Genomic DNA, 72,089 nt, shown 5'->3' on the forward strand with positions numbered 1-72,089 from the left:
GTGGTTGACAATAATCTTCCATCCATTCGCTAGGATATTCAAAGTGGTGCCGCTGATTACCCTATTGAATTGAGAGTAGAACTCATGAATATTTCGATAGTCCTTTCTGTACTTCTCTATATTGTTCATAAGATTCCTGTTGCCAGGGTCTATTTTGGGATGACTTTCTGGTTTGTCCATTTTCCTTTTGATTTCATACCATCCACTTCCTTTCCTGTTAACTCGAAGATAAGATTCCCTTAATTCTCTATTTTCCCTTCTTTGTATTGCTCACTGTACTCTAGCTCTTGATCTCTCAATATCTTCTTAAATTTCTTGATAGGATCGATTGAGCTTTTCAGGTAATCCATAATACAAGCAGTCATTCGAGAAGGCATCTTCATCTTCAAATTCTTCATCCTCAGTTATGACTTTCCTCTCTTCATAAATCACAGCTTCAACTCTGGGTTCAAAACCCTCAGGAACATCGCTTTCATCTATTTCTCCTTCCTGCAACTCATACTTTGAGAATAGGGGCTTTGGGGCATATACCTCTGACAGAAGATCCCTTTGACTTGTAATGACTTTGCTTAAGAGATCTTGTTTTGAAGTTGATTGCTCCCCTTGAGTAGAAGAACTCTTCTCAGCAGTATGTCTTGCTTTCAACAACACTCTTTCATCAATCCTCTCTTCCACTTCCTTTTCTTCCTGAAGCTCAACTCCAAATTCATCAAAACCAGGTTTAGCTGTTTAAAAAGCATCCTGAATTAAGTTCACAGTTGCAGTTACTTTTTCTTGCTCTACCCATTTCTCCCCCTCAGTTGTGTTATCCTTCAGAGATGGGGTTGATTGAGAAGGCAAGATCAAGATAGGAATCTCTTGGGAAGATGGTTCTGAAACAGACAGTTGCTTGCTGACTGAGGTCGTTGGCCCAGTACTGGAAAGAGCTCTTTCAGTGGAGACCGGGATTGGTGCTTGCTTGCTAACTGAGATCTTTGGCTCAGTATTGGCAATTTCCTTTCCTTTTCGTGTGTGAGATAGAGATCTCTCAATGAATTCCCGTAAACTGGTGAATGCTGCTTGCTGATGTTCAAGTTGGTCAGAAAGACTGGCGATTTGATGATCCTTGAAAGATAATTCTTCTTGGAGATATTGATCCTTAAGAGCCAGCCTTTCTTTGAGATAACTGTCTTTGAAAGACAACGGTTCAGTAAGGTAGGATTTAGTGACATAATTTGACAGATCTAAGGGTGAATTTGGATGGTGGGTGTCCCACAGGCTTCTTGTAGTGTATCACTCATCACTCTATCACTCGATTTAGGTATTGGTGTATCACTTATCCTCACGGATACAGTCCACTCATAGCTCCGAGATTGAGAAGACGAACCTGCAGAAAAGACTGGAGCCATCTTTAAGGAGGTCAGTAGTGGTGCAATGGGAGTTCGTGATTCCCGATCCTTGTGCAAGACAAGTTTCCTGTCATCAAGAGATGACTGGTCAAGAGTTGGAATCTCTGGGAGGATCACTGAGGCCCTTATATGGGGCATCTGTTCCTCAGTTACCTCTAGTGTCTGTGAAGATACTTTCCCCTTAGGCGCACCTGTTGAATCTGGTTCACTGCCAACGGGTTTCCGATCCGCACCTATGTTGGATCCCCTATCCGCAGATGCATCCAGATTTATTAGTCCTGGGGAGGTAATTGATGTGCTAGATTTGGCAGCGATTACAACACTTTCTCCTAACACCTGTGAAGGTAGTTGACCCATTGAAGGACCTTGAACATGATATTCTAACCGTAAAATGGTTGAATGCCCTGTTTCTATCAATACTTCCTCACCCAAAAGAACTCTTCTAATCAACTCATTTAAAGCTTCAAGAGCTTGAATATTGGAGAGTGTTTTAGACTCATTACAGGATGTCGTGGCCGACGGGCGAATTTCAATAGACACACCTTGTTGAGAAGATGGAGTTAGTAACTGTTTATCTGCCTTTTCAGCCATTGTATCCTTTTGGGAAGATACATGGGAAGTTACAGTTGTCTCAGTGGGGATACTGCTTTGCTTCATTGGAGACAGAGCTGCGGGTTCACTCAATGTACATTCCTTATTTGCTGTATCGTGTGCAGTTTCTCCCTCTATATCCATAGGGTCCTTATACTCCAGGGTTTTGGCTAAGAGAGTTTGAGATTTATGTATTGGCTCTAGAGGGTGGTTATGAATTTACGGGAAAACAAATTCACTGCCTCCTGATAGTAATTGCTCTTGAGCAAGTTGTGTGTGAAATTCAGTAATATTGAGTGAATCTATATCTACTAGATCATCAAAAGTAGTGCTCATAGAAGATTCATTCATACCTGTGAAGTATGGACTGCAAACATTAGTCTCTGATTGATGTGACTCAGCTTCGGCTTGTTGTTCAGCAGCTTCAGGTTGAGAAACCTTTTCTGGCTGTTCAACAACTACAGGTTCTTGATCAGTATTCATTGGTTGAGCATCAGGAGCAGTCTAAGGATTCACTTCTTGTTCAGCTTCTGCTCCTTCAGTATCCTCATTCACAGTAATAGGGGCTTGATCCTCAGGGACTTGAGCTTCTTCAGACTCAGAGGCAGGTGCTTCAGCAATGGAGTCAAAGAATTCTTGCATGAAGTCCATCACGAAGATGTCGTTGTTGTTAGGATAAGGATTCTTTCTTATCAAGGTAGACACCAGATTGGAGGTCAATTCTACAGATGGTTCCATGTCCTCACTATAAACTGTTTCTTTCTGAGCTTCTATGAGCTTTCCATTTAGAACAATTTGAATAAATCTGACATAGAGAATGTGTGATTGATGTTGAGCCTGATTCTCTAAAATTTCTCTCATGATCATTTTCCCAAACTTGATTCGTAGATTACTAGCAACAGCTACACCAACAACCTTCATGAATTGAGTGATTCCATGAAATCCACCAGTCTTGGGAGACAGACAGAAGGATAGAATATTGAAGAATAACTTCTAAGATTTTGTCAGATGGATCTTGTTGAAGTGTTTGGGAAATGTGTTATTTTGCATATTGATGTGGATGTCTCTGAAGAAAGTGAGCAGTTCTCCTTCACCTGGTGCTGGTTCAAAATTATCTCGAGGAAATTGCAAATGTTCATTAAGATCATTCTCAGTGATTTGTATTGTTTCATCACCGATGAGAAATGAGAATCCTACCCTGTTGTCATCTGATATGTCATGTGCTGTACTGTATATATGTCTGAGGAGCTCAACATTCAGTGGAACATTAGTAATCAAAGCTTAATGCACAATCGAATGCTCGTTTAGAAATCAGATCCATTTTTCAAAATCACCTAGCTGGGTTGGATCATGTTTTATAATCGAGACAAAATTTGTTTTTAAAATCTGAATATTATCTCCCATATTTTTTATTTAAAAAAATTGAGAATAAAATAATGATTATAAAACAAATTAATTGTGCACTTAAAATTAATGCAATTAACTAATATCGAACACACAAAATATTGAATGATAAACAATTACCAAAGATCCCTAGATAACCAAATAGCTAAATTAAGTGATATAAAAAGCACAACCAAACACAACCTTAATACTAGGTAACCACAAGCTCAGAACTCTCCTTTTAACTGGTGAAAACACTTGATTTTACGGTCAATAGAAAGGTCTAAGTCTGGGCAACAATATTCTGCAATCAAACTAAATTTTGACAGAGTTTTGGTATGTTTTTAATCAATTAAAAATTTGGCCTCTTCTCTTGCAGTTCTTACTACTGTGTGTATGTATAGTTAAAGAATAAGTGGCGATTGAAAAATGATATTTATACACACACAGATCTGAAAAACACACAGATTAACATACAAGTGTCAACCTGCGACTAACGATTTGTACGTCGCAGGTTGGACACATTTACCCTTTATTTTGCATCAACCTGTGACTAAGCAATTTGAACGTCGTAGGTTGCATATTTGAGTTGGTTACAATCAATAACCTGTGACTAGTTATGTGTATGTCGCAGGTTGGATACACGAATTATTCCAAGTATCAACCTGCGACTAACAGATAGAATGTCATAGGTTGACCCCTAAAATAATCCAAGTTACAACCTGCGACTAGTAACTTATATGTCGCAGGTTGATTACTAACCACAGTCCAAGTCACAACCTGCGACTAACAAAATGGATGTCGCAAGTTGGTAGTTAAACTACTTTTAGATTTCATATTTTACTTGTTTTTAGATTTTATTAAAATTCTTCTTTTCAGAAAAATATTTAATAAAATTAAAACAAATAATGTGCTGCTATAAAAATATCAATAAAATGAATTCTTTAAATATTAAATGATCTAAAATCCATTTTATTGATAATTCATAATTTTATTCATAATCATACAATTATTATTATTTATTTGATAAAACTGTATCTTTATGATGTAAATTATGCTACAAAAAATCACAACTCTGGTTTATTACTATTGAATCTTTTATCATTGAATTGATAAATTCTTAAATAGTTAAACCAAAATTATGCTGCAATATTTTACTTATAACTTAACCAATAATGATTAAATTATTTTCAAATAATTTATCAATATGAGTGTGTTTAAATATTTATCAATTAGATACAATCACACAAATACTTGAAATACGAGAAGTAAATAATGACACATAAATCCACATGTTCTCAGAATATTGACATTAAATAACAAGTGGATTTATTTGAGACAAATTGCAGTTATTGATTTCTAATTTGTTAATTAAAAAGATTTAACATTCCAAGTTCACTAACCAACTTAGAGAAAGTGTCTTCGTTAAGTGTTTTAGTGAAGATGTCTGTAATTTGATCCTCTGTCGGTACAAAATATAATTCCGCAGTGCCATTTGTGACATTCGCTCTGTTAAATTGATACCTGATATCAATGTGCTTTGTTCCTGAGTGCTGAAGTGAGTTTTTTGAGATTGCTATTGCACTTGTATTATCACAGAATATTGGAATCTTAGATACCAATATACCATAATTGTGACGGCCTCAACCCCGGGGTCAGGAGTTGACATCACTTAACACAATTACTAAAAATATAAACAACAAGATTATTATAAAAATATACTAACTCGACCCCGAACCAAGATCCGATCCATGTTCAAGTATGATCCAAGCTACACATTATGACAAACCATTTATTCAAAAGTCTAACACAAACTAACTTATTCAACAACTCATCAGAACGCATTTGATCTGATACTAACTACCTCTGAGGATCCAGGTCCTGAAGTGGCGGAGACACGGGTCTGCCAAGGTCTGATTGGTCTTCTAGGCATCTGCGATAGGGTTGCAAGGGTGAGCATAATTGCTCAGCAGTACCAAAATATGAATATCAAGATAGAAACAGTAATGTAAACAGTTATAAGAATAGAACTATAATCAACATGAAATCCGAAATCTGTAAATCATTCCGAACAACAGTATATAAATAAAAGCTGAGATAATTGGATATCACTGACTAGCATATTTTTAACAAAACAAGTGCAGTAGTGTGTTGTGTAAGTACCAGAGTCCATTTTAGCATGCTATTCACATTTATAAATCCACTATATCAATTACTGGATACTTATACTCGTGAGGTTTTAGTTGTCTGGAGACGTAGGCGATGACTTTATCGTGTTGCATGATAAGTGGCATTTTAGACCACTTAGAACGTCTTATAATGTCTTGAATTGATGTCTTGAAATCAAGTATTTTGTGTATTTGACGCATTTTTCTAGTGTTTTGCATTTCAGGGTATAACTTGCGTATGTAGGAAGATTTCATCATAATAAGCCTAGGGAAGTACTTGGAATCAGTTGCGTGGAGTTGTGCGAAGAAATCAGCAAAATCAGGAGCAAAACAGTCATTTTTCCAGAAGCATGCCAGGCGCCCGCCTGGGATCTGGGGCGGCCGCTTGGAAGCTGAGGCGCCCGCTTGGAAAGCTGGGGCGGCGGCCGCCTGGGGTCGAGAATTTTAATGCTGTATTTTTAATTTGTGTTCTACTGGGCTTCTGAGACTGCTGATTCTTGTGGACTTCTATATAAGTAATCTTGAGAGATGTTTCACAATAGGGAGAAGAAGCTACAAGTATCAATCAAGTAAGGAGCAAGGAGAGAAGATTAAGAAGACCGTTTTAGCACACCGCAACGAAGAAGAGGAAACATACGTTATCTTGTGATTCTTTTATTCGTTGTTACAATGGATTCTTTTTTTCTTTACTTTGAACCTTAATACTATTGTGACGTACTCTGGTTTTAATAAGTATTTTATTAGTTTAAATTATCGCGTTATTATCATATTTTCATATGAACCCATGGTGACGATAAGTTCTATCGTGGGCTAATCGTGATCATGGGGTCGTAGCGGATCTAATATGGATTTCTTTAGTTAATTGTTTAATACCTTGGTATGTGATGATTGTATGATATCTAGCATAGGTTGTGCTTATTCGTCTTATGTGCGTCGCGAACATATAAGATAGCCTGTTAATCTCTTGTGAAGCGACAGTGAATCTTGAGATTTAAAACTTGCCATGCTAGCATAGGTTCGTGTATTTGTATGCATGATTAGTGGGTAAATCTAACATTTTACTTGCCCTGTGTAATCATAATGAATAACTTACGCTTAAATTGTTATGTTGTCAAATTCTGTAGACATATAGGGTCTCAACATAATTGATGCCTATTCAATTTCTATCTTAATTATGGATGCTGGGTAGAATGGTACTTGTACAATAAAAGTTGGCTTTTATCAGTTTCGTGTTGTTTGATTAATATCATCACAGTTACATGCTAAGGGTAATAACAATAACTATTGAAGGAAGTAGTAATGAAGTTATGATCTCATGTGTGTTTAATATTGTTAATTCAAGTGTTATTTAAGTGTTTTATTCTCGTAGTTAATCGTAGTTAATAATTAGTTAATCAACCTTAAGTGTTAGTGTCTTGACATTGAGAAGTAATCATACATTGGTGAGTAAGTGTTAATTAAATATAATTAGTATGAGTCTTTGTGGGAACGAACTAGAAATCATTCTATATTACTTGCGAGCGCGTATACTTGCGTGAATTATTAGCGCATGCTTTGTGCCTGACAAGTTTTTGGCGCCGCTGCTGGGGACTCGGTGTTAATTTGTTTAGTTTATGTACTTGCCATCAGTGGTCATTAGGACTCATTGATTAAGACTTGTTATTTATTATTTCCGGTTGTGTTTTAGGTACTCTAGCGAGCGTTTATGCAAACACATTCTCGCACTCGCAAGAGGACTCTAGATACGGCTGAGGAGACAGACTCAGTTCTTGATATTCCGGATAAGATAGATTTTAAAGATTCGGATACAGAGAGTGAGCAGAAAGAACCGGTAATCATGGGTGATCGTATAGTTCCAGCAGATCCAGCTCTTATGGACTTTTCTCGACCTAAAATTGATGATATTCAGTCAAGCATCATTCATCCGGCTATTCAGGATAATACTTTTAAAATCAAGCCGGGCACTATTGAGATGGTGCAGAATTCTGTTTCTTTCGGAAGTTCTGCGACTGAAGATCCCAACATGCATATCAGGAATTTTGTCGAGATCTGTAGTACTTTCAAATATAATGGTGTTACTGATGAGGCTATCAAGCTGAGGCTTTTCCCATTCTCTTTGAGGGATAAAGCTAAGGACTGGTTACATTCTTTACCAGCTGGGTCCATCACTACTTGGGTAGATCTTGCGCAAAAGTTTCTGGTGAAGTTCTATCCAATGGCCAAGACTGCAGCTATGAGGAGTGCTCTTACTCAGTTTGCGCAGCAACCAACATAATCGATGTACGAAGCTTGGGAGCGCTATAAGGAGATGTTGAGAAATTGTCCATATCATGGTATGCCTGACTGGATGGTGATCACTGGGTTCTACAATGGTTTGGGGGCCCAATCTCGGCCCATGCTCGATGCAGCAGCTGGAGGCGCCTTGTGGGCCAAAAGCTATACTGAAGCCTATAATCTTATTGAAACTATGGCTGCAAACGAGCATCAAAACCCAACTCAAAGGATGATGCATGGGAAAGTAGCAGGTATTCTGGAAGTTGATGCAACTACAACTATTGCAGCGCAGCTACAACTATTGCAGCGCAGCTCCAAGCGCTATCTATGAAGGTCAATTCTTTAGCCAACTATGGAGTCAATCAGATAGCTATGTTCTGTGAGCTTTGTGTAGGCTCTCATGCTACGGATCAGTGTTCTCTTGTTAATGAATCTGTTCAGTATGTGAACAATTATCAGCCACTGCAGCAGCCTGTGCTAGCTACTTATCATCCTAATAACAGAAATCATCCCAATTTTAGCTGGAACAATACTCATAATACTGTTCAGCAACCATATCAGCAAGCTGTAAGTAAACAGTTTAATCCACCTGGATTCCCTCAACCTCAGCAATATGCTCAAAGACAATCATATCCTCAACAAGGAGGTGCTGCTGCACCTTCTAGTGCTGATTTTGAGGAGCTAAAGCTGTTGTGCAAAAGTCAGGCTGTTTCTATCAAGACCTTAGAGAATCAAATTGGTCAAATAGCCAATGTCGTGCTCAATCGTCAACCTGGCACACTTCCCAGCGATACTGAAGTGCCAGGCAGGAAGGAAGCTAAAGAGCAAGTCAAAGCTATTACCTTAAGGTCTGGAAAAGTTGTTGATGCTGAAAAAGTAAAAGATAGAGTAGCTGAAGTTGTAGATGAAGAAGAGAAGCAAAAGGAGAAAGAGGCGGAACCAAGGAAGACTACTGTTGAACACACTCTGCCTGAGGGTAATACAGTGGAGAAACAGCTCTATCCTCCACCACCTTTTCCTAATAGATTGCAAAAACAAAAGCTGGATAAGTAATTTGGTAAGTTTCTGGAGGTGATTAAGAAACTTCACATCAACATACCCTTTGCTGAGGCTCTGGAGCAAATGCATAGTTATGCGAAATTCATGAAGGGTATTCTTTCAAGGAAGGTAAAACTGGACGATCTTGAAACCGTTGCTCTAACGAAAGAGTGTAGTGCTGTGCTGCAACAAAAATTACCTCCAAAGCTTAAAGATCCAGGTAGCTTCACCATTCCTTGCACCATTGGCAAGTTGTCATTCGACAAGTGCCTTTGCAATTTGGGAGTAAGCATCAATCTAATGCCGTTGTCTATCTTCAAAAAGTTGAATTTGTATGATCTAAAGCCCACTTACATGTCTCTACAATTGGCTGATCGTTCTATTACATACCCACGAGGCATCGTGGAGGACGTGTTAGTAAAGGTGGATAAGCTCATCTTCCCTGCAGACTTTGTCATTCTGGATTTCGAGGAAGATAAGAAGATTCCCATAATCTCGGGAAGACCTTTCTTGGATACAGGTCGTACCTTGATAGATGTGCAAAAAGGTGAACTTACTATGAGGGTGCAAGATCAGGATGTGACATTCAGTGTATTCAATGTGATGAAATTCCCTACATAATATGAGGAGTGCTTCAAGGTGGATTTGATTGATTCTGCGGTAACTTCAGAACTTGATCATGTGCTAAGGTCTGATGCCTTAGAAAAAGCCTTAGTGGGGGAATTTGACAGTGAAGATGAGGAAGGCAATGAGCAACTACAATATCTAAATGCTTCTCCTTGGAGGCGAAAGCTAAACATGCCATTTGAATCTCTTGGTAGTACTGATCTCAAGAATGCTGAGGGAAAGCTCAAACCATCTATTGAGGAAGCACCTACTTTAGAGCTTAAACCATTGCCTGAACACCTGAGGTATGATTTTTTAGGTGATGCATCTACTTTGCCTATTATTATTGCATCTAACCTTTCAGGTAGTGATGAGGACAAGCTCTTAAGGATCTTGAGAGAATTCAAATCACCCATCGGATGGACTATAGCAGATATAAAAGGGATCAGCCCTTCATATTGCATGCATAAAATTTTGCTAGAGGAAGGTAGCAGGCCGACTATTGAGCAAAAGCGAAGACTTAATCCTATCATGAAAGAAGTGGTGAAGAAAAAAATTCTAAAGTGGCTGGATGCAGGAATCATATATCCTATTTTTGATAGTTCCTGGGTGAGCCCAGTGCAATGTGTACCTAAGAAAGGAGGTATTACTGTGGTAGCAAATGAGAAGAACGAGCTCATCCCCACTCGAACAGTCACAGGATGGAGGGTATGCATAGACTACAGAAAGTTGAACAAAACCACAAGGAAGGATCACTTCCCTCTTCCATTTATTGATCAGATACTTGACAGGTTGGCTGGTCATGAGTTTTATTATCTTCTGGATGGCTATTCGGGTTATAATCAGATTTGCATTGCACCGGAAGATCAAGCAAAGACTACTTTCACTTATCCAATTGGAACGTTTACTTTTCGCAGAGTTTCTTTTGGCTTATGTGGTGCACTTGCCACTTTTCAGAGATGCATGATGGCTATATTCTCTGATATGATTGGAAATAATGTCAAAGTGTTCATGGACGACTTCTCCGTCTTTGGACATTCGTTTGATGAATGTTTGCATAATCTTCGTTCGGTGCTTAAAAGGTGTGTGGAAACTAATTTGGTGCTTAATTGGGAAAAATGTCACTTCATGGTGCAACATAGCATCATTCTTGGGCATTAAGTCTCTAGCAAAGGCCTTGAGGTGGATAAAGCCAAGGTGGGATTCATTGAAAATCTTCCGCCACCTATTTCGGTAAAAGGAATCCGTAGTTTTCTTGGTCATGCGGGTTTTTATCGGCATTTCATCAAGGACTTCTCTAAGATATCTAAGCCGTTATGCAACTTGCTCGAGAAAGATGTGCCTTTCAAATTTGATGATGAATGCTTGGCGGCATTCAAGACTCTCAAGAAGAGTTTAATAACTGCACCAGTTATTATGGCACCTGATTGGACAGAACCTTTTGAGATGATGTGCGATGCGAGTGATTATGCGGTGGGAGCAGTTCTTGGGCAGCGCAAGAATAATCTTTTTCATGTGGTCTACTATGCTAGTAAGACGCTTAATGAAGCTCAAATGAAGTACACCACTACTAAGAAGGAGCTTTTGGCTATAGTCTTTGGTTTCGAAAAATTTTGATCTTATCTGCTTGGGACAAAGGTGACAATATTCATTGATCACGCTGCCATTCGCAATCTGGTCTCAAAGAAGGATTCGAAGTCTAGACTTATTCGTTGGGTGCTCTTGCTACAAGAATTTGAGTTAGAGATCAATGATCGAAAAGGTACTGAATATCAAGTTGCTGACCATCTCTCTAGATTGGAGAATCCCGATTCTACTTCACATGATAAGACTTTGATCAACGAATCTTTCCCAGATGAGCAGTTGTTCGTAGTTTAGGAGGAAGAGCCATGGTTCACAGATATTGTGAACTATATTGTCAGCAATATAATGCCTCATAATATGAATGCAGCTCAAAAGAAGAAGTTTCTGCATGAGGCGAAGCGGTACATGTGGGATGAACCATATTTGTTTAGACAAGGAGCTGACCAGATCATCAGGAGATGTATCCCGTTCTGTGAAACGGAGGGGATATTACGAGACTATCATTCCACAGTTTATGGTGGACATTATGGTGGTGAAAAGACAACAGCTCGTATTCTTCAAGCAGTTTATTTCTGGCCTACGTTATTTGAGGATGCACATCAGTTCATTTTAAGGTGTGATCGTTGCCAAAGAGTTGGGAATCTTACTAGAAAGGATGAGATGCCTTTAAATGTGATGCTTAAAGTTGAGGTCTTCGATGTTTGGGGAATCGATTTCATGGGACAATTTCTCCCGTCCTGCAATAATCAGTACATCTTGCTGGCAGTCGATTATGTCTCGAAGTGGGTAGAAGTCAAGGCTCTACCGACGAATGATGCAAAGGTAATGTTGAGTTTTCTTCATAAGAATATATTTACAAGGTTTGGAATGCCACGAGTAATCATAAGTGATGAGTGGTCACATTTCTGCAATCGTAAGTTCACTTCTATGATGCAGCGCTACAATATGAATCATCGTATTGCTACTGCCTATCATCCACAAACTAATGGTCAAGCTGAAGTGTCTAATAGAGAGATCAAGCGCATTCTAGAGAAAGTTGTTTGTCCGTCAAGGAAAGATTGGTCTTTGAAGCTCGATGAAGCTGTTTGGGCTTATAGAACAGCATACAAGTCTCCACTTGGGATGTCCCCGTTTCAACTTGTCTATGGTAAGGGATGTCATTTACCTGTGGAGCTTGAGCATAAGGCTTATTGGGCATTGAAGAAGTTAAACCTTGATCTAGATGCAGCTGGGAAGAAGCAAATCCTTCATTTAAATGAACTTGATGAATTTCGACTACAAGCGTACGAGAACAACAAAATGTACAAGGAAAAAGTAAAAAGGTGGCACGACAGGAAGCTATCTCCTAAGTCATTCATGTCGGGGCAACAAGTTCTTTTATTCAACTCTCGTCTCTGACTTTTTCCTAAAAAGTTGAAATCAAGGTGGTCTGGACCATTTATCGTCAAAACTGTGTTTCCACATGGAGCGGTGGAGATTTTTGAGAACGATCCGGGCCAAACATTCAAGCTTAATGGTCAGAGATTGAAGCACTAATATGGGGACACGGCAAATCGGGAAGTGGTTAGTGCCATTTTATTGTCAACTTGATCGAACTACTCTACATCAAGCTAATGACGTAAAAGAAGTGCTTCTTGTGAGGCAACCCAAGATTTGAGACTATAGGAACCTTTAGAAGTTAGTACTCTATCCAAAAACCCAAAAAAAATTCAGAAAAAACAAAGGAAGAAAAAAAATTCCAGAGACCTCCCAGGCGCCCGCCTGAGATCTGGGGCAGCCGCATGGGAGCTGAGGCGCCCGCTTGGAGAGCTGGGGCAGCTGTCTGGAGCCCGTCTGCTTGATTTTTTTTACAGCCTTATAAAAAAACAGAAAAAACACAAAAATAAAATACCACAGCCATTGTTATGGATCAAAAACTAAAGTATAATAACTGCTGTATTTATTACTAAGGAACGTGAGTTTCAAGGCTCGATTTGACTGCTCTTGTGTTTCGTGACTCAATCTGCCTTAACAAGATGCCTACGTACCTTGATGATTGCCAAAGATCAAGTCAAAAAATGTAGTTCTGATTTGTGGGGTGAGGCCCTTTATATAGATGTTGGGGGTCCTTGAATTGGACTTGGTATAGGAGACTTGGTAGCCAAGTTTCAGAATTAGAATGGACTTTGGAGTCCCAAATGGTAGGAAACTGATTCCTTATCCTTTTAGGTCCCTTAGAGGCTAATCTGCAAGGATTTATGTCCTTATTGGGACTCTTGTCAATAGCTGATTTTTCCCTTATTAATTAATTACGAAATTATTTAATATTCAGGGTTTTGGGCCTTCTTTGTTCCATCAGGCCTGATCCGGTCCATCAGGCCTGATCAATATGTTAACCTTTTTGGTCTGAATGTCATATATCTTCTTATTGGGCCTAGTAGCCCAAATCATGTATAATTAATGTAATATTTAATTACACAATCAGGATTTATTTATTCTCTATCATTTGCCCCCAACTTTTGGGAAACCGTATAAGATTTCGCAAAAGTTAAGTTCACTCATTCCCTTACAGGGTATCGTTTTATGTAAAGTGTGGAGCGACCTACACATTCACAATGACTTGCCTTGCATGCAGCTTCAAGGTCGTTTAAAAACTTCCCTATTATTTTCTTACCTTTTTCCTTTTTTAGGAATTTTCTTGTATTTTTTAGGAATTTTCCCTTTATTTCCGAGATTTTTTCAAATTTTCTGCAATTTTTCACAAATATTTTTTTAATTTTCAACCCTTTTTCGACCAGGATCCTAGTCAAAATTTCGACCTGGATCCTAATCGCATTTTGGGCCAGCCTCTCAATCCTGGTCGAAGGATTTTGACTAGGATCCACAACCTGGATTTCGACCAGGATCCTAGTCGAACCTTCGACCTGGATTTTTGTCGAAAATTATGTCATTGTTTTGATTCCTGGTCGAAGTATTTCGACTAGGTTTCACGAACTGGTTTTCGACTAGGATCCTAGTCGAACCTTCGACCTGGATTTTGGTCGCAATTTCTGTATTTATTTGACTCCTGTTCGTAAGGTTTCGACTAGGATTCACGACCAGGGTTTCGACCTGGATCCTAGTCGATCCTTCGACCTGGATTTTAGTTGAGTTTTCCAGCCTTATTTGATTCCTGTTCAAAAGGTTTCGACCAGGATTCACGACCAGGGTTTCGACCTGGATCCTAGTCAAACCTGTGACCTTTGTCTTGGTCCTGAAATTTTTTGTGTTTGATTTATGACCAGAATTCCGACCTCAATCCTGGTTTTATTGATAAGTCTTTTCTGGCTTCTGTTCGAAAGAATTCGAACTGGATCCACGACTTCAATTTTGACCTCCATCCTGGTCTTTTAACCTGAACTTTACGGGCGCCTGTTCGAAAGAGTTCAAATAGGATTTACGACCTCAAATTCGACATCAATCCTGGTCTTCTAACCCGAATTTTATGGGGGCCTGTTCGAAAGAGTTCGAATAGGATTTACGACCTCAAATTCGACCTCAATCCCGGTCTTCGTTGGGCTTTTCCTAATCCAACTTGGATTGGGCCTTGTTTGGGCCTTTACTTTTCCGAATCCTTTTTGGATTTGGGCCTCGTTTTGGGCCTTTACTTTTCCAAATTCTTTTCGGATTTGGGCCTCGTTTTGGGCCTTTACTTTTCCAAACCCCTTTTTGGATTTGGGCCCTGTTTCGGGCCATAAGAATTTCTTGAAGATATTCTGGAAGGTTCCAGAACTTAATAACTCTAAAGATATTCTGGAACATTCTAGAATTTGGGTTTTCTCTTTGGGCCTTCAGCTTAATGGGCTTTTCTGCCTTTTCATCTTTCATTTTCCGCCTATATAAAAGAGTAACAAGGGTCACTCATTTTCTCACATTCTCATTTCTGAATTTCCTTCCTCTTTTCTTCTTCAAAAGCTCTCAGAGAAATAATTGTAGGTCAGAGTTTTTGAGTCTCCAAAACCTTTACTTAGTAAGCCAGCCCCTTTTTGCAGCGTTTACTTCAGGTAAAATAACTTCGTTTCTTTTTCTTTTGCTCATTTTTGCATAGCTCATGTTTTAAAATTGTCTTCTTTTACGCCCTTTTCTCAGATGGCTGATAAGAGACTTACACGTTTGGCCAAGATGAACGTGGCCAAAAAGTCCAGTGAGTTCCCCATTCGATCGAGGTACACTTTCTTGATTGATATGATCAACAGCCGAGGGGATGAGTACCCATCTGACGCGCATCTAGACGCGCATGACCATATAAGTGTCTTCCGGGATCCAAAGGAGCTGGACAAGTTAACTTCTTGTGTAATAACCCCAAAAATTTTGGACTTTTTGTAAACCTTATGAATAGTGATTTTGCTGATTATGCAGAATAAGAAAACTTTTCATGCCACACAATGTAGCAGTTCTTTTATGGATATTCTGAGGTCTTATTAGTACTCTATATGGTATATAAGTGTATGTAAAGATCGTCAGAATCCAAATCCGAACACTTTGATTTTTCCCGAAAATCCACCAGATACCAAAAGAATTGAGTATAAGGTAACATGATTAAAAGGATTTAAATTCAAGGATTATAAGAGCGGCTTATAAAAGGAATATAAAATATTGAGAAAGGGTAGGGGAACCCAAATAATAAGATCCCGTATATGATCCTTCGAACGATAAATGCGAACGAAAGTTAAGCGAACCATATAACAGATCAGCGATCATTAGCCAAGTAATTAGGAGTTAATCAAAGTGGTTAGTGGATGATGATGTCATCACACCAACAAGAGGAAGACAAGTGTAATAAGATGACATAAGTAGTTGACATAAGCATGACCAAATGGGAAGGGTTGGTTGGTTGATTGTGAGCCACACAATTTTTACCATGATAAAAGGTTAATTAACAAACAAAAGGAAGTAACCAAGCTAAACACCACACAAATCATTTAATCAAACTAGAAACATTTTTACTTCACTTTTTCTTCCCTTGCTCTCGGCCAAAACCAGAGCAGCAACTTAAAACTACCATATCTCCTTCAATACTCACTCAAATGTTGTGTTCTATAGCTCATTGGAAAGGTTTTGAGATGGCCTACAACTCTTGTTCACAAGTCTCGTCCAAATAAGTATGGTAAGACCCTCATATTTACAGTTCTTTAAATTGGACTTTTAGAAACTTCAAAACTTAACTTTGTGTTCTTGATTTTTTTGGAAATATCAAGCTTGTAGGAGGTTAGATTAAGGCTCCTAAGGCTTCCTAGCAACTTAACACCTACCAAGGAAGGTATCAACTTCAAACCCTAGCTTTGATTTTATGATTCCATTAAGTTTTATTGAAACATTGTTAGTATTAAGGCTTGATCTTTGATTATAAGTAGTTTTGGTGGATTCGTATTGGTTTTGAATATTGGGTCTTTGATTGGTTGGATAAATTGGGAAAACTTAGAGTTGGGGACTGAGTTTGTAGTATGATGGTTGAATATTGTTGTATTGGTGGTTGTGAGTGAATTGATGATAATTTAGAGTGTTAATTAAATTAGAAATCGCGTAAACATAAACGTCATAATGCCCGATTTTCCTTAACTGTTTTGTTCCTAACTTCAGGACCCGTGAACTCACTGTTAGATTCTGACCATTGCCATGTTTAGATAGTTCATGTTATGAGCTTCGTTTTGATGTGTGGTTCGCTTGAATCCGATGTACGGTTTAGGAGAAACGGCCGTTTTAAGTAACGGCATTTCGCGAACGAACCATTACCCCTCGCCTTACTTTGAAACCTTGGTTAAGGCCCTTAAATGACTAATTGGAGTATGAAACAATTATGTAAAGTATATTAGGCAGTTGGTAGAGTACTCGCGAAAAAATCGCCTTAAAATTCTTAATGGTTAATTTATTAAAAATGGTGGAGCCGAGGGTACTCGAAAGACTTATGTGATTCGTTAAGCGTAGAAGTGACCATAAGCGAACGTTAGGGTTCAATTGGTTAAAGTCTAGTTTCTTAAGCGACCGTGGTTTAATTCCGGCTTATGTTGTTGTTCATAGGTTACCGGACCCACTCTAAGCTTAAGTCTACCCCGGAGCACTCAGGCAAGTTTTCTACCCGTTATACTGTTGTTGTGATGTAAATATATGTATATGCATTATCTTGTGATAAGTTCATGATTGTTATTAGCAAATTTTGCGATATATTGGAGCTTGCTGATATGGTATATATGTATGTCTATTTCGTAATTTTGATATCTAATTGTTGATTCAAATGCTTATCAGTTGCATAATACCTATGCTAGAGATAAGCAGTAGTTGCGTATACCCTTAGTATAGGGGACCCAAAGGTGAACATTTTCTAAATCGGGAGTCGATGTTCCCAAGTATAATATATATATATATAGATATAGTTTTCAAAACTATTAATCGAATAAGGTTTATTCGATAACTTTATTTTATTTAATGAATATTATTTTGAATATTCATTCGAGGACTTATGACTCCGCTTATTTATTTAATGAATATTATTTTGAATATTCATTCGAGGACTTATGACTCCGTTTATTTTATTTAATGAATATTATTTTGAATATTCATTCGAAGACTTATGACTCCGCTTATTTTATTAAATAATATTCTTTATTTTATTAAAGAATAATGTTTCGATAATCAAACTTATTTTCGATTATTCAAATAAAGATCGTACTTTCGTATAAGTATATCTTTGGTTATTTATTATTCATTTCAAGTATAAGTTTTAAAACTTTTACTTCAATTATTTTTATAAAGATTATCCTTATGGGAATATTATTTAAATAATAATATTCAGATATTTTCTAATATATCGGGACTGATTTATTTCCTTAAATCAGCATTACTCCAAACATTCTTAAAATTGTTTTCGAGTCTTCAAAATGATTTTAAAAGTTAGGGCGGATCCCAAAACTCATTTTTTTATATTTAAGATCCTCCTTTCGAAGGGGATTTAAATACTCGCTCAAAACCTGAGGTATCCGGCTCTGTGGCGTATTTTATATTCGTAACAAGGTTGTTGTTTTGATAAAAGAGTTTTTGATTACTTACCCAACACTCGGGAAGTAAAATTCTTGGAACAAGTTAATCCATTAACAAGCACCGCCTGGGAAATATGGGTGAGTTTTCCTTTCCAACTAGATACGACTTCTTGGTGGAGCCGTATCAACAAGTTTCTACTTGGGGAAAGGAGGAACGAGCTTTACGTTTCAGAGTCATGGATTTCATCTGAACTAGGAGTGGCATAAGTGGTCGAGTGGCGCCGGCCCAGCCTTATTATATTGGCCCAAATGGCCTGGAAGTTCCTCTAAGACGGTCCATTCCTTAGGAGTCCAGGGTTCGGTTGACAAGTAAATCCGACTGTTCTCCTCTACATGTAGAAAATGGTGGGGTTGCACTATTGCGACTGATCATCGTGAGTGGTCTTCCTGGCGCGGCAAACACCCGTAATGAGTTCATCATCCAATTGGATATTTCTGCAACACTACCCAGAGCACTTCGATAGAAAGGCTACGGCTGGGCGATTGTTGAGTGTTGGCAGGGTCGAGTTTTCAAAATGATGTTTTCATCAAATGAAGTATCTCGTAACTTCATTTCATTTTGATGATATTTCAAAGATTGATTCTATACAAGTTTTGTCGTGTAGCTTCATCTATGTGATGAATTATTTATACCTTGAATGGTGGTAGTTCAAGTAGTATTCGGAAAAAGATATAAGTATATTGAATATCTTGTAACTTCATCTTTTCAACTTATATCTAGTTAATGATTATTTTATGAATGACAAAGGTTTTCAGAAAAACGTTGAGACAAGGTTAGATATATGAGATCACCTTGCAACGATATTTTTATACAGTTATAAACTGGAACTCTATGTATATTATACATGTCAGAGGATTTCAAAGATTGTGAAAAATATATATGTATATATATACTAAATATTTTGCGACTTGGTCGCGTTAAGATATCAACTTGGTTCTTTTCTTTTTGACCAAGACTTTCATGAGTACTATGAGAATGCTCATATATTGTTAATTATTATACATATTATTTCGGTGGGCTTGTTGCTCACCCTTGCTTTCTTCTTTCATCACACAACAACAGATAGACAAGATGAACAGGACCAAGCTCCCAATTTGCGAGCGGATAGGAAACGTTCCGCAGTTTCTTGTAGGCGTTGATGCTGCTGTAGCTGAGGTAGGAAGTACCAATAGGCTAGGCTTTCAACTTCTGATGTACCGGACTTATGTATCTATATGAATTGTAATAATGGTAAAGAAATGTAAATTTATTCAGAAACCCTCTTGAGGTGTAATGGCTTATAATGTGGAATAAAATGACTTGTGTTATTATTTGGTATTCATCTCTGAGACTATAACTTGTGGTGTGTGTGTGTGTATATTGTGGGGTCACAGTACGCAATAGTTGGTTGACTATTAAGATTAAGTATTGATAAGGGAAATAGAACTCGTGACAACCCGAATCCCCGACCCCGAATTTGGGGGTGTTACAGAAATGGTATCAGAGCTAAGCGTTATAAACCTCAGAGATGATGTGGCGTTAAGATAATAAGTTCACTAAGTTAATAAGAACTCTTGCCAAGTTCATAGTCGGGCTACCTAACGTAGTACTGACAGTTAAAACCCTTATGGAAACCCTTATAAATATCGTGATAAAAGCGTAGTTCGTTATCGTAAATGGTAGCGGGACTCCAAACCCTGAGGTTGAGGAGCAACAGCGCGATGATGTTTTATTACTTATTGAAGATCAGATTGTGGATCCGATAGAGCGTTCTAATGAGGGACCAGATGATGTTCATATTAAGGATGTAACGGTTAAGGATGTTATCCTAGAAGGGATTGTTGCTGAAAAGGATCCCGTGGGAGATCCTGACAAGAATGAAGAAAGGACCGCTGAGGAATTGATGACCGTAGTCAGGGCGACTGCCAAAGGTAGGATTGGCCGGTTACTACTGGAGGTTCGTTCAAGTTTGCAAAGATTGCATCCCGTGTAATGCGGCTTACTCGTAAGACTGAGAAGTTTGAATGGACAGAGAAATACGAGAACAGCTTCCAAGAATTGAAGCAAAGATTGGTGACGACCCCTATATTGGTGTTGTCAGATGGAAAAGGAGATTTTATGATATGTAGTGACGCTTCGCATAAGGATTTAGGGTGCTTCTTATACAGCACATCAAGGTAATCGCGTACGCGTCAAGACAATTAAGGGAATATAAAATTCGATATCCCCGCCCATGAGCTTGGGCTCGTGGCAATAGTTTTGCCCTAAAGATTGGAAGTACTACTTGTATGGAGAGAAGTCTGAGATTTACATAAGCCGTAAGTGCTCTAGTACATTTTCACGCAGGAAGAGCTCAACATGCGCCAGAGGAGGTGGTTAGAGCTAATCAAGGATTATGATTATGAGATTCTTTATCATCTAGGGAAAGCCAAAATGGTGGCTAATACCCTTAGTATAAAAGAGAGACTCAAGATGAAAATGTCTTTGGGAGAGTTGATAAGAGATTTTGAGAAAATGGAAATAGAAGTGAAGGTAACCGGAGCCGGTACCGAAAAGCTGTTTGAGATTGCAATACAGCCCGAATTCTTGGAAAAGATCATATTATGCCAAGAAAAAGTGATGAATGAAGGCAGAGAGCCAATAAATAGAGAAGAGATTAATACCGAGAAAGATGATAAGGGAATAATGAGGTATTTCTACTGAATTTGGGTTCCAAACGTTCAAGAGCTTAAGGAAGAGATCTTAAATGAAAGCCATTGTTCTAGGAATAATATTTAGGGAAAACCCTGAATGCGATAGTCAGGGAGGTCGCCATCAAGATAGAAGGAACCCATAACATAATGAAGTGGAAAATGAGGATTTAAAACATGTAGGATGACCCCGATTATGGGGAGGAGGAGAAAATATTTCATACTGAGAAAACAGAAGTCGAACAAGATAGGGAGAACTAGGACGGTACTCCTATGGGCCATCATATCATCCCTTGCCTCAAACTCTCCCTTCACCTGGGATATGACCATCTTCGAGTCTCCACAGACTTTTATGTTCTTGACTCTAAGTGTCCCTGCTAAGCCAAGACCAGCTATAAGAGCTTCATATTCTGCCTCATTGTTTGTGGTTGGGAAGTCTAACTTCATGGCATACTCAATTAAGAACCCATCAGGGCTTTGTAAAACCAAACCTGCTCCACTTGAATTTGTTTTTGATGCTCCATCAAAATAGAGAACCTAATATTCTTTCTCCTTATCAACCTTTTCTTTGTCCTCCTTATCAACTTCCTTGTCTTGAGATATGGTATCTTCCTGTCCCCCGACTTCTTGGTTGGGTATGGTACATTCCACCACGAAGTCAGCCAATGCCTGGGCTTTTATCACCGTTCGTGGCTTATACTTGATGTCGAATTCTCCCAACTCTATTGCCCACTTAATCAGCCTTCCACTAGCCTTGGGACTATGAATGATATTTCTCAGGGGTTGATTTGTTAGCACCTCAATCTTGTGAGCCTGAAAGTAAGGACGTAACTTTCTCGAAGCCATTACCAAGGCTAAAGCAAACTTCTCAATAGTCGAATAATTCAACTCAGCTCCGTGCAAAATTTTACTGACATAGTACACGGGTTTCTGGATTTTCAGTTCCTCCTTGACCAATACAGCGATCAAGGCATTCTCTGAAACGACCAAGTATAAGTATAAAACTTCATTAAAAGTTGGCTTGGCCAACAACGGGGCCTGAGCCATATATTTCTTTAATCCCTCAAATGCCTTTTGGTTTTCCTCACTCCATTCAAAATCTTTGACCTTCTTTAAGGACTTGAAGAACGACAAACACTTGTCCCCTGACTTGGAGATGAATCGTACCAGCACAACAACCCTTCCTGTGAACTTCTAAACATCTTTGATAGTGTTTGGTGGCTCCATTAATCCTAAAAACTTTCCAGACCCTACTCCGAAAGCACACTTCGTAGGATTTAACATCATCTTATGATATCTCAGGACCTCAAAAGCTTCCCTCAAATGGGTTATATGGTCAGTCTTTACTAGACTCTTGACTAACATGTCATCAACATAGACTTCCATGGTCTTACCAATAAGATCCTTAAAAATTTTATTTACCAAACTTTGATAGGTTGCTCCTGCATTCTTGAGACCAAATGCCATAACAAGATAACAATAAACACCAAAGTTAGTGATAAATGATACCTTTGGAATGTCGTCCGTATGCATCTTGATCTGATTGTATCCACTAAACTCATCCATAAAGCTCAACATCTCATGCCCAGCAGTGGCATCTATCAAAGTATCGATCATTGGTAATGGAAAATAGTCCTTAGGACAGACATCATTCAGATCAGTGAAGTCCACAGACATCCTCCATTTTCCATTGGCCTTGTTTACCATTACAGGGTTTGTTAACCATTCTGGAAATTGAATCTCCTCAATGAAACCAGCCTCTAAGAGCTTCTCTACTTCCTGTTTTATAGCTTCTTGCCTCTTTGGAGCAAAACTTCTTTTCTTTTGCTTCACTGTCTTCTGATTTGGGTCCACATTCAGCTTGTGAGTAATCAGTTCCGTGTCTATGCCTGGCATATCAGCTGCTGACCATGCAAATACGTCACTATTTTCTTGCAAAAATTTCACCAAATTCCCTCTAAGGGGCTCCTCAAGCGTGGCTCCAATAAAAGTCACCTTCTCAGGATCTTCGGGGGCTAAAGGAATAGAAACCAAGTCTTCTGCTGGCTTTCCTCTTTTCTCATCATTCCCTCGGATATCCAGATCTTCAATATGAAGAACCTGCCCCCCAACTCCGTCTGCCCTCAAAGAGTCCACATAACAACTTCTAGCCATTTTTTGATCTCATCTCTCTTCTCCGATCCCATCTCGGGTTGGAAACTTCATAACTGAATGGTAGGAAAAAGGGACTGCCTTGAAGACATGTATCTCTTTTCTTCCCATGATAGCATTGTAAGTCGAGCTAGCCTTCACCACTACAAAGTCCAACATCTGAGTTGCTTTCCTTGGTTCCTGACCTATGGTTGTTGGCAACTTGATTATCCCTTTTATGGGACACTCCACTCCCGCAAATCCATATATCGGCATGTCGATTGGGGTCAATTGGGAGTCGTTATATCCCATCCTTAAAAAGGTGTCATGGAGCAAGATATCCACTGAAGCACCATTATCCACACGGACCCTTCTCACCGGGCTGTTCCTTATTATCGGGGTTATGACCAACGGGTCATCATGGGGAAATTTCACACCCTCCAAATTAGAATCATCAAAAGACATTGTTACTCCTGTCCTGGCACTCTTCGGGGCTTCCCCAACAATATGCATAACTTCCCGAGCATACGCTTTCCTGGAGTTCTTGGATAACCCAGCAACAGTTGGTCCTCCAGAAATTGTGTTTATCACAGGCCCTCGGGGTCGCGGTCCTCCGAAGATTGTATTTATCACCGGTCCCCTAGGTTGGGGATTTCGCCCCTGGTCTTCTTAATCTCTTCTTCGATCATCAAAGTTTTTTCTCACGTTGTTGCTCATGTCTCCTACATCTCCAGTGTACTTGTTCAATCTCCTTTTTCTAATAAGGAACTCAATTTCATCTTTCAGTTGCCTACACTTATCGCTGTCATGACCAACATCCTTGTGAAATCTACAATACTTGCTCTTATCTAACTTGGCAGGATCGGCCTTCAAGGGCTTAGGCCAGCGAATATCTCGATCTTTCTCGATTTCCATTAAAATTTGGCTCCTTGGAGCATTCAGCTTAGCATACTCAGTAAAAAAAATTCCAGGTCCTCCTCTCTTGGGAATTGAGTCAGGATTCTGCTCAGTTCTAGGATACTTGTCCTTAGCGATGTATTCTAGATCGGTCTTCCGCTTCTTGCCTCCAGCGGGCTTGTTGCTCACGACTGTCTTCCTAATACTCTCTTCCACCTTGATATACTTCCCTGCCCTATCTTTGAGCTGCAGCATGCTTTCAGGGGGGGACGTTTGGCCAAGGACATCTTCAAAAACTCATCTCTAGTTCCCTGCTACAGTGCTATCATGGCTACCTTGTCATCAAGGTCCGAGACTTTTAAAGCTTCCTTTGTGAAACGATTCAGTTAGTCTCTTAAGGATTCCTTCACCCCCTGCACAATGCTCATTAGGGATGCTGAACTTTTCTCATGCACTCTCCCACTGATAAATTGCTTAATAAAAGCCTGACTTAGTTCTCTGAATGACCCAATAGAGTTTAGGGGTAAACGACTATACCACCTTTGAGCCATACCCGACAGGGTTTGAGGAAAGGCCCGACATTTAATAGCGTCATTCACGGGCTGTAGCAACAGTGCATTGGAGAATATCCTGACATGATTGGCGGGATCTCCAGTGCTGTTATAAGCTTTAATAGTGGGCATCTTGAACTTCCTTGAGATATGGGCATTCATTATTTCTTCAGTGAATGGTGGAGTAGGATCATCAGGATCTCCAAGGGAAAAAGATTGCTCGGATCAGCCCTTGGGACAACAACCCTTCTCTATATCGGACCATCCAGGTCTATGATAGGGGGAGGATTCCTCCCCCTTGGGGGTAATGGGGGTCTGGTGTTCTGGTGTGACTCCAAGTCGCACTTCAGCCTTTGAATCTCAGCCTCATGAGCCCTGATCCTTATCTACACTTCTTGGGAATTCGTCCCTTGGGTGCTCCTAGGACGTTGGCGACCATCTGCCATCGGCTCTTTGCCAGCACGCCTCCTTCTTGGGGCCACTTCATCATCTGAAGATTCGGAGTCTCTCTTAGTGTAAGGACCAGAAAATTCCTGATCCTTAGGGATTGGAGCCAAACCTTGTATATAGGGGGCGATCGCCCTCGTGCCTCACTTCGCCCAGCATGTCCGCTTCCTCCAACCTCGGGGTAAAGGGGCATCCCATATGGGGGTTAGTAGTCACAATAGTTGAATACTCATACCCAATGGGTCGAGAATTCACAGGTGTATGTAGTTGTTGAACTTGGGGATTCGTACCTTGAGTAGCCGAGGGAATCGTCCCTTATGGCTGAGGTTCAGTTGCCCCTATCTGGGCTTCTCCTTGCGTGGCTGCATAAGTTGAATAAAGAGGTACCTCCACGGTTGATGAAATCACTTGGGTTGTCCCTGTTGGTGTTCCTCCTTCAAGGGCTCTAATTGTTCTCCGTGTTCTCGCCATGGTTGTTGTTGTGCTTTCCCACAAACGGCGCCAAATGTTATGGATCAAAAACTAAAGTATAATAACTGCTGTATTTATTACTAAGAAACGTGACCTTCAAGGCTCGATTTGACTGCTCTTGTGTTTCGTGACTCAATCTGCTTTAACAAGATGCCTATGTACCTTGCTGATTGCCAAGGATCAAGTCAAAAAATGTAGTTCTGATTTGTGGGGTGAGGCCCCTTATATAGATGTTGGGGGTCCTTGAATTGGACTTGGTATAGGAGACTTGGTAGCCAAGTCTCAGAATTAGAATGGACTTTGGAGTCCTAAATGGTAGGAAACTGATTCCTTATCCTTCTAGGTCCCTTAGAGGCTAATCTGCAAGGATTTATGTCCTTATTGGGACTCTTCTCAATATCTGATTTTTCCCTTATTAATTAATTACGAAATTAATTAATATTCAGGGTTTTGGGCCTTCTTTGTTCCATCAGGCCTGATCTGGTCCATCAAGCCTGATCAATGTGTTAACCTTTTTGGTCTGAATATCATACATCTTCTTATTAGGCCTAGTAGCCCAAATCATGTATAAATAATATAATATTTAATTACACAATCATGATTTATTTATCCCATATCAGCCATAACCCCATTAACCCACGAATTTCCTCCTACAAACAAGCCACAAACCTCAATCCTATTCTAATTCTAAACCTAAATCCTACCCTATATATACACACAACCTCTCCATACACGCTCCCATATACTTTCAACTTAAAAACTCTCTCCTACACACAAAACACAAATTTCAAACACTTATTCTCAGTTTTAATGGCCCCTAAGAGATCTCGAACTGTTGATAGCAGAAGCACCATTCCTACTGCTGATTCTTCGAGGGGTACGGCTGCGAGACCTCGATTAGTGGATAGGGCTGCTGAGGAGGAGTATACTTGGCTTTTGACGAAGCCGATTCTAAAGGAGAGGGGGTTTTGCCATCGGGGAGGGATGGGGAGTTATTGCCGATGATTGCAGAGAAATGGTGGATTATTTTTTATGAGTCGCCGGAGGTGGTCCCGATGAGTGTGGTTCGCGAGTTTTATGCAAACGCCAAGGCCGACAAGAATGGGTACACGGTTGTTAGGGGGCTTACGGTTGATTACCAGCCCGAGGCGATTCGCCGTGTTATTGGGCAGCGACAGAGGAAGCCCCGGGAGGAGAATTGGAACGAGAAGACCCCCGAGGATTTTGATTCGGATTTGATTATTGCTACTCTCTATCAGCCGGGTACGGTGTGGAAGTTTAAGACGAGATCTAACGAGTATCGTTCTTTTCCGGCCGTTACGATGAACAGGTATGCCCGTGCATGGAATTCCTTTATTTGTGCTAATATCTTGCCTTCTTTGCATGCACATGAGGTTACAGTTGAGAGAGCCAGGTTGTTTTGGGGGATTTTGAATGAGGAGTATTATGTGGACCTTGGTGAGTTCATCTACCAAGGGATTTTGAAGTTTTTGAGGGTGAGGTCGCATAGCAGTATCCCTTATGCCTCTATTGTCACGAAGCTGTGCAAGACAGTTGGAGTCCACTGGCCTTCTTATGAGTAGCTGCAGATGTTTGCCGCTCCTATTGATTCATCAACGTTGAATGCGATGCAGGAGTGGACGGGTGGAGAGCCCGAGGAGCATGGTTTGGGATATCGTCTTCCAGGAGGACGTCCAGCAGTTGGTGCTACGATGGCTAGGCCCAGTCAGGCTCATAGCGAGGCAGGTTCTTCTAGAGCCCAGGGAGGCGATGCAAGGATGGCTGATGCCCAGTACATGAGGCTTTCCAGGAGGATGGATGCGATGTACGAGTCGCAGAGTAGGTTTGCACAGGAGCTCACCCTAGCACTTGGGACTGCTTTTAGAGGCCTTGGAGCTGACATCCAGTGGCCCGTTTTTGGTGAGGACTCTGCTTATCCGCCTCCTGACACTCCACCCTCTGAGGGTGATGATGATGATGATCTTTCTGAGTAGGTATACCCTGTGTTCCTTTCTATTACCTTCACTGGGGACAGTGAAGATTTTAAGTTTGCGGGTGGTAGTTAAGGAAAATATTTGTGTGTGTGTCATGTAGTTGCATATTCATGATAGTTTAGTTCATATAGTTGCATATTTTTTGCCATATAGTTTTTTTTATTATTCTATAGCTTTATTTATCATGTCATTTAGCTCATGCATATACCATGATCCCTTTTGTGTTGCTTTACTAAATGATATGTGATATTGATGTGAGTGTAGTGATAGCGTTAGAGTGATGTTGAATCTTGTTAGGTTTACGTGCATGCTAGAAACACTTATAATTTTACTAAGTCTTAGAGTATGCTTAAGGACTAGATTGTTGTCATGGTTTGATGGTTTTTGAGGTTAATCTATTGATTATGCTTAGAATGTATGATAGGCTCTTAATGATAAAAGGCATAAAAAGATAAAATTGGAGGAAAAATTGGAATTCATTGCTAGTTGTGGCTAGGAGTCAAATGGCTAGTAGCCGGCTCGTATTGTATGCGAGTAGTCTAGGGTTCAGCAAGATGGAGCGAAACGCACTTGCTCAGAAAAAAAAAGAGAAAAAAAGAGAAAAAAAGAAAAAAAATATGGTTTAATGCATAATTGATCATGAGTGAGCTCTTTGGTATTCGATTTATTAAGTTCTTAGGGGACTTTGTGCCTAGTGACCTAAGGCTTTTATAGTCTGGGATCCGCTAACCTAACGCTCGTTAAATGGATGCCATTGCATAAGTCTTTTGTGGACCTCACTCATTGCACGATCAAATAAACATTTGTTTATTGTGTTGAATAAAAACATGATTCCGTAATAAGCTCCAGTGATCTTGAAGTTTTATAAGTCATTTTATGTCTAGAATTTATTCTTCATATAATCATGTGATTTCCTTTAGGATAATTGAGTTATGATAATTGATCTAGTTTCGAAGCATATCTGTTAAGCATTCGCACACACCACGTTTCTAGTTGTATGTTAGCTTGCGTGATTTGATTGATCTTTAGTCGCCTAATTGCATTTGTTGAGATGTCATGTCTTGGTTGGTTTAGTTATTGCGATAGGGATCGTTGCATTTCATGTAGGTTGCATTCATGCATATTTTTATTATGTTTTTGAGTCTGTGATGCTTGAGGACAAGCATTGATTTAAGTTTGGGGGTGTGATAAGTGACATTTTATACCACTTAGAACGTCTTATAATGGCTTCAATTGAAGTCTTGAAATCAAGTATTTTGTGTATTTGACGCGTTTTTATAGTGTTTTTGCATTTCAGGGTATAACTTGCGTATGTAGGAAGAATTCATCATAATAAGCTTAGGGAAGTACTTGGAATCGGTTACGTAGAGTTGTGCGAAGAAATCAGCAAAATCAGGAGAAAAACAGTCAATTTTCTAGAAGCATGCCAGGCGCCTGCCTGGGATCTGGGGCGGCCGCTTGGAAGCTGAGGCGCCCGCTTGAAAATCTGGGGCGGCTGCCTGGGGTCGAGAATTTTAATGCTGGATTTTTAATTCGTGTTCTACTGGGCTTCTGAGACTGCTGATTCTTGTGGACTTCTTTATAAGTAATCTTGAGAGATGTTTCATAATAGGGAGAAAAAGCTACAAGTATTAATCAAGTAAGGAGCAAGGAGAGAAGATTAAGAAGACCGTTTTAGCACACCGCAACGAAGAAGAGGAAGCATACGTTATCTTTTGATTCTTTTATTTGTTGTAACAGTGGATGCTAGTTTTCTTTACTTTGAACCATAATACTCTTGTGACGTACTCTGGTTTTAATAAGTCTTTTATTATGTTAAATTGTCGCGTTATTATCATGTTTTCATATGAACCCATGGTGACGATGAGTTCTATCATGGGCTAATCGTGATCATGGAGTCGTAGCGGATTTACTATCGATATTTTTAGTTAATTGTTTAATACCTTGGTATATGATGATTATATGATATCTAGCATAGGTTATGCTTATTCGTCTTATGTGCGTCGCGAACATATAAGATAGCCTGTTAATCTCTTGTGAAGCGAAAGTGAATCTTGAGATTTAGAACTTGCCATGCTAGCATAAGTTTATGTATTTGTATGCATGATTAGTGGGTAACTCTAACCGTTTAGTAGCCCTGTGTAATCATAATGAATAACTTGTGCTTAAATCGTTATGTTGTCAAATTCTGTAGACATATAGGGTCTCAACATAATTGATGTCTATTCAACTTCTATCTTAATTGTAGATGCTTGGTAGAATGGTACTTGTACAATGAAAGTTGGCTTTTATCAGTTTCGTGTTGTTTAATTAATATCATCACCGTTACATGCTAAGGGTATTAACAATAACTATTGAAGGAAGTAGTCATGAAGTTATGATCTCATGTGTGTTTAATATTGTTAATTCAAGTGTTAATTAAGTGTTTTATTCTCGTAGTTAATCATAGTTAATAATTAGTTAATCAACCTTAAGTGTTAGTGTCTTGACATTGAGAAGTAATCATACATTGGTGAGTAAGTGTTAATTAAAAATAATTAGTCTGAGTCTCTGTGGGAACGAACTAGAAATCATTCTATATTACTTGCGAACGCGTATACTTGCGTGAATTATTAGTGCATGCTTTGTGCCTAACATTGCATCAATACAAAACCCAAACCTTTCAAAGAAGCGTCTCTATAAATTTCAAAGTTTCCTGTCTCATTTGGCAATGCTAGTACTGGAGCTGATACTAGTCTCTTCTTCAATTCCTGGAAACTTTCTTCACACTTTTCCGTCCAAATAAATTTCTAATTCTTCCTAGTTAACTTGGTTCATGGAGATGCGATCTTAGAGAAATCTTTTACAAACCTTCGGTAATAACCTGCTAGTCCAAGAAAACTTTTTATCCCGCCTCTGTCCTTAATAGCTAATCATTTTATTATCTATGGTATACATAACAACTCTCTTTTTCTTATAGTCAATATTTTCCTTATACAGGGACAACCAATCCATTCCTAGAATAACATCGAATTCTCCTAACTCAAAAGGTATCAAGTCGATAGGGAAAGTATGTCCTAAAATTTCTATGGAACACTTAGGAAAAAATTGACTTACGGGCACTTTGTCTTTATTATCCACCTCTATGGTCAAAGGTTCATCTAGGTCTTCTATCATTAATTGCATTTTATTCAAACAGTTCATGTATATAAAAGATTTGGACGCTCCCGAATCAAATAAAATGTTAACAGGTACAAAATTAAGAGAAAGCGTACCTGCAACTACATCAGAATTTTGAGCTGGAGATTTCTTGGTCATCTTAAAGGTTCCAGCCCTGGTGGTACTTGTAGCTGGTCCTTGAGACACACTCCTTCCAACACTACCCTGGATTACTGATCTGCAATTCCTAGAAATATGCCCCACTTTGCCGCAACTAAAATAGGTTACTCCTTGGGTCTCGGACTTACACTCAGTGGAATAATGACCCTTTTGGCCACACTTGAAATAGTTGACGTTTTCTTTGCACTCACCATTGTTCTTCTTTCCGCATGTCTTGAAGTCGATCACTGGCTTGTTGAATTTGGTTGGGGTAGAACTGACTGAGGTATTGCTGGGTCTAGCCTGGGGAAAAATTTGTCTCCTAAACTTCCTGCTCTATTCCTTCCAAATCGTCACCGAAACTTCTGTCTCACTCCTTCTTGGTCTGACTTCGCAGGCCCACCTTCAAACTTTCTTTTATTTTCACCTTTCTCCTTATCAGCTAACCTCTGGTCACTTTCTATTACTAGGGCAGCCTGAATTACAGAAGTATACGTCTTTAGTTATAAGGCTACAACTCAACTCCTAATTTTTGGCTTCAATCCTTGTTGAAACCGCTTCGCTCATTGAGCTTCTGTACTCATATACTCTAACGCTATACGAGCTAACTTCGTGAACTTGGCTTCATAGTCTGTGACACTTCTGTCTCCTTGCTTTAATCCTAAAAACTCCATCTCCATCTGACTTTGGAGACAATCCGGAAAATAAATTTTCCAAGAACAAAGCTGTAAATTGGGTCCAAGGAATATGACCTTCTCCTTCTAAGGCTCGCGTAGACTCCTACCAATAATTTGAATCATTCTTCAGGAAATATCTAGCATAATCTTTCATTAAATCCTTACTCACCTTGGTGAGTGTAAACGCCTTCTCCATTTCCTTTAACCATATCCTGGCAGCAACATGATCCACTTCACCTTTAAATTCTGGGGGTTTCACAGCCTGGAAAGACTTAAAACTAACAACTTGGTTTGTCCCCCTCCTCTCGTGCTGTTGTTGGATTTGCAGTTGCTGCTGTTAGATTTGTTGTTGTTGTTGATGTATGAGTTGCTGTTGCTGCTACTAGAATTATTGTTGATGTTGGAACAGCTGGGTAGACTTCTGATGCAACAAATCTATCAATTCACTCATGGAGGGATCCCCAGCAGATCCATGGTTGGGTTGAGAATTCTTCTTTAGTGGCATTCTCCTGAAATATAGCAGTCATATATAAGAAAAATGGATTGCTCCAAGCAGTTTATACATATGTATCAGGAGAGTGTTGTCACTAAGACAATATCCTCATCCTCAGTTTAATTGGATCCATCCTGAGTGAATGATCATAATCTAGAAATGCCAACAACAGAAGCAACAATAATAGTAACAACAATAATAACAACGCACGAGTATCTATATAAAAACTGAATAAAAAAATAAAGCAGCTACTATACAATAACTAACAGAAATCCAACTGATACAACTGAAATCCAACTGAAAAGAAATCATCCGAAGGCACAACAGAATTGGCTGTCATAGCAGCCTCTACCTATTACATCATACAACAACATAATGTACATATATAAAGAAAATAACTACAGAACTCCTGGAAGCCAACTTTGAGCTCTGTGTCTCCTGCTGCAACTCTAATCTAGCCACTGCCACTGTCACCGATAGAACCTAACTCGAACACCAACCAGTTAACCAAGTCCTGGTACTGAATGGCCCTGAACTCTGAGCTAATAAAAGGGTCAATAGACCTAGCTCTCTCAACAGCAATCTGAGTTAAAGATCTCACTCGAGCCTGAATATCAGGTGAAGGGACAGGGATACCCTGAAAAGGTCCAACTGGTATCTAGTCAAGATGCACGGCTAGCTCCGGGCTCTGCTCTCTAATGAGGGACCTATTCACCGCTCGATGAACATGACAGGGAATCGGGGAAGAGGCACCTGAAGGAGCAGATAGAGGAACCGGTGGTCTCAAGGAAGAGGAACTGGGACCACAACCTGATGGAAAGTCCCTAACAGCTGATACTGATCTCTGTACCCAACGGGGATGGGCACTAGCTCCAGGGATATCTCTCGGTACAAATGGTAGAACCAGGGAGGGAGCCACAAGGGTCTTCTCAGCTATAATGTCTAAGGTCCTCTCTGAATCAGAACTATCCGAGTCTGATCGGTTCTCCTGGGATGGAGAAGTGAAAATCACTCTAGGCCACTGCCAACAGGATAAATATACAGGAAGACACAACAAGGTCAAGGCAGTTCCATTAAAACATTAATAGATGCCAGGGTAACGCCGTCGGAACCCTCGACTGACTTTAAGGTTTTCTCCTCTATATGAGTTGCTGACTCACCTTAAGACACAGTTCTATACCTTTTTTATTCAATCCCTAACCTGAATCAGGGACTTGAACCTGTAGCTCTGATACCAACTGTGACGGCCTCAACCCCGGGGTCAGGAGTTGACGTCACTAAACACAATTACTAGAAATATAAACAAAAAGATTATTATGAAAATATACTAACTCGAACCCAAACCAAGATTTGATCCAGGTTCAAGTATGATCCAAGCCACACATTATTAAAAACCATTTATTCAAAAGTCTGACACAAACTAACTTATTCAGCGACTCATCAGAGCGCATGTGATATGATACTAACTACCTCTAAGGAGCCGAGTCCTGAAGGGGCAGAGACGGGTTTGCGAAGGTCTGATTGGTCTTCTAGGCATCTGCGATATATATATATATATATATATATATATATATATATATATATATATATATATATATATATATAACAGGTTGTAAGGGTGATCATAATCGCTCAGCAGTACCAACAAATGAATATCAAGATAGAAACAATAATGTAAACAGTTATAGGAACAGAACTATAATCAACATGAAATCTGAAATATGTAAATCATTTCGAACTACAGTATATAAATAAAAGCTGAGATGACTGAATATCACTGACTAGCATGTTTTAACAAAATAAGCGCAGTAGTGTGTTGTGTAAGTACCAGAGTCCAATTTTAGCATGTTATTCATATTTATAAATCCACTGTATCAATTACTTATACCCTTACGGGAATCACAAATCCAAATCAAATACGTACCAGATATGTGAAAACAGCTGATCAGGCTATCAACACCAGATGGCTCCAACTGCCATCCCATATACCTGTTCCGGAACTCAGAGACTAGCTAGGTCTCTAACCTGCTGGACTAATCGGTTATGAATTGCACATAACCGAATTAGCCTCTTATGCCACCTCAATAGGCCTACTCTGGCCCCTCTATATCCCATATCTGATCTTTTTATCCAGTTTTCAAAACACTTGTACCTATCTCATTTCAAAACCATTCATTTTAACAGGACACGTAAAACTAGTTCATAAATCATTTTCATTCGAGATAGGTACCCTTTTTCGAAGTTACTTTTCCCAAAACAGGTTTAAAATATTGATTTATACCTACAGGGGATACACAACTTTAAATGTTTATGTTCCTTTACGAGAATAAATTAATAGTCTATTCATACGTACTGAACCATAAAAGAATGGCCAGGGTACTTGCCTTGCAATGCTTTCGAAAACCCTAAGTAGCTTTTACGCTGACTTCGGTCCTGGTGATACTCGACTGGGATCTACAATAACTAAACATCCTAGTCAGTTATATCGATATGGTTGATATCCTCGAATCTTAATAACCCAATCTGATAACCCGACTCGTATAATAATTATACACGTAATCACATAGACCGTATACAAATAAGGATAACACATTTCGTAATATATCGTACATTCCTCGTATTTAAAATAAATTTTTAGAAAATTTTGGCAGCAATTTTTCTGCTTATAAGCCTATCCGTCGAAAAATAATCGACGTCAATCCCAACAGATCACAACAATCCACAATCCACAATTTGCAATACAAATTTCAAATTCCAAAGTCATTACATCTGAAACCGATTATACGAATTATTTTATTTATTTCTAGAATTTAGGACTCAGAATCTGTGGCACCCCAAAACCCGGGGTCAGGAGTCTCAGTGGCCACGCCATCTAAACTCACACAACTCACACTACAATATATAAATACTCACACTTCACGACCCCACACTTATCACACACACACACACTTACAGGTTATTGTCTTGGAAATGAACCATCATAACTAGAGTAATTGTCAACCACCAAGTGATATTTATTAAGACCCAAAAGTAATTAATCTAACCGGGGAGTGACCTTTAGGTAAGGCTAGTCCGCCGGCCAAATATACGTTTCTTGTTTCTTACCTTACATAAGTCATACTTATAAATAAGCCGAACTATAAACAACTGAAAACTAATCCAGCTTATTCTGACTACCCGTGGTACAACACCAAACAATCTACGGAACAGCTGGCCATTTCTTACCCACTTCCTGGCTGTGGTTCTCATGGCATGCATCTTGATTCACTGTTGTGTTGTGCCAATTTAAGAAAACAAGTGTGAGCTATAATGCCCAGCATAATAATGTACAGTATGAAAATGACCGTATGATAACATCATATATGATATTTATGTTTTATTCGAAAATAGTTTTCCTTGGTGATACACAATTTTTTATGAAAACAATTCTTTAAGGGATTTTAATATCCTGCGAATACCTTAATAGTAATCCCAACACCTAGGCTTGGGTGACGGTATTGCATCACAATTCCAATTTGAAGAATTAGGACACTCGTTGGAGCCACCGTATACGATGATTAGTCGTAATACGATAATAGTAACCTTTTCTACTAGTAGAAGGACGACACCTTTGTATCCCGGTTATCACCCTTGCCGCATTCGGGCTACGTGTCCCAATTTCGGGTATACACATACTTCACAAGTTCCTGAGTACACAGAGTACCTTCGCATGCGGTACCTTTGGTAGTGCATCTAGCATACATAGTACCAGAGTCTACCCCTTCCTTGTCCTTTAAAAGAATTCTATCAATCTCGAGAACTCGATCCACATCGAAGTTCCCCAAGCGTTTTGCTTGTTGATAGAAATAGCTTATCTCTCTAAGATATAAGTGTATATATGTGTATATACGTACTTCCGAGAATTTCGGAGGAAGTACTAAGGATGTGAGTTGACCGTTGACAACAGATAATTAATAAGGGGGAAAAGTTTCTCCTTGAAACTATATTCAAAATATTAAATAAGTCGGGATAATATTCTCCGACGATCTGAAATTACTCAAATGATTTTCCGAAATCAGAAGTATGTTTTAAATCAGGATCTATGATTTTTAAATCAATAATAAACCCTTTAATAAATAATAAATAATTAAATGATAATCGATAAATAATTAAACCTCGAATGGGTTTACTCTCTAAAAGAATATTTAAAATAATATTCCTCAACTAGTTTGTGTCCTCATAATTAATAATCTATAGTGATTAATCGGGTTTGAAATAAAAATCGTTGGAGTATACTACTCCCATAATAAGGAATAAATATATAGTATTTATTATTCGAACAATAAAATATAGTTGAGGGAATATGATCGTTGGGAAATCGTTTTAATAAAAGTTTGAGGTATTTTAATGTTTTGTAAGTGGACGATGAGTCCCTTTAAAACGTACTACTATGGACTTATAACCGTCCTATAATATTGCCGGAATGATTCCCGGGTTTTATCTCAAATCCCGACCGACTCCCGGTCTTATATAATACGTCACGCTTAAAGCGAAATAACATTTCACGATACATGCTTTATCGTACAACATCGCTACATTATGCGAAATTTCAACAACTACGTATCATGGCAAGCATGGTATTTATGCAATGATAGTAAAACAATCCTTTCAAAACACAACATTAAAAATGGAGTTGGGTTCGAAAACTTGTCTGGGTATCTCGAGGTGGAGGATGCTCTAGATTCTGCTCGGAAATCTATAACCATAAACACATTTCATTTCGTTAGGTCCCATTCTAATTTACGGTGACTCGCACTCATGTGCTACTTATTATGCACCCTCTCAACTTATACTACCATTATTATTCCTTTAATTTATATTCACATTATGGTCGCTTCATTTTCCTAAGGATCTTTGGTTCATTCTTATTATCGCCGTCGGCTCCGCTCATGGATTCTTATAGTTTCTACTCGCGCGGTCTCAGCTCCGATATTTTTATAAAATTGAGAAATCATTATTTTCACTTAAAATTTTTAAGGAAGTTAGGAAACTCAATATTTTACTCTCTGTAAAAATTTCATGATTTATGAACACTTTTAAGTCTATCCTTTATCTTTTTAAATTTCGTGATTTGTTGCAGTTTTTCGTCGCGTAAATCACTTTTACTAAAATGACCATAACTTTTGATCCGTAAATCGGAATAAAACGATTCAAGCACCTAAATGATCCTTAAAACATTTTCTATCCCAAAAAAGGGTTATTTTTTAAGAATCTACAGTTTATAACTTCGGGACTTTCTGCAGAAACTTAAAGTTACGATTCGTTGATTTTAACGGAGTTACGTTTACGATCGGGGTTTCTTTACGCCCTAACTCTTAACACAACCACCAAAAATCATCATATCATCATCAAAACACAAACTCCTCTCAAGAAAATCATGTTCTTGAGGCAACAACAACCAAACTTAAATCTACTTAACTTAATCATCAAGATTTCATCAATAACACTCATTACACTAGGTTTACTACCACATACTAAATGGATCTTAAAAATGAATCTTAAATAAAGTTGGGCCAAATATTTTTACCTTTATTGAAAGCTTGAGATGTTTTCTTGAGGATGGTGGAGGCTTGGAAGTGCTTGTATGATTTTTAGAACCTAAAACCACCATTGAAATCAAGAAATCAAAGAGAGGTTACTATTCATACTATTCACTAGTGAGTTTTTTGATTTTATTTCACCCATCAAACCTTGATAAAAAGAGATGAAAGAATTTTCTTACCTTAGTTTAATTGCTAGGAGGCTTGAGAATTAATTGGATGATTTTACAAGAGCTATAATTTTGAGTTTTGAATTTGAATTCTCTCCCTTTTTCATTAGGGCCGAATGGAAGCATCAAGGGGGTATTTATACTCATCTTGGTTGCTTAGCTTGGTTGATTTTCTAGGTTGCTTCTAGGAAGATGGGGTGATATCTTGAAATTGATTTTATTCTCCTAGTATAGCATTCTAGGTTGATTCTTGGTTGCAAATCTTAGGGACAAATCTTTGTAGCTTGCTAGCTTACAAAACTAACCACAAGGTTTAGCTTCCTTAGCACACTATTTTGCTAGCTAGCTTGGTCATCCTATGATTATCTCACTATTTGATGAAGTAACCATGGTTAATTCCTTACCATGGTTTAGTTAGTGCGTTACGTTTATTTAATCATTTACGCGTTCGCTCGGTTACTTAAACGTTCTTCGTAATACTTACTCGTAAATGGTTCGCGACGTAATTTCTTTCGTATTCATTCCTTATACTTTTAATTATCCTACTTGAATATAAATCCGTAGGGTTTTAATCTCGTAATTATATTGTGATTCCCGTAATCCTCGATGAGTCATAAATACGGTCATTTTTCAAAGTTCGTTTTCTTCGAAAACTAATAGCGTTTACATACACTCATTTGGTACGTATAATCGTAATATCAACTCTGAAATTTATTTTCTCATGCACTACATAGTGTGGGCTCAAAAGTTTTTCCCGTCCGTTAGGGTTACTATTCATTTAAACGTTTTACAAGGTCTCAAAAATTTGAGTTATTACAGTCTTCCCCTCTAACAAGGATTCCGTCCCGGAATCAATTAGAAAATAAGTGGGGATATCTATTCCTCATTGCCTCTTCAAGTTCCCAAATTGACTCTTCGACATTTTGATTTCTCCATAAGATCCTAACCAGCTTCACAGTTTTGTTCCTCAGCACTTGTTCTTTCTGGTCCATTGTCCTTAATGGCTGCTCGATGTAGGTCAGGTCTGGTTGTAAATCTACCTGCTCGTACTCTATTATATGTCGTGCATCTGTATGGTACTTCCTTAAGATGGACACGTGGAATACATTGTGTACTTGTTGCAAATTATGAGGCAAGGCGAGCTCGTAAGCTAGAGGTCCTATTCTCCTCAAAATTTCAAAGGGTCCTATGAATCTGGGACTCAGCTTCCCTTTCTTTCCAAATCTCATCATTGCTTTCCACGGAGGTACCTTCAATAGTACAGAATCTCCTACTTCATATTCCCTATCCTTCCTGGTCTGGTCGGCGTACTTCTTTTGTCTGTCCTGGGCTGCTACCAGTCTTTTCCTGATGAGTCCTTCCATTTCCCTGGTCTGTTGGACTAACTCTGGTCCTAATATCTTGTGTTCTCCAACTTCATCTCAACGCAGGGGAGAGCGACATCTTCTTCCGTAAAGAGCTTCATACGGGGGCATTCCTATGCTAGCGTGATAGCTATTGTTGTAAGCAAATTCGATCAGGGGTAGGTGGTCATCCCAATTTCCTTTGAAATCAATGGCGCGCACTCGTAGCATATCTTCTAGGGTCTGAATAGTCCTTTCGCTTTGTCCATTAGTCTGGGGGTGGTAACCTGTACTCATGTTTAGTCTGGTGCCTACGCATTCCTTGAAGCTTCTCCAAAATCGGGAATTAAACCTTGGGTCTCAATCTGACACTATGGCTACAGGAACGCCGTGTCTCACTACAATTTCCTTCAAGTAAATATCTACCAACTTGTCTACGGTGTATCTTTCATTGATTGGTAGGAAGTGTGCGGACTTGGTCAATCTATCTATGATAACCCATATGGCATCGTGATTGGTCTTTGTTCTTGGTAAGCCTGTCACAAAATCCATGGCTATATGCTCCCATTTCCATCCCGGAATCTCTAGGGGTCGTTAAAGTCCACTAGGTCGCTGATGTTCAACCTTCACTCTTTGGCATGTCAAGCACTTGCTGACCCACTCTGCTACTTCTCTCTTCATGTTAGGCCACCAATAATATTCCTTAAGATCACGGTACATTTTCGTACTTTCTGGGTGGATTCAATATCTAGAGTTATGCCCTTCATGCAGCAGCTCATCTTTTAACTCTTGCACATTTGGAATCCAAATTCGGGACGCATACCTCATGATCCCTTTCTCATCCTTCTCGCATCTCACTTCTTCACCGGTAAATATTCCTCTTTCCTCACTCATCTTCTTTTCCTGACATACTCGTATCTTTTCAGTCAGCTCTGACACTAGCTTAATATCAAATAATCCTTCCGTTCCCCTACTGCTCATCCTCACGTCAATTTCCATCTTCTCAAATTCCTTAATCAACTCCTCCGATGTCATTACCGTCTTGAGTCTTTCCTTCCTACTAAGGGCGTCAGCCACCACATTGGCTTTACCCGGGTGATATAAAATTTCACAGTCGTAGTCTTTTATCAATTCTAACCATCTCCTCTGTCTCATGTTCAGTTCCTTCTGAGTAAAAATATATTTGAGGCTTTTATGGTCAGTGTAGATCTCGCATTTCTCACAGTATAGGTAGTGTCTCCAAATTTTTAGGGCAAACACTATGGCTGCTAATTCTAGATCATGCGTAGGGTATCTGCTCTCATATTCCCTCAATTGTCGAGAGGCATACGCTATAACTTTGCCGTGCTGCATCGGTACACAACCTAATCCTTTAAGTGATGCGTCGCTGTATATCACAAACTCTCCCTTTCCATCGGGAAGAGCGAGCACTGGTGCTGACACCAGCCTCCTTTTCAGTTCCTGAAAACTCTCCTCTCATTTCTCTGTCCATACAAACTTTTCTGTCTTCCGGGTAAGTCTAGTCAGTGGACCGGCTATCTTAGCAAAGTCTTGCACGAATCTTCGGTAATATCCTGCTAAACCCACAAAACTCCTAACCTTTGTTGGGGTAGTTGGTCTTTCCCAATTAAATACCGCCTCTATTTTGGAAGGGTCAACTAAAACTCCTTTGCTACTCACCACATGTCCTAAAAACTGAACTTCTCTCAACCAAAACTCGCACTTCAAGAACTTGGCATACAATTTCTCATTCCTCAAGATTTCTAAGACTATCCTCAAATGTTCTGCGTGTTCTTGCTCTGTCTTTGAGTAGATCAGAATATCGTCTATAAAAACTATCACACATATATCAAGGTACTTTTTGAACACTCTGTTCATCAAATCCATAAAGGCTGCGGGTGCATTGGTTAACCCAAACGACATAACTAAGAACTCATAGTGTCCATACCTAGTGCGAAAAGCAGTCTTCGGTATATCTTCCCGTTTGCTTTTCAACTGGTGATATCCTGTTCTTAAATCTATTTTGGAAAAATGTACAGCTCTTTGAGTTGGTCGAATAGGTCATCAATTCTGGAGAGAGGGTACCTATTCTTAATAGTCAGCTTATTCAGCTCTCGATAGTCTATGCATAATCTTATACTACCGTCCCTTTTCTTTTACGAACAGTACTGGCGCTCCTCATGGTGACAAACTGAGCCTTATCATTCCATTATCAAATAACTCTTGCAGTTGAGAAGCTAGTTCCTTCATCTCAACCGGGGCTAGCCTATATGGGGCCTTGGATACTGGTGTCGTTCCTGGTGCTAATTCTATAGAGAACTCTATTTCTCGGTCAGGTGGCAATCCTGGTACGTTCTCTGGAAATACATCCTCGAATTCGTTTACTACGGGTATGTCCTGTATATTAGGGATTTCCTTCTTGGTATCTATCACATAAGCCAAATAGGCCTCGTTACCTTTCCTTAACAATCTTTTTGCCTATAGCATGGTTAGAAATTTCTGGTTCTGTCGTTGACCTTTAAACACTACTTCTTTTTCATTCTGCACTCTTATCTTTACTTTCTTCCGTTCACAATCTATTTGCGCTCCGTTACTGGATAACCAATCCATTCCTAAGATTACATCAAATTCTCCTAACGCGAATGGGATTAGGTCAACCTCGAAGATCTTTCTTTCTAATTTCAACTTGCACTTAGGGTGTACTTGATTTACAGGAATTATTTCTTTGTTTGCTATTTCCACTCGTAATATCTCACATAAGGGTATGGCATTAAGTTTTAACTTTTTAGCAAAATCTTGAGATATAAAAGACTTGGTTGCTCCATAATCAAATAGGACATTTGCATGTTCGGAATTTAACAAAAGGGTACCTGCTATCAAGTTGGTGCTTCGGACAGCATCCTGAATAGTTATGTTAAAGGTCCTAGCAGCTGGGGGTCAGTTGGATGCAGCTTTGCTCATCCCTGAGGCTGGGGGCTTCAATGTTTGGCAATCCTTTCTCATGTGTCCTACCTTTCCACATTGGAAACACGTTACATTGGGCCGTGTGTAGTTGTTGGCAAGGTGTTCGATTTGGTCACACCGGTAACATCTCAGAGGGGCTCTTGTCTGGGTACACACTCCAAGGTGTCTCTTCTTACAGGTTTGATACTCTGGTATTGGGGCACATGGTTGGCTATGAAATATTGCCCTAGATTGTCCGCCGCCCTGGCCAACACTCTCGCTTGGGGCCTTTCTGAATCCGGGGCCTCGTGCAGGTTGGGGCACCGCTCCCCTGACGAACCTGCTCGGAAGGCTCCTGTTCCCGGTTCCTATTCCTTGGCTTCCTATCTTCCTTTTCCTATTTTCCTTTTCCTTCACGCTCTGCTCACTGCCAGCTTCAATAATCGAGGCTTTTTGCACTAAGGTGGCATAGTCTGTCAGCTCTAACACTGCTACTCGGTTCTGTATCCACTATTTTAGACCAAGCTGAAACCTTCACGCTTTCTTTTCTTTGGTATTCACGAACTCAGGCACAAATCTCGATAACTCAGTAAATTTGGCCTCATATTCTGCCAGAGTCATCTTATCCTGTTTTAACTCGAGAAACTTAATCTCCATCTGGGTTTCCATAAACCTAGGGAAGTACATGTCTAAGAACAGTCGGGTAAATCTATCCCATGGAATCACAACATCAGTTTCTAGGTTTCTTTTGGACTCCCACCAGTAGTTAGCTTCTCATTTCCGCATGTAAGAAGCGAAAATGGTATTATGTCGTTCCTCAACACCTAGTATCTCGAAGGACTTTTCTATCTCCTTGAGCCAGGCCCGTGCTTCAACAGGGTCGGCAGATCCTAGAAACTCTGAGGGTTTGAGAGATTTGAAGGCTCCAAAGGCAGTAGCTGCAGTCTATTGGGCAGCATGTGGTTGTGGTGGAATAGGCTGTTGGTTCAGATTTGCTTTTAGCAGTTCCATAAATTCATTCATGGGGTTCCCTCCCTGATGGGTATCCTCAGCCTCTTCTTCTACATATTCTTCCTCATCATATTCATTATAGTCTAGGTCTTCTTCACTTTCCTCATTCACTACAGGGTCAGGTTCACCTCGTTGTTGGTTAACAGATTCTGCGGGCTGTGCCCTGGTTCCTCTTCTACGGGGTGGCATTATTCTGATAATGAAAATTGGTCAACATAATTGTAATTATAACAGTTGGATTATTTTATTCATATGTAAGCATGTCATTTATTATCTAGCAGGTTTTTTTTAAGTGCAATAATATAGACATCATTTCTTAATAACTGCTTAGATATATATTAATAAGATCTCCCACTTATATCTTGGGGATGAAACAACTAGCCGAGTTCATACATGCCTGATTACAATCTATCACTACTAGTTCTGAATACTGAAATGAAAATACATAAGCCGTGTACCCTGAAGGGCTAGGAACGCTATCTACTACTAGCTGTCCTATCAAAATTGGTGACAAGTCACCCAGCCTTCTTCAAGGTCCATATCTAGTCACTATTCTCTCAGTCACTATCACTGCGAGTGAGGTCACGCACCCTCCTCATCGCTCCTTCAATCATCATCTCTGTATCAACTATCGGGATGTATCCTCCCACTGTTGTCATCCTCATCTGAACCCTGGTACGGAGCTTGATCCCATCGATCTCTCTGCGGGCTATGGCTGGGGAAGCAGCTCTAAAAACTCCTGGGTATCCTAGTCGGGTGGCTCTCTCAGTTGTCAGTGTCTGGCGTAACTCCACAATGCGAGCAGATGCCGCAGTGATCTCAGCGTTAAGCTGACCCACTATCCAGTCATGTACGGCTACATGCATGGTCGCTGGTGGTGGTAGAGGTGAATCTGGGTCGCTAGAGGATATGTCATGAATCTCGTGGAACTGTGCATGTATCGCCTCCTCCTCATCATCATCAGTATAAGGCATAGGGCTCTGGATCTCTGGGGATGGTGTAGGAGAGCAAATAGCCTGGTGAGGGTACATCTCTACATCCCTCCATATTACACCATTAGCTATGGGGACAGTAAGGTTAGTCTCCTCCTCTAGGACATCCTCAGTAGGGTCATCCTCTGAATCATCAATGGGTGGGCTCTCTGGCTCGGGAATAGGGTCACGCTCAGGAATCATGACATCATCAACAGGATCAACCTCCCTCCTAGGCTCCACTGGTACCTGACACAATAGGCAAGGTGTTACTAACTTAGAGTTGGAATTCCCTTGAGGGTAAAACGGTCAAGACTACCTTTGTAGCCCGACGATGAACTCGACCTGAGTTCTAATTGATTATTTTATTATTCTTATGTCTACATATTTTATGTCCTATCATTTCCAAGATTTGATAAGCTAAGGCTCTGATACCATTTCTGTGGCGCCCCAAAACACGGGGTCAGGAGTCTCGATGGCCACGCCATCTAAACTCACACAACTCACACTACAATATATAAATACTCACACTTCACGACCCCACACTTATCACACACACACACACTTACAGGTTATTGTCTTGGAAACGAACCATCATAACTAGAGTAATTGTCAACCATCAAGTGATATTTATTACGACCCAAAATTAATTAATCTTACCGGGGATTGACCTTTAGGTAAGGCTAGTCCGCCGGTCAAATATACGTTTCTTGTTTCTTAACTTACATAAGTCATACTTATAAATAAGCCGAACTATAAATAAAAACTAATCCAGCTTATTCTGACTACCTGTGGTACAGCACCAAACAATCTACGGAACAACTGGCCATTTCCTACCCATTTCCTGGCTGTGGTTCTCATGGCAGGCATCTTGATTCACTGTTGTGTTGTGTCAATTTAAGAAAACAAGTGTGAGCTATAATGCCCAGCATAATAATGTACAGTATGAAAATGACTGTATGATAACATCATATATGATATTTATGTTTTATTCGAAAATAGTTTTCCTTGGTGATACACACCTTTTTATGAAAACAATTCTTTAAGGGATTTTAATATCCTGCGAATACCTTAATAGTAATCCCATCACCTAGGCTTGGGTTACGGTATTGCATCACAATTCCAATTGGAAGAATTAGGACACTCGTTGGAGCCACCGTATACGATGATCAGTCGTAATACGATAATAGTAAACTTTTCTACTAGTAGAAGGACGACACCTTCGTATCCCGGTTATCACCCTTGCCAAATTCGGGCTACGTGTCCCAATTTCGGGTATACACATACTTCACAAGTTCCTAAGTACACAGAGTACCTTCGCCTGCGGTACCTTTGGTAGTCCATCTAGCACACATAGTACCAGAGTCTACCCCTCCCTTGTCCTTTAAAATAATTCTATCAATCTCGAAAACTCGATCCACATCGAATTTCCCTAAGCATTTTGCTTGTTGATAGAAATAGCTTATCTGTCTAAGATATAACTGTATATATATGTATATACGTACTTCCGAGAATTTCGGAGGAAGTACTAAGGATGTGAGTTGACCGTTGTCAACATATAATAATAAGGGGGAAAAGTTTCTCCTTGAAACTATATTCAAAATATTAAATAAGTCGGGATAATATTCTCCGACGATCTGAAATTACTCGAATGATTTTCCGAAATCAGAAAGTATGTTTAAATCAGGATCTATGATTTTTAAATCAATAATAAACCCTTTAATAAATAATAAATAATTAAATGATAATTGATAAATAATTAAACCTCGAATGGGTTTACTCTCTAAAAAAATATTTAAAATATTATTCCTCAACTAGTTTGTCTCAAATCCCGGGTGTTATCTCAAATCCCGACTGATTCTCGGTCTTATATAATACATCACGTTTAAATCGAAATAACATTTCACGATATATTTTATCGTACAACATCACTATATTATGCGAAATTTCAACAACTACGTATCATGGCAAGCATGGTATTTATGCAATGATAGTAAAACAATCCTTTCACAACATAACAGTAAAAATGGAGTTGGGTTCGGAAACTTGCCTGGGTATCTTGAGGTGGAGTATGCTCTAGGTTCTGCTCGGAAATCTATAACCATAAACACATTTCGTTTCGTTAGGTCCCATTCTAATTTACGGCGACTCACACTCATGTGCTACTTATTATGCACCCTCCCAACTTATACTACCCTTATTATTCCTTTAAGTTATATTCACATTATGGTCACTTCATTTTCCTAAGTATCTTAGGTTCATTCTTATTATCGTCGTCGGCTCCGCTTATGGATTCTTACGGTTTCTACGCACGCGGTCTCGGCTCCGATATTTTTATAAAATTGAGAAATCATTATTTTCACTTGAAATATTTATGGCAGTTATGAAACTCAATATGTTACTCTCTGTAAAAAATTCATGATTTATGAACACTTTTAAGTCTATCCTTTATATTTTCAAAGTTCGTGATTTGTAGCAGTTTTTTGTCGCGTAAATCACTTTTACTAAAATGGCCATAACGTTTGATCCATAAATCTGAATCAAGCGATTCAAGTGCCTAAACGATCCTTATAACATTTTATATCCCAAACAAAGGTTAGTTTTCAAGAAACTACAGTTTACAACTTCAAGATTTTCTGCAGAAACTTAAAGTTACGATTCGTTGGTTTTAACGGAGTTACGTTTACGATCGGGGTTTCGTTTACGCCCTAACTCTTAACACAACTACCAAAAATCATCATATCATCATCAAAACACAAACTCCTCTCAATAACATCATGTTCTTGAGGCAACAACAACCAACCTTAAATCTACTTAAGTTAATCATTAAGATTTCATCAATAACACTCATTACACTAGGTTTACTACGACATACTAAATGGATCTTAAAAATGAATCTTAAATAAAGTTGGGCCAAAGATTTTACCTTTACTGAAATCTTGAGATGTGTTCTTGAGGATGGTGGAGGCTTGGAAGTGCTTGGTATGATTTTTAGAACCTAAAACCACGATTGAAATCAAGAAACCAAAGAGAGGTTACTATTCATACTATTCACTAGTGAGTTTCTTGATTTTATTTCACCCATCAAACCTTGATAAAAAGAGATGAAAGAATTTTATTACCTTAGTTTAATTTCTAGGAGGCTTGAGAATTAATTGGATGATTTTACAAGAGCTAGAACTTTGAGTTTTGAATTTGAATTCTCTCCCTTTTTCATTAGGGCCGAATGGAAGCATCAAGGAGATATTTATACTCCTCTTGGTTGCTTAACTTGGTTGATTTGCTAGGTTGCTTCTAGGAAGATGGGGTGATATCTTGCAATTGATTTTATTCTCCTAGTATAGCATTCTAGGTTGATTTTTGGTTGCAAATCTTAGGGACAAATCTTTGTAGCTTGCTAGCTTACAAGCTAACTACAAGGTTTAGCTTCCTTAGCACACTATTTTGCTAGCTAGCTTGGTCATCCTATGGTTAGCTCACTATTTGATGAAGTAACCATGGTTACTTCCTTACCATGGTTTAGTTAGTGCATTACGTTTATTTAATCATTTACGCATTCGCTCGGTTACTTAAACATTCTTCGTAATACTTACTCGTAAATGGTTCGCGACGTAATTTCTTTCGTATTCATTCTTTATACTTTTAATTATCCTACTTGAATATAAATCCGTAGGGTTTTAATCTCGTAATTATATTGTGATTCCCGTAATCCTCGATGAGTCGTAAATACGGTCATTTTTCAAAGTTCATTTTCTTCGAAAACTAATAGCGTTTAAATACACTCATTTGGTACGTATAATCGTAATATCAACTCTGAAACTCATTTTCTCATGCACTACATAGTGTGGGCTCAAAGGTTTTTCCCGTCCGTCAGGATTACTATTCATTTAAACATTTTACAAGGTCTCAAAATTTGAGTTATTACAGAATCAATTCATCACCGTCCACCGTTGACTCACCGAAGTTCATCGTCAACGGCGGTAAAAATTCACGGGTACCTGACTAATTTCGGGTTTCCAACGTAAATTCTACCGATTATTTTTAAAATCATTTTCAATAGAGTAATTAATATCATGAATATTGATACATAATTTCCTGCAATAAAAAGGAATTTAAATTAAAAATTTCCAACAGTCCAAACCAATAGCACAAAAACGGCCCAAAGAGATTGCCTAAACTGCAAGGCCCAAAAGAGATGGACAATCTTACAACCTGCAAAATCTGAATCTGTATAGCCAACTAGGTTAAAACCTGTACCTTTAGGGTCCAAATACCAAGATTAGGAGTTCCCTTAAGATACCTAAATATCCTTTTAACAGTTATAAGATGAGACTCTTTTAGGTCATCTTAAAATCTAGCACATAAGCATCTTACAAACATAATATATGGCCTACTTGTTGTGAGATAAAGTAATGAGCCTATCATACCTCTGTAGCTTGTAATGTCAACTTTCTTAGCAATTTTGTCCTGATCATGCTTAGTGGATGTTGGCATTGGAGTCTTTTCCGGAGTTAAATCTTCCAGATTGTACTTCTTGAGAAGTTCTCTGATATACTTGGATTGGAAAATGAATATACAATCTTTCCTTTGACTCACTTGTAATCCAAGAAAGTATTTCAACTCTCCCATCATGCTCATTTCATACTTACTCTGCATTATCTTAGAAAATCTCTTGCAAAGATCATCATTAGTAGAACCAAATATAATGTTATCAAAATATACTTGAACTAATATCATATCAGATTTATGTATTTTATGAAACAGAGTTTTATTTATAACACCTCTAGTAAAACCATTTTCAAGTAAAAATTCAGAGACAGTGTCATACCTTGTCCTTGGAGCTTGCTTAAGCCCATAGAGCGCTTTGAATAGAATGTATACAAAATCAGCCAGATTTGGATCTTCAAAACCTGGAGGTTGTTCCACATACACTTCTTCTTCTAGCTCCCCATTCAGGAATGCACTCTTCACATCCATTTGATAAACTTTGAAATATGAATTCCAGAAACATGCTAGTTGCCTCAAGTCTAGCTACTGGTGCATAGGTTTCATCATAATTTATACCCTCTTCTTGAGAGTAACCTTTAGCTACCAATCTGGCCTTATTTCTCATTACAATGCCATCTTCATCTAACTTGTTCCTGAATACCCATTTAGTGCCTATCACTGACTTGTCCTTTGGTCGGGGTACCAGCTTCCATACCTTCTGCCTCTCAAACTGATTGAGTTCTTCTTGCATAACAATAACCCAATCTGGATCTTCAAGTGCCTCATCCACTTTCTTAGGTTCCATTTCTGCAAGAAACCCTAAAAATGACATTCATTCTGAGTGGCATGTCTAGTTCTCACTCCTGTGTCAGGATCACCAATGATCAATTCAAAGGGATGGTTTCCCTTCCAAACTCTTTGTCGAGGAAGATAAGATCTTGATGTTTCCCCTTGTTCAGCATGATGTTGAGTGTGAACTGTAGATCCTCTTCCTGCTCCCCCTGAGTTGCTGCCACCATGAATTGATGATTCTAATCTTTGTGTAGTAGTTCTTGAAGGTGTTTGTAACACCCCTAAATCCGGGATCGGGGATCCGGGTTGTGACGAGTTCCATTTCCCTTAATAACACTTAATATTAATAAACAACCAACTACTGTGTACTGTGACCCCATAATATACACACACCGCAAGTTATAGTCTAAGAGATGAATACTAAAAATAACACAAGTCATTTTATTCCACAATTATAAGCCACTACACCTCAAAAGGGGTTTCTAAATAAACTTACATATTCTTTTCCATTATTATAATTTATAAATATAAATAAGTCTGGTACATCAAAATTTGAAAGCCTAGCCTATTGGTAGTTCCTACCTTAGCTACTGCGACGAAGTCGCAAAATATTCAGTATATATATACTTTTTCAAAATCTTTGAAATCCTCTGTCATGCATAATATACACAGAGTTCCAGTTTATAACTGTATAAAAATATCGTTGCAAGGTGATCTCATATATCTAACCTTGTCTCAACGCTTTTCTGAAAATCTTTGTCATGTATAAGATAATCATTACTAGATATAAGTTGAAAGGATGAAGTTACAAGATACTCCAATATACTTATATATTTTCCAAATACTGCTTGAACTACTACCGTTCAAGGTACACTCAGTTTCAAAAGTTCATCATATATCGATGAAGTGAAAAGGTAAGACTTGAATAGAATCAATCTTTAAAATATCATTCAAAAGAAATGAAGTTACGAGATACTTCATTAAGTCCTGATATATATATATACACCTATATGTATATCTCTCATATTTTCCTTGAAAACCTCTGTTATGAACAGTATAAACAGAGTTTTAATACCCAGTGAATTTGGAAAGAAGAAAACTTTGGCATAAACCCGATATCTTGCTGATCAGGCAAAGATACCCATTAAGTAACCTTTTCTATTAGTAGATAGATGAATTCCTTGCCGTTCATCACCCTGGCCGTATTAGGACCTCGCGCTAGACCGTTACCCGGCCACTCATGCATTGATGGACTGTCACCCAGCCTCTTACACCTTGATAGACCGTACCCTGGCATGTCGCTTATGCCGACTCAATTAGATGGATTTACTTCCCGAACGTTGGGCAAGTAATCAAATTGTTTTCTCAAAACAGTAACCTCGTTGCGAATTAAAATACACCACAGAGCTGGATCCCTCAGATTTTTGAGCGAGTATTCAAGTCCCCTTTGAAAAGAAGATCTTAAATTTGAAAACGAGTTTTGGGATCCGCTCTAGCCTTTAAAATCATTTTGAAGACTCGAAAATATTTTTGAAAGCGTTTGGAATAAGGATGATTTGATAGAATAAATCAATTCCAAGATAATCAAAGAATATCTGAATATTATGCTATAAATAATATTCAAATAACGAATAGTTTTTATCAAAGCAAATGAAGTAAAAGTTTTGAAAATAACTTTATGAAAATATTTAAGGTAAGAATGATTGACTATATCAATCATTTCTCGAATACTTGGCGAATAACGTAACATTATTCTTTAAAAAAATAATGAATATTATTTAATAAAATAAACGAAGTCGTAAGTCCTCGAATGAATATTTAAACTAATATTCATTTATAACTTAAAACTGTCGAATAAATATTATTCGATTATTAGTTTTTATAAACTATATATATATATATAATATACTCGGGAACATTGCCTCCCGGTTTAGAAAAATGTTAACATTTGGGTCCCCTATACTAAGGGTATACGCAAATAAAGCCTATCTCTAGCATAGGTATTATGCAGTTTATAAACAATTGAAACGATAACAAGATATCAAGATTACGAAAAAGGCATGCATATATATATATATATATCATATCCAACATTCTCCAATATATCGCAAGATTTGCTAATAATAATCATGCACTTATCACAAGATAATGCATATACATATATACATCACAACAACAGTTATACGGGTAGAAAACTTGCCTGAGCGTTCCGGGATAGACTTAAGCTTAGAGTGGGTCTGGTAACCTATGAACAACAACATAATACAAAATTAGACCACGGTCGCTTAAGAAACTAGTCAAAACTCACCCATACCATAACGGTCGCTTCCGATCGCCTATACGCTTAACGAATTAACCGTTACGAATTTTAAGGCGACTCTTTCATGAGAACTTTACTAACTTCCTTATTCACTTGACATAATTCTCTCATGTTTCGATTAATCATTTAAGGGTCTCAATTATAGTCTCAAAGTTACTCGAGGTTTCGGGGTTTGCTCGTGAAACGCTGTAACTTAAAACGGCCGTTTCTCCTAAACCGTAAATCGGATCTAAGCGAGCCATATACCAAAATGAAGCTTACGACACGATCTAGATAAAACTATTAAAGTTACAGTTTGGTCAGTGAGTTTTCGGATCCAAATGCTAAGAACAAACAGTCTATATGTAAATGGGCGTTACGACGACTATGTTTACATGATTCCCAAATTTTACCATTCCAAATCATACCAATCCAACTACCAATCAACAACTCAAGATACACATCTATGCTACTGATTTCAGTCATAATAAGCCCAAGAATCTCAATCCAATATAATATCATACTATCTTCAAAATTAACTAAACTACTTAATCAATCAAGGTTCAAAATCATGCTTAATCTCTCATCCATTAACAATCATCAACACATTATTAACAATCGAAAATCAACCACAAACAACCCAAAATCCTAATCACCATTATCATCCAAACAAACCAAATTTAAAACTAAGTGTTCAAGAGTTTATACCTTCCTTGGAGAGTGGAGAATTACTAATAAGCCTCTAGGAACCTCTAACTATCTCTACCAAGATTGGATATTAAAGAAAACCTAAAAAAACAAAATGTTAGTTCTTGAAAACTCTATTCATCAAGAACTTTGAGGAATTTTTTAACTAAGGAATCCTTGGAATCTTGGCTTCAAACTTATAGTATAACTAAGTTATGAAATACAGGATCCAAAGAAACAAACCTTGTAATTTTCCATGGCCTAGAGCTTGAGTTTTGAAAATCTATTTCACCATTTCTATGAAAAGGTCAAATGAAAGAAGAAGAAAACGGGGGAGAGCTTTTTCTTGCTTGGTTTGCCTTGGGAAATAAGAAAGAAATGCTTGGTGGAGGATTTCTTGAACAAATATCTTGATAAAGTGATGACATCACTTGCTTATGTCATTGCTTGCATTATTCCTTTGCCACATGTCGCAATCTCATGGTGTGAGGGTGTATTTACTTACAACCATATGTTTTAGCTTCTCTTGGAAGCTTCCTTCCTATGCTACTTGCATGTGCTTGCCCCTTGGTCGTTTATTTGTTTTACGTTTCACTTTACTCTCATTTTCGTTAATCGTTTGAGGGATCATATCCGAGATCTTATTACTTGGGATTCCCTAAACCTTTCTTAATATTTTATATTCCTTAAATGATCCTCTCTTATAATCCTTGAATTGAAATCTTTTTCAACATGTTACCTTATACTTAATTATGTTGGTATCTAGTGGATTTTCGGGAAAAATCAAAGTGTCCGAATTCAAATCCTGACGATCTTTACATACCATCATTTACATTATGGAGTGCTAATATGACCTCAGAGTATCCATTAAAGAACCCCTTCATAGGGTGGTCTGACAATTTTTATTAATCAGCAATATCAACAAACATTACTATTCATCAGGGTTTCAAAAATATCCAAGAATTGGGTTATTACAGTCTCCCCTCCTTAAAAGGATTCAATCCCGGAATCAGATAGAAAATGGTTAGAGATACTTTTCTAACATTGCACTTTCTAACTCTCAAGTCAATTTTCCCACATTGTGGTTCTACCACCAAACTCTGACTAATTTGATATCTATGTTCCTAAGCACTTGTTCCTTTTTGATTCATAACCCTCACTGGTTGCTCCACATAGGTTAAGTCTGGTCGGAGGTTTACGTGTTCATATTCCCCTGTGTGTCTCACCTATAGATCGTACTTCCTTAACATTGATACTTGGAACTCATTGCGAACTTGTTGCAGGTTCGGAGGTAGGGCTAGTTCATTTGATAACTTCCCAATACGTCTTAATATATCCAAGGGTCCAACAAATCTTGGACTTAGCTTTCCTTTATTACCGAAACTCATCAATCCTTTCCAAGGGAATACCTTTAACAATACTAGGTTCCCTACTTCATACTCTTTGTCCTTTCGAGCCAAACTGACATACTTCTATAGTCGATTTTGGGCTGCTACCATCCGTCCTCTGATTAGATCTACTATGTCCTTGGTTATTTGGACCACTTTGGACCCGAGCATCTTGCGCTCTCCAACTTTATCCCACTATAAGGGAGATCGACATCTTCTTTTTTTGTACAGGGCCTCGTAAGGCGACATTCCGACACTGTCATATCATCTATTGTCATAAGAAAATTCAATCCATGTTAAGTGATCATTCCAAATTTCTTTCAAGTCTATCATACAGACTCTCATTATATCATCTACCTCTACAGCTTTCATTTCTCAATACTCATTCTTTTCTAGTTGGTAAGCGTTACTACCTTTCCTTCATAATACTATTTGGTCTGTACTTTTACTCCCTGGAGTTTTGTAACCTTCTAATAATTGCGCCGACCTTAGTATCACGAACGCGTTTCGATTTCGGGGACAAACATATTTATACTACGCCTTTCCTAGCCGCTTCTATCTTTGAAAGCTTGATCAATCATATAGAAATAAAAGAATTTTTTGAGAGATCACTTTGATCATGAACACTTGTTATATCGCATAGATACTATAGAAGGTGGCCAGCCTTTAGTACTTGCCAAGTAATTTAAACAACACGTGGTATCTTACTAGGCTTCTATCACACAGATAGATAGTCATTCGACAATCCCCCCCCCCCTTCTGGAAGGGTTGTTCTTCTCATTTACAAGAAATAAATAGGAGAGAAAAAGAATGAATTTAAGAGCATTATATAAAAAATAATACCACAGAATATCTGGCTTAGATTCTACCTCTGAACTATAGAGGTTTATCAAAGGAGAATGAAACTTATGTACATATATCAACATCAAGTATTATCGCATCACAATTCACGTGCCTGAATATTTACTATTCCGTCCATCATTCTGTGGACCCATGCTCTTGATCGAGCTTATAAAAAATCACCTTTGAAACTCCCTCGATATAGAATTCTACGCTTGCATTACAACCTTCCACGTATAGTAATACGACTCTCTGTCGATAAGAAGGAATAAATATTTAATAGGTAGATAATCGACCTAGTTACGTCAACACGACCCGATTAGTGGTACTCAATCTCAACATCCATACAATACAACTCTCACGGTTGTTATTGTCTCATTATTGAAAGAATCGTTGATTTATTACTATAGTCCACTGCTGACCTAATGTAGTCATTCATTTTCCTTGGAATTTTATAGCTAATCATACGGAGTCCATACCTGCCATACCGAAATCTTCTAGAGAGGCAACATAATCACCATTTAATGATTTATGAAGAACACTCCTGAGCTTGGCGTACATATGACATGAAGCAGATAAAATTGCAGAAGAGTTTCAATCAAAGAAATGATAGCAGGTTAACACCATTATTAACCATATGTCTTTATTAGGAGACATGAAGCTCAAAGGTTTATTTAGTCCTTTTGTAACATGGCCCTGGCTTATCTCAAGATAGGACCTTCTATGATAGGTAGCCCGCTCACGGCGATTAACATGAATTAAATCTTTACCAAACTACTATTACGGTTGAGTATCGCACAATCATCAGAAGGAATTTCAATCTTTTACACTATAATACAACCTGCACGGCTTTAACCATCATCACTGTATTCCTCTGGCACGAGCGCCTATAACTGCTCTCTTATACTTAGAGTGTCGGTCATCTCATTGGCCTTTCCTGATAGTAATAGTTCCTTATAATCAATGTCTTTTGAACGATCTCCAACTAAATTTTCTATCTCATTTCCAATCACTACATGTGTGAAAATGCTCTTCCTTAAGATTTGTTGAGAGAAAAAAAATATCACCATTTTCCATAAGTTATTGCCTCGGTATTTAGAGGTTAACATCAACACGACTGACTCTCGATCATACTTAGGACGTCTCTTATCTTGGATCCTTCTTGTTTTCACCAATCTCGACCTTCGTTGGGTCGATCTATACTTTCTTATTGTTCAATACATGCCCACCTGGCATTATTATAATTACGTCATATTTCCTTTATCAAAATTTCTATTCTTCAGAACTTTGAATATTACCTATCTCCTTGTAAAACCTCTAAGGTTATACTTAAATCCTTCATTATGTACTCCCTAGGTACAAGGCATATCAAGATACCATTTACTAATATTAAAACCATTGTCTATATAGTTCTGAAAACTTTCTCCACTGATCTTTAAAGGTTGTTGACGCCTTAGTCCTTCATCTGGTACTACCCAAAATCATAATGTCCCTATTAAGGGTGAAATGCCAACCATTTATGCATTCCCCCAGGTTCATCTCAAGTTACCGAGGTTCCCTCATTAATTCTACCTTTAAAAATATACTTGCATCCTTTCATGGATAAATCAAGTCATCTATCCCTTATAGGGTATCTAATTCAACCATTATCACCTCGATAGTTTATACCTAGTTTCATAATAGCATCCTTATTCAAACGGAGGTCAATCCATATGGCCTCCAAAAGATAACAACAGTTATCCGCTTTTCTCGCCTGATTTGGTAATGATAATAAGGATGTTCTGGAAGATATTGGTCGTGTTCAATGTAAACTTCTTCTTACTAAATCCTCATTTACCTTTGTTGTTTATCTCAATAGTCATCTTAATGTTGAGATATCTTCTATACTTAACGTCCCCCTTTTTGGGTAGCAATTCACATGAGTTACACTTCACATTCTTGAAGGTCACTTTCTTTATCCAATTTCCTAATTTCTTGCTTTCCTGTCTCCTCAGTCCATCCATGTTTTCTTATTAGCCCATCTATCTATCTCGAAGTGTCTTCGAATTCTCCCAACTTAAAGGGGATTAATTATATGTATCATTTACGCTTTCAAAACTTGACTTAATCTCATGATCAATCACCATCGCACTGATGATGATGCACTTCTCTATATTTATTGCTAGGTTTTCTTAGGGTTTCACATACCTAACTCCCTTATCCCATCTGAACTCTATTTCCTTTAATCCCATTATACTCCTTCCCTTTTCAGTCTTTTATTTTCCTGTCTATTACAACCATTTCATGAACCAAAATAACATAAGCATTGATTTCAAACATCCCATCATTCTGGATTCGTGTCCTTCAGACGAACCTTGATGACTTTCATAACCTAGATTCATGATTCATCATACTTGCCCGACTCTGGTTTGGTTCTAAAAATTCTACACTATCTCTCTATCTTCCTTAGCCTTCCACCAGCTGCTGGCCTCTCTCTTGAAGGTAAGCGGCAAAAATAGTCTTTTGCGCTTCGTCAATCATTTAAAATCTCAAATGATTCCTCTATTTCCTTTATCCAGGCCCTTGCCTCGACTGGGTTACCTTGTTCCCTTGAACTCTGAGAGCTTAGCGACTTAAAGGTCCTGAAAGAATTTCCCACCGTATTGTTTCTTCAGGGTGTTGGTTGGGAATAAAAGTATAAGTTTTGTTTAGCCAGGCCCTTACCTCGACTAGGTTAGCTTGTTCCCTGGACCTCTGAGAGCTTAGCGACTTAAAGGTCCTGGAAGAATTTCCCACCATATTGTTTCCTCAGGGTGGTGGTTGGGAATAAAAGTATAAGTTTTGTTTAGCCAGGCCCTTTCCTCGACTGGGTTAGCTTGTTCCCTGGAACTGTGAGAGCTTAGCGACTTAAAGGTCCTGAAAGAATTTCCGACCGCATTGTTTCCTCAGGGTGGTGGTTGGGAATAAAAGTATAAGTTTTGTTTAGGCAAGTCCATGAATTGCCCCATAGGAGTACCGTCCTAGTTCTCCCTATCTTGCTCGACTTCTGTTTTCTTAGTATGAAATGTTTCATCCTTCTCCCATAATCAGGGTTATCTTATACGTTAAAATCCTTGTTTTCCACTTCATTATGTTATGGGTTCCTTCTTTCTTGATGGCAACCTCCCTGACTATCACATTCAGGGTTTTCCCTAAATTTTATTCCTCGAACAATGGCTTTCATCTATGATCCCGTCCTTAAGCTCTTGAACGTTTGAAACCCAAATTTTGCAGGAACACCTCATTAATCCCTTATCATCTTTCTCAGTATTAATCTCTTCTCCAGTCATTGGCTCTCTGCCTTCATTCATCACTTTTTCTTGGCACAATATGTTCTTTTTCAATAATTCGGGCTGCCAATCTAATCTAATCCAATATCATACTATCTTCAAAATTAACTAAACTACTTAATCAATCAAGGTTCAAAATCATGCTTAATCTTTCATCCATTAACAATCATCAACACATTATTAACAATCCAAATATCAACCACAAACAACCCAAAATCCTAATCACCATTATCATCCAAACAAACCAAATTTAAAACTAAGGGTTCAAGAGTTTATACCTTCCTTAGAGAGCGGAGAATTACTAACAAGCCTCTAGGAACCTCTAACTATCTCTACCAAGCTTGGATCTTAAAGAAAGCATAAGAAAATAAAATGTTAGTTCTTGAAAACACTATTCATCAAAAACTTTGAGGAATTGTTTAACTAAGGAATCCTTGGAATCTTGGCTTCAAACTTATAGCATAACTAAGTTATGAAATATAGGATCCAAAGAAACAAACCTTGTAATTTTCCATGGCCTAGAGCTTGACTTTTGAAAATCTATTTCACCATTTCTATGAAAAGGTTGAATGGAAGAAGAAAAAAATGGGGGAGAGCTTTTGCTTGCTTTGTTTTACTTAGGAAATGAGAAAGAAATGCTTGGTGGAGGATAATTCTTGAACAAATATCTTGATAAAGCGATGACATCACTTGCTTATGTCATTGCTTGCATCATTCCTTTGCCAAATGTCACAATCTCATGGTGTGAGGGTGTCTTTACTTACAACCACATGTTTTAGCTTCTCTTGGAAGCTTCCTTCCCATGCTAATTGCATGTGCTTGCCCCTTGGTCGTTTATTTTTTTTACGGTTCACTTAACTCTCATTTTCGTTAATCGTTTGAGGGATCATATCCGGGATCTTATTACTTGGGCTTCCCTAAATCTTTCTTAATATTTTATATTCTTTCAATGATCCTCTCTTATAATCCTTGAATTGAAATCTTTTTCATCATGTTAGCTTATACTTAATTCTGTCGGTATCTGGTGGATTTTTAGGAAAAATCAAAGTGTACGAGTTCAAATTCTAACGATCTTTACATACCATCATATACATTATGGAGTGCTAGTATGATCTCAGAGTATCCATTAAAGAAACCCTTCATAGGGTGGTCTGACAATTTTTATTAATCAGCAATATCAGCAAAAGTTATTATTCAGCAGGGTTTCAAAAATTTCCAAAAATTGGGGTTATTACAGTCTCCCCTCCTTAAAAGGATTCCATCTCGGAATCAGATAGAAAACGGTTGGGGATACTTTTCTAGCATTGCACTTTCTAACTCTCAAGTCAATTTTCCCACATTGTGGTTCTACCACCAAACTCTGACTAGTTTGATAACTATGTTCCTAAGCACTTGTTCCTTTTTTATTCATAACCCTCACTGGTTGCTCCACATAGGTTAAGTCTGGTCAAAGGTTTACGTGTTCATATTCCCCTATGTATCTCGCCTATGGATCGTACTACCTTAACATTGATACTTGGAACTCATTACGAACTTGTTGCAGGTTCGGGGGTAGGGCTAGTTCATTTGATAACTTCCCAATACGTCTTAATATATCCAAGGGTCCAACAAATCGTAGACTTAGCTTTCCTTTATTTCCAAACCTCATCAATCCTTTCCAAGGGAATACCTTTAACAATACTAGGTTCCCTACTTCATACTCTTTGTCCTTTCAGACCAAACCGACATACTTCTATAGTCAATCTTGGGCTGCTACTAGCCGTCCTCTGATTAGATCTATTATGTCCTTGGTTATTTGGACCACTTTGGACCTGCGCATCTTGCGCTCTCTAACTTCATCCCACAATAAAGGAGATCGATATCTTCTTTTTTTGTACAGGGCCTCGTAAGGCGACATTCCGTCACTGTCATATCATCTATTGTCATAAGAAAACTCAATCCGTGACAGGTGATCATTCCAAATTTCTTTCAAGTCTATCACACAGACGCAACTATCTTAATATAGCAACTCAAAAGACCATCCTTGGTCCAACACAACTACCTCAGAGGAGCCTGACATGGAAGGAACTGGAACTCTGCCCGACTACCACGGAAGAACTCATAGGCATCTATAACACATATATAAAATATTCTGCAAGGGTGAGCAATCGATTGCTCAGTAGGACCATTATATGAATAACAAGAAAAAATGATTTAAAGTAAAGCAGTTATAGGAACAGAATTTATAACTTGCTACAAAATAAGTAAAACATGTATAAACTGGATATTCAAAACTAGCATGCTCTGTAAAACAATAACATCAGTAGTGTGCTGTGTATAAATACCAGAGTTTGATTCTAATGCCATTTTCATTTCCAAATCCACTGTATAAATCACTTGTTCTATTCCGGGAACCGCAAAGCCAAATCAGATACATAGTGGATATGTGAAGATAGTTGATGAGGCTATCAACACCAGATGGCTCCCTCTTCCATCCCATAAACCTGTTCCGGAACTGAGAGACTAGCTAGGTCTCTGACCTGCTGGACTAATCGGTTATATAGTGCGCACAACCGAATTAGCCTCTTATGCCACCTCAATAGGCCCCTGGCCTCAATGTATCCCATATCTGATCGTTTTATCCAGTTTTCTAAACACTCGTACCTATCTCATTTAAAAATCATTCATTTTAAAAACACACATATAAAATCTAGTTCGCAAATCATTTCATTCGAGATAGGTACCTTTCGAAGTTACTTTTCCCCAAAACAGATTTAAGACAATGATTTATAACTACAGGGGATACGTAACTTAAAACAATTCTGTTCCATTATGAGATTAAAACATTAATTTATTCATATATACTGAACCATAAAAGAATGGTCAGGGGTACTTGCCTTCCAGAGCTTACAACTATCACTGATTGATTTTGGATTAACCTGGACGCTCGACTTTATCGCCTTACTATCAAGCTATCTTGGATCTGACTTTGACACTCAGGTCCTTCGCCTGGAACCTCACTGTGCTAGCTGACTGATCACTAGACTATCTTTAGGCCGACGCCACTCTCGGGCCTTCCGACTATAACCTACAGAGTCGAAACATCCTACGTTAGACGACTAGGTATGCTAGACATATCCTCGATATCAATCCTACCCAAACGATAACAATCCTGAATCGTAATTATTCATATCACTATAATACACATAACAGATCAGGTTCGCATTCACAACTTGGTATAATAAGCTTTTCTGATAATTATATACAGCTATCGATTCAGAAGATAGGGTTGACGAATATTTACAATACATTTATCACAACACGCAAGTACTATTGTTAAATAGTTATATTTATAATTATATAGTTATGTACATTTGACTGACACTTCCGATATTTTTACAGGATACGTTCCCAAATTTTTGGAATTATTTTCCTAAAAATCAGGCAGCGTTTCCTTTATTTATCGGACTACCCGTCGAAACATAAATCGACGTCAATTCAACACAACAATTCACAATTTTATATTCCAAACCATTAGTACAACTCAACAATCAAAATCGATTCAATTAACGATACGACTTAAAAAGAAATCAATTAATTATTTTAAAATTTTAGGACTCAGAATTAATTCATCACGGTCCACCGGCCGCTCGTAAAAATTCATCGCGGACGGCGGCAAAAATTTGCGGGTACCCGCATAAATCAAGTTTCCATCGCGAACCTTCACTGATTATTATTATAATTTCCCACTCACAAATTAATTCATATCACGAATATTACTCAGATATTTTTTGCGGAAAATAAATAAATAAAATTGCAATCAAGGTCACAGAACTAATCGGATAAAGCAACAGGGACATATATATACACGCGCTGCACACCCTCGGTTGCCTTGCCGGAAAACACCAGCGGCAACCAAAAAGAAATAGGCGGTAACAGAAATCAACCCGGACCAGGCAACCATCAACTACCGAACACACATATATACTATACGTATATACATATATATATATATGTTAATCAACAAAACAGAACTGAGATCAAGAACCGTGGCTGGAAAGAAAAAAACAGAGACAACCGGAACCTTACCGGAAGGAAACAGGAAAAATAAAGAGAGGGAAGAGAGGACATTCGGGAAGGTAGAACACAGAGAGAGAGGAGTCACCGAGATCGAGCTCCCCCCTTTTCCTATCTGTTCTTCTCTCCACCTCTGCACTTTCTGTGTTTGTTTTTGTTTTGTTTGGTTTTGTTTTTTTGTTTTTTTAAACAATCACAGCATGACACGTGGGGGAAATAAATGGAGTAACTGCCACGTACACAAACACAGCCAAACATAATCCTGAGAAGCAAACAAGTGTCCTGCACGCCTGATTTTTTGATTCACATTCGTAATTTTAACGAACTAAATTGAACAAAAATAAACTCGGAAAATTATCAAAATAGTTTTAAAATTTTCTAAAAATCCCGAAACTAATAAAATAAAATTTTCATAATTTTTAAAGCATTTTTGAAACGCAACCTGTACCCGCATTTCATAATTAACGAACCGAGCTGCAATTAAAATAAATTGAAAAAATCACGAAAATAGTCTTAAAATGTTACGAATATCCCGAAGTTTATTAAAACATAAAGTTCATAATTTTAAAATAATTTCTGAAACACAATTTATACCCGCTTTTATCAATTAAACGAATCAACACGCGAGTGAAATTAATCCCAAAAATTTCTAAAATAATTTTAAAATTCACGAAATATTCCAAACTTAAATAATTATGAGTTTCATAATTTTTAAAGGATTCTGGAATTAGATACATATTTTACAAATAAATGCAATCAGAAAATCATACAGGACTAAAGAATTTATGAAATATTGATTTCTAAATTTTATAAAATCCCAAAAATAATTATTGTAATTACAAAACCATAGAAACAATTTTAAAGAAATTCCAAATATTTATGCAAATAAATTTGCATTAAATCTACTTTTAAAAGCGGAACAGAACAATACTGCTCAATTTTTAATTCCACAAATAATCCTTATGCATCCATAGCCACACACAAAATAATAATACACAACACACTGCTGACAATACCCACACAAATATTTTATTTAATTATTATTTAATAACTATACATTAAAATAATGTGAAAATATACGAGTCGTTATATCCTCCCCCCTTAAAAAGATTTTGTCCTCAGAATCTGAACTAATGAAACATGTGAGGATATTTGTCAAGCATATTTGACTCTAACTCTCAAGTAGACTATTCTACTCGAGGACTTATTCAAGCATACTTACTATAGATATAACTCATTCTTAAGGACTCGCTCTTAATGATCTAGGATTTGGATCTATCATTCCACGCAGAATAAATTCAAATGAAAGCCCCTTGGCTCCTAATCAATGACTTGGTTTGAATTAAGAACATATCACTTTAATATTGACACGTAGAACATACTATAAAATTTGCTGCAACTACGGCGGCAATACCATGAGCCACTTTATCGATCTTTCTCGATACCTCAAACGAGTACATATATTTAGGACTCAACTCGTCCCTTCTAATCAAACCTAACCAATCTCTTTTCAGGTGAAACTTTTGTCAATACCGATGATCTTATTTCTATATCCATCCTCTTTCGATGCAAATATGCCTTCTTTCTTAATCTATCCCGAGCTACTTCAATTCTTTTTTTTCCAAATCATCCTCACTACGTCTTTGGTGTGCTGAATTAATTCAGGACCTAACAATATTTCTACTCCCACTTTCTCTCAATAGTGTGGGAAACCACACTTATGTCCATACAAGGCTTCACAAGGTAGCATTCTCCTACTAGCATGATAACTATGAGCATAGGAAAACGTAGTCAATGGTAGGTGATTACCTCAGTTTCCTATTAAATCCACAATATATACTCTCAATGTATCTTATTTTGTCTGAACCATCTTTTCACTTTGACCCTCTATCTAAGGATGATGGGCGGTACTCATTTTCAATTTAGTTTCCAACATTCGAATGCGTCTTACTCATTTCCATCAGTTAAGGCTGGAAAGTAAGCTCATATATTCACTTCTTATCACCTTTAGGTATTCGAACTCCGACTTTCACTCTTTCCAATCCCTTTATTAATTCCTCAGTAGTCTTAATCACATTCAATCCTTCTTTTCTACTCAAGACATCTGTCCCTAAATGGACTTTGCTTGGTTGGTAGTTACTCAAACAACCATGGCTCATAATCAATTTTGACCAGATTTTCATACTTTTGAAGCTAGTATATAATTGCTACTTTTCAACCCTTCGCAGACATCTCTTCAGGTGTTCAACTTGGCCTTTCTTAGTCCTTGAATGGGCGAGGATGTTATCAATAAATACAATTACGTTATCCAAGTACTCCTTATACATTATGTTCATTAGACCTTTAAACGCGACTGGTGCATTTGCTAATCCAAATAACATTACCCGAAACTCACAATGTCCCCATCTCGTTCTAAACAGGGTCTTTAGTATGACCTTAGACTTAACCTTCAACTAACAGTAGCCTGCTCTGGGTCAACCTTTAAGAACCACCACATTCCTTTCATTGAGTTATATAAATAATCAATTCTATGCAGGGGTTACTTATTCCTATTTGTCAGCTTTTCCAACTTCTGATATTCAGCACGTAACTTCATACATGCATTCTTCTTTTTTGTAAACCACATCAATGCACAACACGGAATACACCTTGTCTCATTATTCTTTCATCTCACAAACTTGAAGTTTCCTTAATTGATTACTTGATTCCTATTGGGTCATACGATATGGGCTTTTGATACCATCCCGATTCTGTATAGTAAACAATGAGAAATCCTACCTCATACTCCGAGGTAATCCTGGTAAGTCATTCGGTAAAACCTTTAGGACTTCACTCACTATCTGCATCTTTTCCAACTTAGGTGCTTCCTTCTTAATATCCACGACATGTGTTATCTATGCCTTACATTCTTGCGTATGCCCTTGGATACTTATCCTAATATCAGCTTTCAGAAATATTACTATTTGCTTCTTCTAGTAATCAATCAGTGCCCTGGTTCCTTATTAGGGTCTTGAGCAGTTGACCCTTTACGCATATTATAAGTCTTAACCTTTGCTGTACTGGATGTCAGACCTTTTGATTCTCTACCTCCCATGTTATCTCAGGAAACACTTCCATAGTTCTTAGCAATATGCCCCACCTTACCACAGTTGTAACAGGTGACTCTCGGGTTTTCCACCTTACATTCCGACACATAGTGTACTTTCTGTCCACACCTGAAATATTCAGTATTTGCCTTACGCACTCCACCATGCCTTTTACCCCATTGTTTACACTCCGCTATTGATAACCTGTTCGACTTAACTTGGTTAGAACTGATTGAGGTGTTACTAGGCATGTTTGAAGAAAAACTTTGCCCTCTAAGTTCTTTACTCTTATTCCTTCCACATCATCTATCTTTTGCTTCTTATCTTCTTTTTCTCTAGCGGCTAACTTATGATCAATCTCAATTACTAAGGCGGCTTGAACTACGGAAGGGTATGTCTTGAGTTGCAATGTCACAATTCCACTATGGATTTCAGGCTTCAGTCCTTGTTGAAACCTCCTTGCCTTCTGAGCTTCAGAACGTACATAATATGGTACAAGCCTAGCCAACTCTGTGAACTTAGCCTCATACTCAGGTACACTTCTATCGCCTTGCTTCAATTCTAGAAACTGAATCTCCATTTGACTCCCACCAGTAATTCGCTTCATTTTTTTCAAGAAATAGCTTGCATAATCGGTCTTAAGATTGTCACTACCTTGAACGAGGTTGAAAGTTGTCTCCAATTCTTTTAACCATGCTCCAACAGCTACTGGATTAGGTTCGCCCTTAAATTCAAGAGGGTTAATATTCTGAAAGGATTTGAAATTAACACTTTGGTTCAGTCCTCGCTGTTCTTGCTGTAATAATAGGTGCTGCTGCTGAACCTGTTGGATTAGTTACAACTGTTGTTGTTACTACTTCCGTAACAAATCTAGAATTTTATTTATAACTCGACCATCCATAAAACTACTACTATTTTCTTTAGACTGGGTAGCTTTCTTGGGTGGCATCTTCCTGAAATATATAGATGAGTTTATTCAAAACATAACAAAAATGTTTGACATAAGCTATCACTGTTTAAACGGTGCACCTGTATTAGGAAAATGATGCCCAATCATAATACCCATGTCTTTAATATCAGGGTCCATTTATAAAAGAGATCTAGATTAATAGTACAAGCAACAATAGCAACGATGACACTAGCAGAATCAACAATAGTACAGGAAAAATGGATTATAAGAAAAACTAATCACCAAAGCATGGCTCCTTAATACAACAGAAATTGACTAACTTCCCGTCACTACTCAATTACCACATAAACACTAATCTAGTACACTACGAGACTTGGATGGCTATATCAACCACCAATTACATAGAACAAACTGGTAAATCAGGTCAACTTAAGGAACGCTGGACTCTTCTAGGAACCATAGTCCAAATTTCAACCAACCATCCCTCTAAAGATGATTTCTTATCACCCACAAGTGATTCATCAACCACTGAATTACTTTTCCCGAGGCTATAACTCCACCATTAGGTCCTGAACTCTCATTGTTACCATTATTCATAGTTAATATCTTGATATAGGACTTTCATTCTTCCTGACAGTCAACTTTCGTTTACTCCCAATAATCAAGACTATCTACTACAAAGATTACTGACGAAGTCATTGTCATGGAATTTCGAAATCAAGGAAACCGAATAAGAAGGAACAGTGAAGAAAATGTAGGTATGACTGAGAGCAACCATACAAGTACATAAGATGGCCAGTCTTAGTACCACATAGCTCACAACACATACTTCGGTGGCGTCCCACCAGACCCTTTGTCACACAGATAAATAGTCATTCATATGCATTGTTTTCCCCAATCCACTGATAGGATCACCAAGAAAAGAAACAATGTTTAGGTAGAAAATTCACAAATATGGAGGGAGAAAATATGATTTATAATGGAATCAACAGAATCCTAAGTTGCTTACTCCGAGTTCTCAACTTTCTCACAAGAAAAGTAAGCAACTTATGGGATAGGAAATAATTACTCTGGAAACAAAATATGTCTCAAGAAACAATTATAAGGGTTCGAAATATAAACCACAGTACTGATCTCCATTCACTATGAGACTTGGTTGTCATAGCAGCCACCGACTATTATCACTCCATCTGAACTCACCGAGGTCACACACTTGGACAATAACATTCCTTCACATTGAAAATACGATATATGGAAATAACGCTGGTGTCTCTTCAGCTGACACATCAAGGGTCTGCTCATATGCTAAATTCTCACAATCAAACTCGTTCTCTCGAGAGAAAACTAGAAATCTCTATCGGATATTACTAATAATACCTATACGAAGGAAACGTACTCTAGGCTAGGGTAGTTCCAGCTAATCCTTAACAGGCATCAGGGTTTTACCTCCGAAACCCTTGACTGACCTCATAGACTCGCTCCTCTGGTTGAGTTGCTGACTCACATCTATATGTACATAAACCTTCCTGCACTCTTTTGACTCTACTCCTAACCTAAATTAGGGACTCAAACCTGTAGCTCTGATACCAACTGTGACGACCTCAACCCCGGGGACAGGAGTTGACATCACTAACAACAGTAATAACAATCCTAATTATTAGTAATACATAACTACGACCCTTTTTACCAAGACCTTTTCCAGATTTAAGTATGATTTAGGTTACATTTATTACAAACCGACTTACCACAAACTATCCTGACACGACAAACTTAATACAGCAACTCAACAGACCATCCTTGGTCCAACACAACTACCTCAGATGAGCCTGACATGGAAGGAACCGGAACTCTGTCCGACTACCACGGAAGAACTCATAGGCATCTGTAAAACACATATATAAAACATTCTGCAAGGGTGAGCAATCAATTGCTCAGCAGTACCACTATATGAATAACAAGATAAAAACTATTTAAAGTAAAGCAGTTATAGGAACATTAATTCATAACTTGCTAGAAAACAAGTAAAACATATATAAACCGGATATTCAAATCTAGTAGGCTCTGTAAAACAATAACATCAGTAGTGTGCTGTGTATAAATACCAGAGTTTGATTCTAGCATACCATTTTCATTTCCAAATCCACTGTATAAATCACTTGTTCCATTACGGGAACCGCAAAGCCAAATCAGATACGTAATGGATATGTGAAGATTGTTGATTAGGCTATCAATACCAGACGGCTCCCTCTGTCATCCCATAAACCTGTTCCGGAACTCAGAGACTAGCTAGGTCACTGACCTACTGGACTAATCGGTTATATAGTGCACGTAACCGAATTAGCCTCTTACGCCACCTCAATATGCCCTCTGGCCCCAATGTATCCCATATCTGATCGTTTATCCAGTTTTCAAAACACTTGTACCTATATCATATCAAAATCATTCATTTTAATAGCACACATATAAAATCTAGTTCGCAAATCATTTCATTCGAGATAGGTACTTTTCAAAGTTATTTTTCCCCAAAATAGAGTTAAGACAATGATTTATAACTACAGGGGATACGTAACTTAAAATGTTTTTGTTCTATTATGAGATTAAAACATTAGTCTATTCATATATACTGAACCATAAAAGAATGGTTAGGGGTACTTGACTTACAGAGCTTACAACTATCACTGATTGATTTTGGATCAACCTGGACGCTCGACTTTATCGCCTTACTATCAAGCTATCTTGGATCCGACTTTGACACTCAGGTCCTTAACTTGGAACCTCACTGTTCTTGCTAACTGATCACTAGACTATCTTTAGTCCGACGCCACTCTCGGGCCTTCCGACTATAACCTTGTTAGGTCCCAATTTGTTTGTAGAAGGGGGGGTTGAATGCAAACAATACCGTTTAATCGAATAAAATGCGGAATAAAATTGTGAAACAAAATTCAAGTTAAATAAAACTTTTATTAAACTTGAAAGGTGTACTACGGTAACGGTTACAAAGGATTAATCTCAAATCAATTATTACAAATTTAGAATAAATTCGACATGAACTTTTTCTATTTTTGTAATTAAAAGATCAAATGCTAAATGCGATTTGAGATTAAGTTCTAGGGATTTTAATCCGCTAGATTGATACACAAGAACAAGATAAGTATTTCTAGTTGATTGGATTTAACTTTACAATCTAGAAATTGATCTTGAAGTTGCAGATGAGATGAAATATTTTATCTGCTCCTTTTGCTTTTGTTCTTTTGTTTTTGTTCTGTTTGATTGCCTTTTTTATGAACTGGTCTTCTGCTTCTTTTAAACAACACAGCCGAGTAGATTGAATTGGAATGACAATCCTTTTAGCTTGTGAGACTTTCGGTAGGACAATGTTAACAACTAGCAAGACAATTAAAAATGAGCTAGCAAGACTTTCGGTATGACTATAGATTGTCATACCGATTGTCATATTAGTTCAAATAAATTGTCTTGCTGAATTAATAACTGATTTTAATCTAAACAGAAATTCTAATAAGACAATTAAATGTATTGGCATGACTTTCGGTATGACTATCAATTGTCATACCGATTGTCATACTAGTTCAAATGAATTGTCTTGCTGAATTTAAGCAGATTTTAAACCAATTAAAATCTTGTAAATCCTTAATATTAATTCTAAATTAATTAATCAATTTAATTCAATTAATCAATAAATTAATCTTTGCAGATATAATTTATTTTCTTAATTAAATTATATGACTTAATTAATTAATAGAGAATTAATACTAACCCTTAGCAGCATCCATTCTTCTGACAATGTTCTGAAAGTCACTGAGCCTTATGAATCAATTCCGCCACTTCAATGCTGACACTCGATGTACTGTCTGGTTCATGAGTGACTAACTTTCGTGACGTTTCTTCATGTCTTGACTTTTATATTCTGATTGAATCCTTGTAATAAATGATACCTTGACGAGATCTCTGTCACTTGATTAAATCCACGATCTTGATTTATATCACTGAGGCATGATCAAATTCTTGAACTTCTTCCAGTGAATCTTCAAGTCTGCAGATGAACAATGTTTCTTTATTCTTTGACAGATGTTACATTGTGAGATCTCTCTGATGATTAATCCACTATTTACTTATTACATTCTTATTTGAGTTGAGTTAAATACTCGAATAAACGAGTAGGCTATGACATATGCCTTTCAATCTCCCCCTATTTGCTTGTTAGACAATAACAACAAATACCTAGAGGATAACTCAACTAACAAATAAGAAAAAGATATAAACAGTAATGTAAAGTAAATAGCAGAAAAGTTCTGGATTATATTTAACATTTTCCAGATTCCAAATGAAATTTACAAGTGAATACAAGATAGATGTTCCTCTAGCCTGAACATATAACTACATTAGACTATCTTGATTCATAAAGCTCTAATCATATTACATTGAGTTTTGAGCTAATTGACTTCAGTTGTCTTCTCTTCTGACTTCACCTTCTTCTAAATCTTGAAGCAATTCCTTGTCAAAGACACGATCCTTTTCTGAAGTGAAGCTTGTTGGTCTGACTGGTTGAACTCCAACTGACTTCAGCTTATTCTTGAGTTGAGTGTACCTTTTAACATTCTTTTCACAATAAGCTTGAATCAAGTCAGCAGCTTGAGTCTTCAACATGGATGAATATCCAGCAGTTCTCAAATGATGTTCCATCCAGACCAGATGCTTAGCTGAGTAGTCTTTAAGAGATTGTACATCTAGCTGACAGATTTGAAGACAATCAGACTTAAAGAATCTCACCTGATGAGGATTGTTGACCACTTGAGGACTAGCCCTGCTGGCAAACTCTTTAAGCCTTTCTCGAAGAACTTCATTCAATTCTGAGCTTCTTTTGACTTTGTTTAAAAGAACCCAAATCTCTGACAAAGAACGATTCTCAAATAGATGAAGTGACACCTTGAATGATCCTTCACTCTGACAATATACAAAAATGCTCATCTCATTTAGGGATCTATCAAAAGCAGCTGTGATCCTTGAGACTTCAGTCTTGATAGCATTCATGTACATGTCATTGTTAGGATTTGAGATTTCCAGCTTGTCAAGAAGATGTAAGAACTGCCTATCATTGTTAGTGCTCAGCTGAGGCATATCGAGTACTCTCCTAGCTTCATCCCATTTTTCACCAATCTTTAGTCTGACATCTCTTCTCCTTTCTTGAGCCTTAATGTCATGAATACGTTGCTTTTGAAGAGTTTCTGTTCTTTGTATGTCTTTCCTCCTGTCAATGATCTGAGAGACCTTCTTGAGTTCAGTTTCTTTTCTTTTCATCTCTGACTGCTCCTTCTGAAATTCTTTCTCAAACATAGGATCCACTGTATCTTCCTCTTCCCAATCTTCAAAATCACTTTCCTCTTCAGCTTCAAATAACCCATCTTTATCTTCCTGAACTAGTTCAGTGGGAATGTCAAAAATATCAAAGTCATCCTGTTCTCCACTGTAGTAGACATCATCAGCCTTTCCTGTGTTTCCAGCAGAGGTATCTTTTTCTTTCCCTTTGGCACTACTTCCTTTCTTCTCCCCCTTAGTTGAGGGATCCTCTTCTGATCTTCCTTTGGAACCTCCATCACCTCCAGAGCCTGATCCTCCACCAGACGGTCCTTCAAAATAAGTTCTTTGTTCTTCATTAGGGCAATGAGAATTCTTGATCATGTAATATAGGTTCTTCATCCCTTCATTGAGATGTTCCATGCCCGTCTCTATCTTTAGAAATCTTGAGGAGTCCAGTGAATGATTCATCTCAACGAGGTCTTCAAGAGAAGTCATTCTTGTATGTAGAGAGCAGAAGTTGGATATGTCATCAGCTGATAAAGTTGGAGTGTCCTGAATAGAATTGAGCTTTGGTATTACAGTGGTCTTTAGATCTGAGATGTCGTTCCTTATGATTGCAAGCTGATTGTTGACAGAGGTGGAAGAAGAAGACCGTTCAACCACTTGTGCTTTGAATGCTTGAGCTTCAGCTTGGCTTTTAGCAAGTTCTTCTTTTAGGGCAGCAATCTGAGCTAACAGGTTTACAGTATCAGTGTCTGTGTGTGCTCTCACCTGAATTTCACTCGTGTTTGGTTCACTCATCTCACGTGCATGTGTTTCTCTCAATATAATTGCTCGTGAGGAGTCTTCCTGTTGCTGTTCTTCTGTACCTGCATTAAAATCACCCTAGCCTCTTTAAGAGAGGTCAGTGGTGGTGCAATGGGAATTCGCGAGTCCCGATCCTCAGTCAAACCTATCAAATCTTTTGGAATAGATGTCTGAATTGCTTCAGGGATAGATTGACCGAGTTTCCCTCCACTTTCTCCAGATAAATCTGCGAGTGGAGAATCCCATAAGGGAGCCAGAGGTGTTGGATCTGGGAGGGGAGAAAATGACTCTATTAAAGATGGCGGAGAGTCAGATTTTCCCTCTGAAGCATGTGACTGCTCTTCTGCCGTAACTATGACAGGCACTGTAACCGACTCTACGTGC

Source organism: Apium graveolens, chromosome 1 (genome assembly GCF_009905375.1).
Source record: "Apium graveolens cultivar Ventura chromosome 1, ASM990537v1, whole genome shotgun sequence".
Taxonomy (NCBI): Eukaryota; Viridiplantae; Streptophyta; class Magnoliopsida; order Apiales; family Apiaceae; genus Apium; species Apium graveolens.